The sequence below is a fragment of the Ctenocephalides felis genome, unplaced genomic scaffold (assembly GCF_003426905.1).
Source record: "Ctenocephalides felis isolate EL2017-DRISC unplaced genomic scaffold, ASM342690v1 CF-g0.4_SCAFFOLD_03570, whole genome shotgun sequence".
NCBI lineage: Eukaryota > Metazoa > Arthropoda > Insecta > Siphonaptera > Pulicidae > Ctenocephalides > Ctenocephalides felis.
The window spans coordinates 19,355,232-19,427,320 of NW_020539724.1; the positions used below are offsets into that span (position 1 = coordinate 19,355,232).

The 72,089-nt window shown below is 28.3% G+C and overlaps 1 protein-coding gene across 2 annotated transcripts; it reads right to left on the minus strand.

Annotated features, from left to right (window-relative positions):
* Positions 1 to 484: 484 nt before the first annotated feature.
* Positions 485 to 17,757, minus strand: LOC113383780. Of its 2 annotated transcripts, none has more exons than XM_026622039.1 (4): positions 17,586 to 17,757; positions 6,513 to 6,653; positions 4,052 to 4,300; positions 485 to 737 (listed from the first exon to the last, which is right to left on the minus strand). In XM_026622039.1, exons 2-4 carry the CDS (start codon positions 6,601 to 6,603, stop codon positions 727 to 729), a joined length of 351 nt encoding a protein of 116 aa, XP_026477824.1. In that variant the 5' UTR covers positions 6,604 to 6,653; positions 17,586 to 17,757; the 3' UTR covers positions 485 to 726. The 2 variants fall into 2 exon arrangements, with proteins under 2 accessions (XP_026477824.1, XP_026477825.1); XM_026622040.1 differs by lacking the exon at positions 17,586 to 17,757 and adding an exon at positions 10,416 to 10,472.
* Between the last annotated feature and the right edge of the window lie 54,332 nt (positions 17,758 to 72,089).

The following is a 72,089-nucleotide window of genomic DNA, read 5'->3' on the forward strand; positions in this document are numbered from 1 at the left end:
TAATGGCAAATGTGTTTTGTGTGAAACACTAACATTCTTAGGAAGAAAATAAAAAACCTGAAATAAAATGGATCAGGGTAAAAAATATAGTAAAAAATTAAATACAACAGGTTTTATCGACAGCAAGCAAAAATGATCGAATGTGGGGTTATTAGTTTAAATTGATGATGAAAAAGAAAATTCTTCCAAGCAACATGAAATATGTTAATAGCATTCCCAATATTAATTTATTACGAATAGCAAATTATTAATTAATTTAGCGATGATTCGTCATTTTTGCCAGATGTTTAAAACCTTTTTGAATTTTTGTGTAAAATCGAACTTTTATTTCAACAACTGATTACAAACTCTTATAATATATTATAATATTTTTGTTTATATATACATTTAACAGAATTGAATAACACTTTAACATTATATAATGCATGGCAGTAGACACGGATAATGGTAATAATTTTTTTTAAATTTAGATTGATCTCAATTGTAAATTTTGACAATTTTAATTAATTCGAACAATGTTTTAAAATTTTATTGGCAGTTTTTTATCCAGTAATCCAAACATGTCCTGCGCTATTGCTATTGATAATATGTTAGTTAACAAATTGGCTATTAATAATAGTTGATTATTATATTTAAACAAAACGATCTAGTTGCAAATATGATGGTGCAAATGTGTAAAAATTTGGCATCTGGATTATTTTTTCAAGCTGGCTCAAGCTGATTCAGTTAAACTTCCTCTGAAACAATATATGAAACAGAATATTGGTATTGGGCGCCAATATCTTTATATCACAAGAGTAATAATTTTTAACCGGGGTAAAAGAAATACAATTTCATATTTATGAAGAAAATTCCACAAATAATATCATATCGACTCGGCAGTGAAAATTGCCTATTTTAGCAATAATAAAAATTATTTTGTTTTGATTCACAAAATTATTCTTCAGTTGTATTTTCAAAATTATTAATATATTTAATAATGTCTTTAACTATCTAATTAAAATAATAAATATTAGAAAACCAACAATTTTCATTGCCTTATTTATATTTCTATTTCTCAAAACTAATTTAGTTAAAGTCCAAGAACCTATATATTTACTTCTTAAATTATTCTCAATCAAAGGGAGAATTAAAATCTAATTTAATTTAATTTGTCGCTAAATTAATTAAATTAAGAAAATATATATTTATTCTTATTCCCCATTATTTAAATTATTATACACTCAAAGAATGCATCTAAAAATCATGAAAATTTTGATTAATTACATATAATAGTTTGAATCTATTCAGAACAAATTTCAAAGTGTAGAATATCCAATTATAATTACTCTTGTGATAATAAGCTCTCTTAATTATGAACATTTATTAATTGAAATTAATGATTATGATTAGTTGTGTGTTATGAGATGTTTGTGTGTTTTGTTAAGAGTCTAAAAAGCATTTTTGGTGGTTTGTGTGAAGCAAAAGCTTGCTTTTGTTGGTTTCATTTAAAATTTTTATTGATAAGGCATCGTCTGTATGTAAAATTGTGATAATTTGCACAGTTTCTTTGAAATTTCAACAGATATATTTTAGTTTAATTACACAAATTATATTATGTAATGACTATCATTAACATTTTTCTAATATTTTACATAACAGGTAAAGAAATATTTTTTATCCGTTATATAAAATGCTAAAATAAATAGTTTAACTGCAAAGAAACTGTGCAAAATTTGTTATTGCTTATATATGTATATATACATATATAAATAAATAAATTTAAATAAATAATTCGTATTCACAAACCATTGCAAGATAAGATAAAAATCGCGATAAACTATTGCATATTTGAACAACTTAAATATAATAATATATAACAAAAAATAATTGTTTAAAGAAAGTTAAAACTAGTAGGGCTGTTAATACAAAGCATGGTATCGTGCTTTAAGGCAAATTGCTGGAACTTTCCGTACCAATTTTTTTTTTTTTTTTTAATTTACTCTGAAAATAATAGATTTTTGAAAAACTATAAATTTTTGACAAAAATTTACTTTTTTTTGAAAAAAGACTTTTTGAAAAAAAAATTATTTTGAAATATTTTGAAATTCTGAACTTTTTAACTTCCCGTAGGGCAAGTTATAGTAATCGCAAAAAAATCGAAAATGAAAATTTTTATATATCTTTACGTTTCAAAGGTTTCTAAACATTTTGGCATACCTTAGAAAAATGGATGTATGTGTGTGTGTGTGTGTGTGTGTGTGTATGTGTGTGTGTATGTGTGTGTGTATGTGTGTGTATGTGTGTGTGTATGTATGTACGTGTGTGTATGTATGTGCGGATACAAATTTTCGTCGACGATTTCGGGAACACGGATCAACCGATTTGAATAATTCAAAAAACATTCGATTCGTATTGATAAGGAGACGTGCTGATTAGTTTTTGGCGAAGGCAGGTCTAGCCGTTCCGAAGATACGGGGCAAAAGTGCCGAAAACGTAACTCAGTTTTTAAGAGAACGGAGCGTCCGATTTGAATAATTCAAAAAACATTTCACTTGTATTGACAAGATGAAGAATCGATAAAATTTTCATGAAGGTAGGTCTAGCGGTTTCGGAGATATAGAGGAAAAAAAAAAAAATGAGCCATTTGGCGGTCAAAAATGATCATTTGACATATGCACATCAAATTATCAGATATTTTATAGAGATTTTAACAATAAGTATACATTTTGTTAACATTCCTATGGGTTCCGTACCAATGCTTATGCGTTAGACAGCGACGCGGCGCTTACGCGCTTTATATTTTGTTCCTATGCAGTTAAAGCAGTACGATTGCTTTGAAAAAAAGTTCAGATCTTCCACAATATGTCAAAATAAAGAAAAAATTTTTTTTTCAAAAAAAAAACAAAAAAAAAAATTAAAAAAAATATTTTTTTTTTTAATTTTTTTTTCAAAAAAAGTGATTTTTTGTCCAATTTATAGTTTCTCAAAAATCTTATTTTTTCAAAGTAATTTTTTTTCAAAAATGTTAATGGTTTTTTAAAAAATAATAATTTTTGGTACGGGAAGTTCCAGCAATTTGCCTTAAGGCACGATGCCTTAATTGCCTTAAGACAGAATTCCACTTACAGCTAGTTTTAAAGCAATCGTACTGCTCTAACTGCATAGAGACGAAATATCAAAGCGCATAAGCGCCGCCGTCTAACGGATAAGCATTGGTACGGAACCCATAGGAGTGTATACAAAATTTATACTTATGGTTAAAATCTCTATAAAAGATCTGATAATTTGACGTGCATATGTCTAATGATCATTTTTGACCGCCTAATGGCATATTTTTTTACTTTTTTCATCAGATCTCCGAAACCGCTAGACCTGCCTTCATGAAAATTTGATCAGTTCTTTATCTTGTTAATACAAGTTCATTAAAATCGGACACTCCGTTCTCTTAAAAACTGAATTACTGTTTTTGGCACTTTTTGCCCCATATTTTGGGAACGACAAGTCCTGCCTTCGCCAAAAATTTTAATTCTTATCAATACGAATCAAATGTTTTTTTAATTATTCAAATCGCTTCATCCGTGTTCCCGAAATCGTTGACGAAAATTTGTATCCGAACACACATACACACACGCACACACACACACAAACACACTCACGTACATCCATTTTTTCTAAGGTATGCCAAAATATTCAGAAACCTCTGAAACGTAAAGATATATAAAAATTTTTATTTTCGATTTTTTTGCGATTACTATAACTTACCCTACGGGAAGTTAATAAAGAAAGCATTTTTTTTAAAAAAGTCTTTTTTTTTCAAAAAAGTAAATTTTTGTCAAAAATTTATAGTTTCTCTAAAATCCAATTTTTTCAAAGTAATTTATTTTCAAAAAAGTTAATCTTGTCAAAAAAATAATTTTTGGTACGGGAAGTTCCAGCAATTTGATCGTTTCTTTAAATTTTTTTTTGAACAGCAATTGGGTTAAATCAGTATCTCAATCAATCGGTTTGCAAATACGTCCAAAACATCTACCATCTATCCATCTATCCATTATCTATTATCTGTACTCACTGGGTCTGTATCTGTCCAATCCGTCGTATCTGTGGGGGTACAGGTCCCTGGGGCTGTAGCCGTAGGTTTCGCGGTGGATTGGCAAGTAGCGGTACCCTGGGACGGTGATGCGTTCGGCGGCGTGGGAGGGGTCGTCGTAGATGCTGCGGGACAGGGGCCAGGTGGATGTGAATTCGGGGAAGGAGGATAGGGGCCTGAAGGCTGAGCGGGGCCTGTAGGCGCTCTCGGGGGCGCGGATGTCGTCTGAACCTGGAAAAGGAGGAAAATATATTTTGAGATTTATTTGAATTTGTAACTGAAAACAAGACACTATTATACATTTTTAACTACACGGAGGAAAAGTTGGTCTTTGCTACAATTTGCTAATTATATGTTTTCTCGACATTTCAAGTTACGAAGGTACTTCTTTAGTACTTCTGGATTCGTAGACACCAAAATCGGACAAACTTAAGAACTGAAATTTTCCCTTTCGTCCTCGTTTTCTCAAAAACCTTAGAATCGACTTCAAATATTTAATACTAGCTTGATGGAGTAAATCAATTTGACTCATTTGCACTTTTAATGAGAAAAAATTCAAGTCTTTTTTAAAATATTTTTTTTGGTTTTTTATATGACGATGAAAGCTAAACAGATTTCCTTACTTCCAATAATTCACATGTGCTATACCTCTTTCACACATAACTCATTTTCTTTTCTAAAAAACGTTCTGGTGGGAGAATTTTTATGTTATAATTCATTCATCAATGCCGTAAATTTATTTGTTGCAAACTATTCAGTTTGCAATGAGTTGCTATTCAGTTTGAAATCTTTCATTTTGACCTATGGCACCGGAGGAACAGTCGATGAACAATTATTCTTAAGGAAAGCCAGGTGCTCATTTACTCAGTACATTGCCAAATATACCAAGTAAATTTTGAATCAAATTTTGGTAAGCCGCAGATATAAAAAACAATTGTTTAGAAGCACCTTCTAAACGGTTTTTCCTATTTGGGCAATAATGAAGCCTCAAAATATCAAATATTTTCTTGAGAGAGTTTGTTGTAAACTGACTGAGTCGTATTTAAGTTGTAGATCATAAAAGTAAGCCCAATAATAAAATTTTATTATTGAGCTCAAAATCTCAAAACATCGCAATATAGTAACTATAAAAAATTAAAAACATTTCCCGAGAACTACATTTTTTTTAATAATACTAAGTTTGGAGTCGATATGCTAGATCAAATGGCGCAAAAATGTAGTACCTAGGCAGGTTCCGGCAGATGTTTATCGTATTCTACAACATTTTAAGTTTGGCAGCAATTAATGCTTGACCCATATAGAGATGCCACTTAATTAGGAATGTCCAGAAAAAAAATTGTTTAGCAACTGGCGGAAGATTTAAGTGGCATCTACAAAAATCAAGCCGAAGGTACTTCGACTTTATCTAATATACGATATATTGAAAATTGTGCAAATTGCAGGTACAAGTGCCATGCAATAGAAATAGAAGCAAGGGCGTTTGTAGCAAATGCAATAAAAAATATGCGGAAAATTTTATTTTTAAAAACCTTCATTTTGACGATTGGCAAATAGGTTATCCACGATTTTGGCAAAAACCCTTAACCGGTTTTGAAAATGTAAAAACTGTTCGAAAGATTTTAGTTGAGAATCGTTCTGATTAGTTTTTGATGACTAAATCGCTTTTTGAAAATTTTATAGTCTCAATGAACATCCTAAAATATTACAGATTTACGACAAATGGTTTCATTATAAAAATACGCCGAAATTTGGAATAATGTAGCAGTGTTCAATTTTCAAAATTTTATTGCCATTTTGCCATATTGCCATGACAAAAGTTGCAGAAAATCAATTTTTTACGCCGATTATTTACACGTATTGGAAAGTTTTTGCATCTTGTCTTTAATCACAATGCCATTTTCCAAATTTTTGATGATTTCAACTGATGATATTTAACGCGTTTTTCTATGAAACTCCAAAATTCATGCAATACGAGTGCAATGGATACGACTATATACCAATAGATATGCACAGTTTGAGTAACTTGTTTATAAATATAAAATTAAAAACATAAAATTGAATAAATTTTATTATTCTTTTTTACGGCAATTATTTTTATCTATTAGTTTTATGAATATAGAAAATGAGACAAGCTAAATAATTTATCAATGTTTGTTACTCTCTAATCTATAAAATATATTAGTGTTAATCTACATTCGACCGTTGTTTTGGCAATTCTTTCTTCTATTTTTTTTAAGAATTTTTATTGTCAAAACAACGTTTGAATATAGATAGTAAGATACTTTGCTAAATTCTTTACTTTGATTATCAAACTTACAACATTACTAAAAAAATAATCTAAAATCAAGTGTAGTAGTATTTGCCGAAGCTGAATTATATTTCTATAATAATATTTTGATTGCAGTATATTTATATAGTAAAAGTGTGAATTTAATTATCTTACCCTTGAGGGATCTGACGTATGACTGCCAGAATTTGGCTTTCTTGGAGGCGGTCTCGTTCCTGCCGATCATATCCAAATGATTTTTAAACATCTTGATGTCGTTTTAGGTTTCTTCTACTAATTTAATACGTCAGTCGTTCGCTGTAAATAAAATAAGGATATAATTATAATTCGTGAATAATTTGCCAATCTATTCTATCTATCTATTCTACAAAAATAAGTAAGCTCATCTACTGAATCATCAACGACCGAATTTTAGAATTACTGAATGCTTCAGTAATCATTTTTTCAGTAATCTAGTCATATGATTTAAGTATTCTATTGAATTAAAATTATCATTAAGGCTTATATAAATATGGAAAATTAAGGTATCGTCATGGTACTATAGTTGCTATACTTATTTTATGATTCGAAGCAAGAAATTGATAGTTTTTACAACATTATCATAGAATCTAAAAATCCAAGACAAATATAATATTATTGTCTTGGTGTAAGATTTATTATTGCAATAAATTAAATTTTTGGAAATTTAGCTATTATTATTCTGTGTATATTAATTTTTGCTGATATTAAAGGCATTTATAACTATATTTGTAAATATAAATTTGAAACTGAGGTCACTTTTATATTGCTCTGCTGAACAAATAATGTGTTGACTCGAAAGTTACAAATGTATCATGGATTTTATTTAATAATTTGCTACATTATATGTATATTGGTGTCTTTTAAGTGTTGATTATTTCTAGTTTACCTTGAATTTTGATTAATTCGATTCTTTTACCCCGTATCGAAAATTCTCAATCGATTTCTACTTTTACTCAAAATCGCTCGGTATTTTTAATCTCATCGGCTGTGCGCCCAAAATTAGCTATGTGAAGAAGCGATTACGCAAATATATGTGAAAACGCTTATTAATGTGTACAACACCTACATGTATATAACTCGAAGTCAGTTTCGAGTTACAGCAAGTTTATAAATACGCGATTTAGCCAAGGTCGACGCTAGCCAAATTCCTCGCCCGAAACCAAAAGGCTAAAATTAACATTTCAGGCGCACGCTGCCGAACTAGGATCATAGGGGAAAAAATATATGTATACACTAGCAAACCGGGCGAACTCGCATATCGACATTTAATGTAACATTTCTGTGGTGTTTCAAAAGGTTTAAGAAACAAATTTTGTTGAAATTGAATAAAAATTTGCACAATACACGTGATTGATTTGATGGTTACCAATTGAAATGCTAGGAAACGAATAACTTATATTTTTTACTTTTTTTGCACAATTTCACAGTAAACACAATGCTGGTTTGTCACATGAAATTAACTGAGCAGAGAACAATGAGTAGCTGTCAAACAAATGAGTTGCAGTCAAACAAAAAATATTAGTTTGTAGAACATGCTAAGTATCAGAGATGATACTGTATGTGAAAAAAGAAAAAATGTTTTCCGCTTTTCTGTCGAATTTTTTCTGCAATTTTCTTTGCTATAATCCTCATGGAGCCCGAGACCTTTCCAATTAATCAAAATCGTCGAAATCGGTGCGTGCGTTCTGGAGTTACATCGTCAGGAAAGAAAACCCGACTTATTTTTATATAATAGATAATGACCTGTGTGTACGAGTGTCACCTATAGACGACATTCAAAGTGACAACTGTCGTTTCAAGATTTATTACTGAGTTTAAATATTTTGATTTTTAAATACATTTTTATCGATAATCATTCGAGTCCTAAATTTTGTTATTGTGCCTGATTCGTTCAGTAATGCTATTGAGCGGCTCGTTATTCCGTATAGCAGTGTCACTTCTGCGAAAAACACATATAACTGAAGTTCGCGATTAAAAATATTTACGAAAAACTTGAAATTTGTTTTTCATAAGTGGATTGATTTTTTTAGTGGATTAAACCTCAACTAACATCAATCATTTTATATTTTTGAAAATTTGTAATATTATTTACTTTACATATATAATTTCAATTGAATTCAGGTGTATTAGGATTTTTTAACCGAATTTAAATTTCCGAATAGTGATCTATTATCATATTAAAAATAATTTAAAAATTGTTTAACAATTCGAAAATCAATATAATTTATTTGTAATATAATAATTAATTTAATTATCATTAATTAAAGTATTTTTTTCAACATTTAAATATATTTGGAATTCATATAAAAAATCGATATTATTAATCAATACTCTATACAGATCTTCTTTATAGTACTAGTCAATGATTCCTTTAGTATAGATAAACAGTTAATTGCCTTGCCAAGGTATTTGCACGATAAATATCTCTGAACTATTGCAAATACAATGTATGCCAAGATAGAACTGATAAATTGAAAATCAAACTAATTGTTTTTCAAGATTAACTTATTAGATTACTAATTAAATAAAATTCGTATGTTATGATAAAAATTGTATGCCCAAACAGCATTAGCAGATGGATTTATAAGTATTACATGTTTACTCCTTGTTTGGTTAGTTATCGTTCGATTTTTTTAACACTTTGAACCGAATTCAAAAAACAAATTTTTTAAGAATATATACGAATTCGGGCGATCTAAGTTTTAATTATATTTCAGATACTTGAGAATATAATATGAAGACGATATGGCAGGATTCTAAGATAGTATTGCAAAAATTGTAATGCATTTAATTATTTTTTTATATATAACTCTCTTTAATAAGTTCTAACTCAATAGCTTTGACAAATTTTGTTACAAAACTAATAACTGATATCTTTCTGAGGTTATGCTAATTCAGACCCAAAATCTTACAAATAACAAAATATTTGATCTAATTGTTCTAAATTTTGGATTTAAATTAAAATCACTGTTACCAGCTTATCAAATTTACGACATATTTTATATGAACGGCATGATTTTTCTAATTTTTTAAACAATTTGCTAAATAATTATTTTAATATAGTCTGCATGTGGCAGCAACGATATATAAAGATATCATTGAAATGTTTATGTGTAATTGTGCATATTTTTAAATTAGTATATATGTGGTAATATGCATTTAAATTTGATACTACTTTAAAAATTTTCACTTGATATAATCACGTTTCAAATAATCACTTGTTACACAAAACAGGAAACATTTGCTTGTGTGCACTGAATGTAATAAATTAGAGTTACTACTTAATATGGTTCATATTTTAATTAAACCTTATAGTATATTTTTTTAAATTTATTCTAGGATTTGATTATATTATTAATTAGCGATTGGTCATTTTTTTAAAGAACGTTTTGAAATGTTGAATATGGTATCACCAAATCAATCTAATCTTCATGAAAGCACAAATCCTCATTGCAGTTTACAATACCATATTAATTTATAATTTTTATTTTACAGTTAATTTCTTTATCATATTATTTCTAATCTCACCAAATTCACAGATTAAAGTTTTAAAAAACATTAGCATAATTAATAACTGATATCACATTAATATAATACTTTATTTCTTCTGATCACTTGTTCAAAAATTCAGCACTTCTTGTTTAATTTAATTCAACACTTTATTTAATTAATTTGTTTTTTAGGAAAAAATATTTCTTTATTTGTTGTAACATATAAATTGACTTACTTAATTGTTAAATATTATAAATAATTATTTATTGAATTATAAATAAATTTATCAATATTTTATCGATGTGCACAGATATAATAATTAAATATGTGCACATAAAAGAATATACACATAAATATGAAGTATGTGCACACAAACTAATAAAATTGCATATAAACACAGATATATGTATTATATATATATATATATATATATATATATATATATATCCATATATACGATTCGTTACCCCCAAAGCTAATTATTCTAGATATAACTAATTATTCACTGAAACTTCAATTAAATTTGATTTATGTAATGGTACCTACTTTTAAATATAATAAATTAAAAGTTCGTTGGGGAATTTTTGTAAAAAAATCCGTGTCTGACTGAGCAAAAACAGTTTTATTTTTGCATTATATATATAAGAGCCCGGGTCCAGAAATCTCTGACCAGGACGCACGCGCAGGCCAATCGAATATATATATCGAGGAGGAGTGAGAGGTGGAACCCTATATTTGTAGCGCCAGCCGGGAACACCGGAATATGTATATATATATATATATATATATATATGTATATATATATATATATAAATCCGCAGGTAAAAAGGTTCACCACCAATATCTCAAAAACCAGTTAAAATTTTTTTTACAACAATATTTGAAAGTAGAGGCCAAAAGATGTATAACTAGCCATCCCCTTTATTCGTACGACGTTTATATTCAGAGATAATCAACAATGTTTGAAAATCCTTAACAAAAGTATTTTCTTTCGTGGTTAATTTATTTGGTAGTGAGCACTGTTGTTCAGTTTACGAGACCTTAATATAATTTTTACATACACGGTATTTTTATAAGATGTATTGTCAATTTCAAATTAGATTCAGTTTTTTTTCATATAATCTCTATAAAAGCTTACACGTGGATGGGTTAAAGAGGAAAACTGAATTTTTAACCTGACAAAGGTGTAAACAATGAAAAATAGTAAATAAAAAAATAAATAAACAAAAAAAATGCAATTTTGAAAAAGATAAATAATTAGTTATACCAACTGTGTTGACAAATAAGGGACCTGTTTGCCCCCTGGCCGTCCCTTTTTACTCGCCTATGAGTTAAAAAGGTCCAGATGAAAAATTTTTTTTTTAAAAAAGGACACATTTCTACAATGATGAATTAGCTGGGAGTTTTACTGAACATAGTCAGATAAATGTGTTATGTGTTGTGATGTCATATGGTTTATACAGTATAATTACTTAAAGTTATATTGGACCTTTGTGCTTCATTCTGCTATAAACATATGTAGTGTCAATAGATACGAGTAATTAATGATATTACGTATGAGTATGAAAAAACAGATATTATAAGTTTATTGTTTACGAGGTATCAATTGGTAAATGCTATGCTACAATATTAATATTGATTATTATTATTATTAACTGATAAATTTATTTTTGAAAAAACAGTGTAAAATGTTATCTAAATGTTGTTCTATATTAATTCTAGTTTATTAAGGCGATTTTTTCAACACGTATTGGAAAATTCAATGCAACTAAGATTAAGGCAAAATGCCATTTGCGCCTATAATGCATTTAATTATTTGGTCCCCAAATAAAAAAACTTTTCAGCCGGTATTATAGAAAGTAGGTACCATTTTTTCAAGTCGATAAGGAGCTTTTACTACATATATACGACCTGTATTATTAGTAATAAAAACCAAGATGTAAAACGCATACAACTTTTATTTACGTTAAAATATCAACTATATGAAAAATAAATATAAAAGCAATTAACATGTTTTTCAAATATTTCCGCCCAAATAGTTATGGATTTTTTTTCCAAATAAATTTTTATGAATTAATGTCTTCCTATTATTATCGTATATATTCAACAGCTTATTAAAAGGGAGGTCAGTAGGTGTCCCTTCTAGTTGTAAGATATTTTTAACATATTTAGTTAGTATTTTAACTTAATTATTGGCCTCGCTAAAAAGTAGTTTATATTTTTGCCGCAAACTCCGATTAGCTCATTATTTTTGTTTTTATGTATAGACATACATTAAAAGTTGATCTTTCGTCCTCAAATATTAGAGTCTATGAGAAGTGGTTTAATTTAAATGAAAGTTAGAAATAATGGGCTGCGTCCATACTCTGTAATTGTATTGTCGTATTTTTGATAACTGCAAATCCCGAATTCTTAATAATTAAGACTATTATTTACACATATTGGGAAGTTCATGCAATTTGCTCAAGGCAAAATCTCACACATGCCCTGAAGGGCTATATTTCAGATCCAAATTTCTTAAAAAAAAGTGAAAATGTATATAACTTCCATTTGCACGTGATTCTTTACATTTTGATATTCAAAATGAATGAAACAAAATAGTTATATTCGACTAATATTTGCAAATGTCCATTAAAATATAGTTATGATTTGCACGTGTGGTTTTAATCTTTGTTTTCCATTAATTTTACGATTGAATGTAACTTTATAGTTTGTATAAATTTGTACCAATGGGAAGAGATATAATATTGAGAATTGTATAAATGCTTTTCGAGATAACCAAAAATTAGTTTATTTTGGCAGACGTACAATGTTCTCATCGTGTATTTTTAGTCGAGATGAATGTAAAATGGGAATAACGTTGCTTTTGTTACGTCAAGAGTTTAGATACTCAGAGAGGATAAAATTTATAAATTTATATGGAATTTTGAAACCTTTATAAGTAGATTAACTAATGGTTTATAAGACTAATCCCTTTTAGTTTAACTTTTTAACAAGAAATGATCTGACTGATCTTAATGAAAAATAATCGGCACTACATCCATCTTGTATCTTTTGAATGGTTTAAATTTTTAAAATCGTCTCATGATTTTCTGTTTTAATTTTTTGTTGAAAATATAAATTTCCTCTTTGGCAAGTTAAATATAAATACACATTTGTTTAACTATGTTTATTTGATACACAATTATTCAATTAACTATAGAACAAAGTTTCTGTTCATAAATTAGAGTTTCATTTCAAAAAGTTATTTGGATCTAGACATGCTTTTAATAACTATTGAACAGAAATTTTAGAGAATTAGATTCAAATAATTAGAGAACAAAGTTTCTGTTGTATAGATCAGTTTTTTATTCTAATAATTTATCTGGAGTTTAGTGTGTTTAGTGTACAACTCAACAACTAGTGTGCTTTTATATAAATTAGACCGACGCGCCCGAAAATAGATTTTGTGAATAGATTCACCGACACACATTCCGGAGAACGTCATTTTTCTATGTAATAAGAAAGCTCTGTTTACGGAAATATCTTGCAATATTTATGTAATTTAAAATATTATATAAATTTTTGGCTGGTGCAAATTTATATTATTTAATCGCATGATTTTCCATTTTTAGTATAAGTGTTTATAAAAATTTAATGATTATTTAACAAGCTTCTTGGACTAGCAGGTAAAGGGATGAACTAAGCTTGGAGTTTTTTTTACAACTTATTTTATTTACAAGTGTTTGAACACTATCATTTATATAGTTGGCTATAAAAACAAGACTTATAAGAATTATATTGCAAACTTTATAAAAATATGAAAAACCATAAATATAGTAGTACTTAAACAGCAGTTATGGGTATATATATATATATATATATATATATATATATATATAATTATATATATATACATGCATATATCAATAGGATTTTTTGGCTATCGTTCGTTGGGCTTGTAATTTAATTTTAAAATCAAATTACGTCATTAATACAAGCAATGTTATGAATGGAGATTGTTTACTTGTCGTATGATTCACAATCATGGATATAAATAAATATATGTATATATATATTTATATATATATATATATATATATTATATATAAATATACATGCATTGTTTAAATTGTTTTTGAATATATAATATTATGCATTAAAAAATCTATAAGATGTTTCTACGTATAAATAATATTTAAAGTAGTATAATCGAAAAGCAAAATTTGTCGAATAACAAAATTATTGATAATAGTTTATATTCAGCAGAAGACCAAATATAAAAATTAATTTATATATTTTTATCAGAGACCAAACTAGAAAAAAAGTACAAACACACTATTGCAAATAAAAAAATACCTTAATAACAATACACACCAAAAACAAAATCATTTTAATATTATCTGCAAAATAAATAACAGAAAAATTGATACTATAAAATAGAAATAAACATTAATAAATTTATTAAAACATTATTTATTTTAGAAAAAACATTAATTATTTATAATCTTTTCAACTCTGCTAGTAAAACTAAAATTGTGGGCAAAAATTGCCATATAACTGAAAATTTTATTTCTATCATATCAGATTATTTTGAATTTTTATATATTTATATGCAAACTGATATATACATGTAAATAAATTCTCTTTTTGGTCATTTAATTGAACGCACTTATAATTTATAAAATTCTTTAAGAACTTTACTAATCTACAAGGCGTCTCCACCGTAATTGCATTTCCTTTATAGTTCATAATTTACCATCAATGATAAAATTATTAGTGATGATAATAATAATTATTTAATCACTTTTATTAACTTTATTCACAGTAAAGAAATCTGGTCTTTTTTCTCAAATTATTAATGGTAGTAGTTAATTTTTAAACCTGTTTCACACTGAAATCAGAATTTAGTATATCAGAATTTGGCACAACTCTTGGTCTTTTAACACGAGCACAATAACGTTACAAAATAACACACAAATTACAAATATTTTCACAAAACTTCACTCTTGGCTCTTCTTAAAACATATAATTTACCTCTACATCTACTGCCAATTTTAGATTTGATAATCAGCATGTGAACTAGTTATTTTATACATTGAATCGTCACTAAAAACGTCGAAAGTGGAAAAGATAATAATAGATTCTAAATTTATTAATGTTTGTTTTAATTTTATAGTATCAATTTCACTGTTCTGTATTTTGCTACAATGATTTTTTATTTTGTGTGTATTATTACGATTTTTTTTCTATTTCCAATAGTATGTTTGTTTTTTTAGTTTGGAATGTGAAATACAAGTACTTAATAATATAATTTTATATTTGGTCATTCGGAAAATACAAAGAATTATCGATAAATTTGCAATTCGACGAATTTTACTTTTCGACTTTACTATTTGAAATATTATTTATATGTAAGACCGGAAAAGTAATGTAGATATTTTTTAATACAGATGGTTTTTTTACATATTGAAGAAAGTTTTATTGTAATATGATATATATATATATATATATATATATATATATATTATTATATTACATTTATATATTAGAATTATTTATGAATATATATAAATTTTAAAAATATATCTGTGCGTGTAATCATTTGTTTTCATAGTAGGAAATACTCTAACAATTTGCGAAGGGTAATTGTTAATTCAATTAGCACAACCTTCGCAAAATTTTTCAAGGGTATTTATATCAGATCAAAAATAAAAATCATTGAATCAAAAACAGATTATTCAAATAGTGTCAAACAGTTTTCGACCTATATTACTGAAAGTTGTTGGCCAACACAAAACCGCTCGTCCTAGATCTAAATTTTGCAAATACTTTGCTAGTATTTCAATCTAGGTTATTACAACACTGCTCTAAATAATTCAGCATTAGTGTATTCATATGTGGGTGGTATTGAAAAATATTAGACACTCTAGAAAATATAGAGCCCAGTGTTAAAATAAATTTTGAACTAGAGATTTTAACGGTTTGTACTTGTAACCGTAACATAATGGAGCAATATAACAAGAAAAGGATAATTTATGATTTTTTTCTTAATAGATATCCTTCTTAACACCGATAGATAAACTTTTAGAACTTTATACTTTTTTGGGTATATTAAATAAAAAAAATCAAATTGAAAATTGTCTCTTCTGTTTTAAATATTTCAGTACTCTTTCTTTGCTCTATAGAGAGTAAATATTAGTTAAAACACCTACCTAATATTTTTTTTTAACAAAGTTATTTCAAAATTTTTGTTAATAATATTTTTTGATATTTCTTTAATTTATATACAGCCCTATATCTTACTTTCATGTTTCTGTCGAATGCTTTTTTCAAACTAAGTTTTTTCCAAAATTTTGTTTATAATATTTTGTAAGTTGTAACTATAATTGTAATTAAAAAAATATCAGCAATTATAAATAAACAAATAGAACTTTATAAACTACAAACTATATAATATGTTGAGAATATTAATGGGATTCATCTGATATTCATTAAATTTATACTTATAAAGTATTCATTTTCAAATATATTGAAATTGAAGTAAATAGAATAGAAGTAATCAACAGGCATTATATTTGTCATACACGACGTTAATTTTTACATAATCAGAAAATTAGACATTCAGCTATAAATTTCTTTAAAACTATGAAAATTTTGATAGACAATATTTTATCAATTTTGAAACTAAAAATATGGATTGTTCTGCTATTTGTTGAAACCAATTATAAAATTTGTAATCCAGTAGTTAATATTCACCAAATTATATTTCAAATGGACAGAGTATAGTATTCAATAGAAATACAAGCAATACATGATTAATTTTTCAATTAATTTCTTAATTTTCTTTCATCATTACAAATGTTTATGTCAATTCCAAATTTATATTAAAAAAGTTAACATTTAATATAAATTAGAATTGAGAATTAAATTAATTATAAAGTTAATTAATTTATATCTGTTGTCTTTTTAATTATTTCTATAAATTTACAAAGAACTAAATATGCTATCAGAGATCATAGAATATTTGTCATAATGAAAGTTAAAAATAAAATATTTATTTATTAATTTAACGCCGATAGTAATAGTAGATTATAAATATTAATATAGGTAATAACCAAATAAATATAATAAAGAGTATTGGACAGTGGTTTACAACCTATTCGTACTCGCGGCCACGTTCAAATAAATGTTCAAAACGCTTATTTCATTTTCTAATTCTAATTTTAGAAGTCAACTATTTATTTAATGTATTACAAAATAGTAGACATTATTGTGCAAAAATACACTCACAAATAATTATTTATTTATTCAGTTTTTGACACCAATTATACATTCAAAAATAGTGTTTTGGAAATAGATGTATGCTTTTATTATAACAATTTCGCGCCCACATGTTGAAAACCACTAATAAAGTATATTATTTCAAAGAAAATGATTTAAAGAAAATGTTTTGATGCATTTAAAGACTGTCATAAATGACTTGATGGATATCACTTGGCAGAGAAAATAAAACAAAGATTTTTATGAATAATATAAAATGCAAGGAGCATTATGATGACAATTTAAGAAACACGATAAAAGTTCCAAATTTCTCTATTTGACAGCAAATTCTATTTTAATTACTGAAGTTTCAAGGGCCTATTGTTGATGCTGTAACTCGTCATTATCATATCACTAAGAAAATTATCCATCACATCAAATAAAAATATTTTTTTATAAATAAATCCAACATACCTTAGATAAAAAATTGCACAAACTACTGGTACTTTGTATATATATATTTAGATATATATACACACTGTAGTGGTCACCTAACACTTAAAAATTATCTTGTCGTTATAAATAAAGTTCTTTTACTCGTGTCTCACTAACAGATTGAAATAAAAAAATAAATTCGGTTAATGCGACCACTACGGTGTCGAGATCAGTACTGATTTGACTAAAGGAAATTTTAGATTTCGTTTAGAGAACGCATCTGAACATAATAGGTTTTAGAAATAGATGCAAATAGATTGTTACGTGCGAATTGGAGTGGGGTGTCGGTACTGAACGTGTTAGTATTCTTTACTTAGTTTATATGTTGCAGATGTACAGAGAAAATTAATTCGATCTTAGAGATTATATTGTTATTAATTCCGAAGGGGGGAATGCAATCAGTTCAATTGCCGCGACATTTTGTGTCATTCTGAATCATTTGACATAAAAAGTATGTGTTGTATGTGTGTATGAATGTCTATGTATGTGTTTGTGTATGTGATTCAAAATTTGATCTTTGGTTGACGATTTCTTAAAATATTAATTTGATAAGGCCTCACAATGAATAATTTTGGATGACGATCGGCCGATCCGTTTTTAAGTGCAAATTATTTAGTCAACGCGGTTCACAAAAAATTTTGGATCTCTATATTTATTTATGCAGTAGAAATTATACCAATAAACAAAATCCAAAATTTTATATAAGTATTATGTAAACTGATGCTAAAATAAATAAACGCAAAGAATCGATATTTTAACTAAACTAATATTATCCCAATAAATCAAAAATAAATTTGCAGAGCAAGATATCAACATGTTTGAACTAAATATAGAATTATAATAGAATTGAGAATACGTCTCATACTTTCGTAAATGCCAATAAAACAATTGTGTAAACATTGCCTTATATTTAGATCAAAATAGTGAAGCTGATAAATTTGGATGAGCACGAGTTACAGCTGCACATTTAAAAAAATAACTTTTTTTTCAATTATATTATTTTCTAGTTTATTATATATTTTCTAAAGTTTAGAAATTAAATTTACTCATCAGACACAGAAACTTTTGCAACTTTTAACTAACCTGAACTTTTAAATATCATTTGTTAAAGATCACGCTATTTGTAAAATGTTTTGAGAACAAGATTTGTGTTGTAATTTCATCATTCTGTAGGTGAACAGAAAAATGATGCATCTTTAAATATCCATAGTATAAATTCCATCATAATCCATTCATTTCATTTTTCTTTTCATTAAATAGAAATATGTACATAACATTTTTTACTCATATTAAATTTGTTTTATTTTTTATGCTTTATGTATTTATTTATATTACGATATTTAATGACTTGCTAAATTCAATTTCTAATATTATTTATTTTGTAAAATTAGAATGATTTGCGAGAGAATATTATATACTCATATGTAATATATTATATTTTGCAAAATTATTGTTTCTATAAAAACTATTCATTTTATTTACAACATAATATTTACAACTGTCTCCTTAAGGCATTCAGTAAATCTGTAGACATTTATAAATATTGAAAATTTTGACTGAACTATAGAGTAGGGCGGGGCACAAAAGACCAATTACAGCAATTACATTGTGAAAACCAGAACAATTATATCATAACAAATGATACATATCAAAAAAAAGAACTATCTGACTATGTTCAATAAAACTCACAGCCAATTCATCATTTTAGAAACGTGTTATTTTTTTGCTGTTTTTCAAAAAAATTTTAATTTAGTCCGTTTTACCCCACAGACGAAATAAATTGGGACAGCCAGAAGCCAAACAGTTTCAATGTTTTATTTTAATTTCAAAGGGTTTTTACAAAATATTAGCTACATTATTCAACCAATGCAAAATATAAATTTCATGGGTGCATTTTTAAGAGAGATAACCCTGTATATAACCTTGATCTGGTATTTTGTCAGAAACATTCATCAGCAGAGTTGTAATGACTATTTATTTAATTTTTTTCTTATTGCTTATTTTAACTTTTTTTTTTTTACACCTTTGTCAAGGTGAAGGTTTAGTTGGTTTTTAACCAAAAAAACTAATATCGAAAGAAAATACTTTTGTTATGGATTTTTTAAACATTGCCTTTAATCTCCTGATAGCAATGTCGTAAGTATCAAGGTGGAGCCGTATCATACATCTTTTTCACGTTACTTTCAAATATTGTTGAAAAAATTCAAAAATTCCTAACTCTACTTGTTATTGAGATACCGCTGGCGAACCTTTTTTTCCGCGGCTCTTTAAGACCTGCTCTTCCCTATACAAAATAGTGAGAAAATACATTTATTCATGTATTTTTATATGATTGTCTTACTAAATTTTATGTACTTTGTTTTTAAAAATAACTTAAAATTTTGTATAGTAAATAAATCTTATCCATTCCTGTGATGTTTCTATTAATGGGAAACTATTTATAGTATGAGGACTTTTATGGATGAGCATTATATTATTTTCATTATATACAAGTCCTGTTATTTTGATAACAAATAATACGCAATTCTTTTATTTAAAATGTATTTTTTGCTAAAACCTCCGAGAATTGCGCTAAAAATATTCGACATCGCTCGATGTCCGCGAATAGTAACTGGGACAAAATAAATCTCGACTGTGTAGGTCACCCAATTCACTTTCCTCTGCGACCAAATAAATTATCAAATATACATATTTTTGTGTGTTCATGGCGATAAATATAAATTCAAGTACATATCTATATTTATATAAAACGTATCTTCGAGAAAACAAAAAGATTTCGTGCTAATATTGTCGCAGAATACTGATTAGTTTTTTGAAACTTGGTATTGATGATGATGTTAATTCATATTTATAAAAGGTACAGATTTTTTTAATTTCTATTGAAATAATTACAAATATACGTGTTTGATTTCTAATTCAATTTTTGTGATAAATTTGTAAAGAATTACATTCCATACAAAATATGGATAAATCAACCTTTGTTATATAATAAATGTTAATATATTTACTAATCTATTGAGAAAATATATATGAAGAAGCAAATACATAAATATATATTTCTCCAATGTCAGGAATTATTAAAGATTATTGTATTTTATGTCTTATGTATGTTTGCAAGTACAGAATAAAAATAAAGTAAAGTAAATAATTAGCAGAATTAGTTAAAATCTAAATAAAATGTTTAAACTTGCCATATCAAAAAACAACTATTACTAAATATAATAAATATGACTGACTTTCATAAAAACTGCTTCATAAATAATATATTATGTATTTAATAATTAAATACTTAAGTATAATTAATAGATATTAAAATTTCGAACCTAAAAGAGAGAAAAAAGAATTAATCATATAAAATTAATAACGCTTAATTTATTTATTTTCTTAAAAAATATATTAACCAAACACGATGCGCATATGAAATTTTTTTTAGCAGTTTTTTTATATTTTTTTGTAATCAATATGACCACCAATTTAAATCTGCAGTATGTTCTTATATTTATATTATAAATAGATTTTAAAAATTAATTTAATATAAATCATCAAAGTTGTAACTAAATAACTAAACCGAAGAAAGTGAATTCCTATTTGAATCAAACGAATCATTTATCATTCAAATCAGTAACTTTGAATTAATAACATTAATTAAATTTTTAACTAAACTTGTGTAAGAAAATATTATTTTTTCATTAATCAACCTAATATAATAAATTATTAACAATTTTAGACGGTGTTCAGAATAACTATTTATTGGAACAACTTCTATTAAATTTGAAATTATCAAATAATGACATTAACCCTCTATGTGACTTTTTGTTTTGATATTTCAACAAATAATTATGTTTTTTTTCGTGAAATGTGATGAATTCAGTTATATTTTCAAGACAAATAATTTTAATATTTATGACCTTTGCTACCTTTGCTAACTTTTCAACCTGAAATATCATTTTCACACACTTAGTGCCAATATTATAGGTCACTGTGACTTGAAAGCCACATAATTGAATAAATATGCCCATAATTACTGATTTTGTTCACCTATTTTTTAGATACAAACAAAAATTATTTGAATTTTAAATATTTAGTTTTTTACTATTTAATTATTCATTGTTTTCTTACACAATGTACTTTTCATACTTAAATGAAAAACTTTAATTAATATAAAAACATTATATATTTATTATATTAATAATTTTACATTAAAGTTTTGAATAGAGTTAAAAACAATATTTTATAACTAAGTTATATTTTGTTTTTGACAACTGGATATATAACTAGTCGTGCGAGGCATCGTGCCTTGAGGCAAATTGCTGGATCTTCGTCTACCGAATTAAAATTTTGAAAATCTGAATTATTTTATTTTCGATATTGTTTTTTTACGCCAAAAACAAGCGTTTTGTCAACACGAGCAGAAAGTTTTCTGAATCATTCAAATCCAATGCTTTGTTCCCTCAAAAACTGCCATTTTATGCACATTCAGCACCGCATCTTCGAAAGGGTCTTTGCCAAAAATCAATCACCACTTCTCCACATCATTATCGAATGTTTTTTAAATCATTCAAATCGGATGCTCCTTCTCTCATAAAAAAAGAACACGAAAAGTTGTATCCATGCATACATACACACACATCAATTTTTTCTAAAGTATGCCAAAAACGGATGTACCTTGATCTGGTTACTAATTAAATGAAATGCATTCAAGTTACGTATAAAAGCAAATGCATACAAAGTTGCTAATCAAGAAGAGTTACGTATGAGTTGTCAATAATGCAAAACACGTGCAAGTTGCTAATAATGAACCGCAAATACGTGCAAATTGGTATTTTTATTTAATTTCTGTAATATACATAAAATTTGTAATAACTTCCAACTTATAAGTATTTATCAAAGATCATAACCATATATATATATATATATATATATATATATATATATAATAATGTATCAATATATCAGTTACGTATCGAACAATACGAATGTTCTGGCTGGTTCTCCCGCAATCGCCTTCGCCCTCGCTTCGGTTCCTTCAGTATCGTCCCGCGCCCGATCGTCCAAGGATCGCGCACATGCGTCTATTTCGGCGATGCCTTAAAAAGTTAGTTGGCAGCCAGCACCCGTTCAGGTGTTTCTCAATGTCAATATAATATTACGGCATTCGTTTAGAACACTGATCGCATTGTTTCGTCATTGATTGTAATTAAGAATTAATAATAACTATATACTGAATATTATACCCACTATAATTAATGTGATCTATCGAGAATCAGTAGTATCAGAATTTGTGCATTTTTTGTAGTTGCTAATACATATTGAAGTACAAAAAAATGAATAGAAATTAAGAGGTATACTATATCTAGCGAAAGCACAACATATCCTAAGTTATTGTAATCGTCCAAAAGTCGAAATCATTTTTTTTTTTTTAAATCTTCATATTTTGAAGGTTTCTGAACATTTTGGCATACTGGGTGTAACCATGAAATTTTTATATATATATGGCAATTATTAGAAAAATTTAGAAAAACAAGTAAAAATATATATGAATTTGAATTTGAAATTAAGAATTAACTTGGAACATAGTTCTATAGTTGTTTGTTTGATAAAGTGATATTTGTAATTACTAAAGGTAATTATTTGGCCTGATCTATATATTTAAGAAGAATTATTCAACTGTTTATTAATTTTCAATTTATTTTTGGTAATTTGGGATATTTCTTTTTTCAGGAATTGTTTGCAATAATCCTTTTTTTAAATATAATTATACATTTTTGAATTATTTAAATGTTAAAATAATTTACATTTTTACCTTTGACATCTATATATATATATATATATATATATATATACATATATAAACATAATTATATGACTTTTTCGACCTTGTTACAAATTCTTATTTTGAGTCATGTGAGATTCAATGTATTGCTACAAGAGATCATTAATACGAGATGTATTTATTTATATACACATATGTGTACATATTTATTTATATGTTTTTTATGTTATATATATATATATATATATATATATATATATATATACAACAAATTGTACAAATTCGCAAAAAAAAATATTTACACATCAGGCATGAGCAATAATCTAAAATTACTATGAAATAGAATGAATATAGTTTATTAGATCATGTGTCATGTATGTTTGAATTAAAAAAATATGACGTTCACAATACTGTTTACGTGCAAATATATTTTTGCATTTCTGTGTAAACAGGATACATCAACGATTAAAAATAAATGTATATATTGTTGATATTTTATAGACTGCGTTTTGCTTAAGAAACCGACTGTGGCCAATTCCGGTTGATAAGCTGGTGTCAAGTAGTAGTGATATCAAATTGTCATTGGAGATTATAGATTTCATATATGATTTTTTACCGTATTATTTTCTATCATGACAGATTAAATTGTTACTGGTATTTCTATAAATATTGTCATACACAAGGCGCTATTTTCATTAATCTCTATGAATAACACTCTGATGTGCAGAAGAAAAAGTTATTAAAGACGGGATATAAATACAATAAAATAAATAAATAAATAAATATATATATATATTTATATATATATATATATTTATATTGTATTATGTTAGCAATGTGAATAATTGCCAATTAATGTGTTTCAACACCCAGAAGATATTTGCCAGCACGCACAATTAACAATGACATTATATCTAAAAGACGATCAATTTATTTATTTATTACACAATGTTTAAATACAAAGTATCAGTATAGATTTCTATTTATATACGACATAGTTTTAAATATTTGATTTTTGATAATAGTATTTATTGCAATTAAACTTACTCAATATTGCCTTTCTCGCAATAAATCAAAGTTCCTTATATTAATTTTTAGATTTATATTTTAAATATTTTAGTTAGATGCTGTTTACGAAATTGCAATATGAAGGGCCTGAGAATTTTTCAATATTTTACCTCAATATTTTATATTCAAAAAATAAAATCAATAGTTTAAGTTTTAGCTTACAAAATAATATTTTGCAACTTGCAAAAAGTTAGATAATATTAAAATCGTATTCCAACTTTAATACCTATTCTTTAATGATAATTAATTTGTAATTGTTGGTTTTACCATGAATGTTGTGAAGATATTATTTATACACAATAAGTTAAATAACATTTTTCTTTTACCAATGAATTATATTTATTATTATTATCCCTTTCTCTATAAATGTGTAATTTGCACTTATTTGTTATTTTGCCCAACACATAACACGTATCAAACAAACAACTATCGTACAATGTTCAGTAAAATTTCTAGTTAATTCCTAATCATAGAAATGTGTTTTGTTACTTTTTATCTAAAAATTATTACCCTCTTTTTACCCCATAGGAGTTAAGTGGAGCAGCCAGGGGCCAAACAGATTCATTGAAATATCTAAAATTTTAGATGAATTTTAAAAAGCTACAATATTCAACAATGCAAAATATAAATTTTCTTACCCCATGTATATTTTGTTTCTATTATTTCCAATTGTAAATTTACCAAAATTGCTACCGAGCAATATCAATACTACAAATCATTCCCCAGTCTCATCGTTCTATAAATTCCTAGATTTCTCATCTATCGCAGAAGAGATTTTACAACGACTTTTATCCTTATTTTTATTTTCAATTCTCAACCCAATAAAATCCTTAATAAGGAGTTAAATCGTTTCGAACCCTCCTTAGTGCGTGTCGTTAAACAGTAGAGAATGATTGAATTCGCCATCCAGTTCATCCCCGGGACATCCCCGTCGTTTCCTTCTCTCCCCAGTTGGGATCAAATAAGAATATCCCCCGCTGAGTTCGGAACAAATCTCTACGGTGAAACTTTTATAAGGCCCCCTGACCAACGGGGGCATTTATTAAACGGGCGACATAGAGAGATTATACAAAAACTAGTGATATAGAAATAGTGAAAATGTGAATTAAGCTTAATATAAGATTAACTAGTGGGGCGCATGGCATTGTGCCTTAAGGCAAATTGCTGGCACTTCCCGTACCAAAAATTATTATTTTTTTAAAAGATTAACATTTTTGAAAAAAAAATTACTCTGAAAAATCAGATTTTTGAGAAACTATAAATTTTTGACAAAAAATTAATTTTTTTTGAAAAAAAAAAGACTTTTTGAAGAAAAGTGTATTTTGAAATATTTTGGAAGTTCTGAACTTTTTTTCAAAGCAATCGTACTGCTTTAACTGCATAGAGACAAAATACTGAAGCGCGCAAGCGCCGCGTCGCCGTCTAACTGATAAACATTGGTACGAAACCCATAGGAATATAAACAAAATTTAAACGTATTGTTAAAATATCTAATTATTTGATGTGCATATGTCTAATGATTATTTTTGACCGCCAAATGGCATTTTTTTAATTTTTTCACTAGATTTCCGAAACCGCTAGACCTGCCTTCATGAAAATTTAATCAGTTCTTCATCTTGAAATAAAAGTTTTTTTTAATTATTAAAATCGGACGCTCTGTTCTCTTAAAAACTTGGTTACCGTTTCTGGCACTTTTTGCCCCGTATCTTCCGAACAGCTATATTTTCGATATTTTTGCGATTACTATAACTTCCTACGATAAGTTAATAAACAGAGATCAGAAGTACTATAGGTGTATAGGTGTTGTATTCTGAACTATTGTGCCTCAAAATATATTGTGCTAGTTTTCACTTGAAAATACAGATTATATTTTCAAGTGCAACCGAATATCACATTGCTTGATATCAAGCTGTACAAACCTATTTACTTAATTTAAAAATTTAATCATTAAGTATTGGAGCAAATTGTCAGTTAATATAAGTATGTCATGGTAATGCTATGTTATGGGTCTATATTTGTATGGGTTGGTAGTAAGGAACTGTCAATGCTATGTATTATAATAGCAAATACATTTGCTATGCAATCAGGTGTTTTACACGAAAATCCTAACGTCAAATGAAAATTACATCGTGGGTGCCTTCCGATGTATATTTGTTAACACATATGTGAAGTTAGATTTTATGTGACGAGCAGTTTGTTATCCATACGAATACAGACCCATAAAATAGCATTACCACTACATACTTAATTTATGCAAAATTAGGCTCTTAATTTAATTATTTAAAATTTTGATAAAAGATAAGTTCTAATCTATAAGTCTCTAATTTATTCGTTGCGCCGTATTAGTTTCTAATCTATTTATTATTATTATAAAAATAAACACATGCAGTTTATTCTATTATTTAAAATTTTGACATTCAAATAGTGTAGAGCGGGTTCAGAGGTCCTCCATATGCGGGTAAAAAGGTCCTCACCCATTATCTTAAAAACAAATAAAGTATATCATTTTTAACTATGCTATTTCAAAGTAGGGGGCAAAGGACGTGTCATAGCCTTTAATCGACGACTTCGATATCAAGTTATGAACGGTCAATTTATAAATTTTTAACAAAAGTATTTTTTTTTTCGTTGCTTAAGAACGTAGTTAAGTGGTTAAGAACGTACGTGAGCTGGCACAAACGAGATATCAGTTCGATCCCAAATTCTGCCAGCTCAAGTGCAGTATGATATCAATTTTCCATTTGAAGCTATAGATGTCAAATATATTAGAAATAATAGCTTTCGGGAGCATATGTATATCACTATTTGTGTGCCCCTGATATACGCATTTCAAACAGAAGATTGAAATTTGTAATAATTGTATTTCCAGGAATAATAAGTTTGGTTATGATAAGTAAAACAGAAATTTCTAGCAAAGCAAATTTTATGATAGTAGTAAGAGTTAGTAATGATTTCAAATAGCTGTTGCTCTGCGTATAGAGACGTACATGACAAATTTTAGAAAGATAGCAAAAAAAAGGTTTATAAAGGTCAATACTGAGCGCTGAGTGATGTGGCGATCAAGTCACCTTGATATTCAAAGAAAACAAAATATTTATGTCATGACAATGAGATATTTTTTTCAACAATATCTTATAAATTATTTTTCATATAGTTGGAAATAGCTTATTATAAATGAACACATTTTCACAAGTGGTTACATAGTTGGTTTGGCTTGTACAGTATAATTAAAAAAATTTTAATTGAAAGTTGTGTCTTGCCCTACCCTATATGTATACCGCAAAATGACTCAAAATATCCATATCTATATAAAAATCTAAACTTTTTTAGTAACTTTCATTAAGTAACTTTTTATATAATATTATAAACAGGGTCAAGTCATTCTGCTACTCATCTCTGCAAACAATTTGTACCGCGGCGTGCGGGTCGACCGGTCTCGAGTAAATATTTGCCCGGTCGGAGGCTCGGGCACGCGTTGCAATTTGCCGTCAAACAAATACTCAATTGTTTCTGTGTGACTTTCCCACTGGAATTTTCTTACAAACAAAAACATATTATAATTTTGAAAGGTGATGATAGGAGGAGTTTTGGAAAAATTAGAAAAGTTCTCATAAGGGAATAGAAAAAATTTGAATGCAGCATTATGTCGACTAATCGGTACGCTGATATGCTGATTTTTGATAAGGGGGGGGCATTAATCACGTTAGAAGGAGGGGGAGAAAAATTTCAAAACATCACGTGGAGAAGAGAGGGTTATAGTAAGATATCACGTGCATTTATTTTTTACCTGATTTTTTTTTAAATTCAAACGTTTGCAAAAAAAATTATAAATAATAGAATTTTTTCTCGTTTTTTGTTTGGTGGGATAGGGGGAGATAATTTTGAATATCACCACGTAGGGAGGGAGGAAGGTCCAAAAATCCTTAAAAGATCGATAACCTGATTAATAAACGCCCCTAATGCTTATATAACACTTGTAGAGTTGATATAAACGCATACCGATTAATTTAACCAATTGACTTTAATTGTTAGTAAAGGAGTGCATAACATATTTATTTTGCACACTATACAAAACAATAATAAATTCAAGTAATAATTATTTAAATAATTGATATCGACAATTTTGTTATACGTCAGGATGACTACTAAAGGTGTTTATGTTAAGGGCAAAGACTATAGTAAACTCAACAATTATCAGGAAATTACAGGCCATATACATTTCCGCATGTAAAATAACACTCTCAAGTTATATTTGCACACACAACCTTGTTTATTTCATATTTAGTTCGATTCCTATTACAGACATCCTGATATCAAGCAGTAGCGATATCCATTCTCACTTATATAGATATTATATATATATATATATATATATATATATAACATATGATTGATATTAGATAAAGTCTAATAATAACAATATATCAAATCGAGGTTGACAAGCATGAAACTTAACAATATCATATAAAATATGTTTTTTGAACGGAAATTTAGCACAAAACTAAAAATATTAAAAATAGGATTATTCTATTATGTCTAAAGTATCTAATAACTTCATCAAGGAGCATGAAATCATGCTACAGTATGATAATATAGCAAAGTGACATTTTAAGTTTTGTACTAAATTTTCGTTCAAAAAAATATATTTTTATTTAATATATCGAAAGTCGAAATACACAATAAAAAAAAATTCTTTTTTCTTAACTTATTTTTTATTTCGACGAATGGGATGCTAATTTCTTCCAAATATGTTTCACCGTCGAAAAACCTATCTATATATGTATATGTATATATATATATATATATATATATATATACGAGGTCTGTTCAAAAAGTACCCGGAATTTTCGTTTTTTCAAAAAAATATTTATTTATTCGTCTACATTAATGTGGTCCCCTTCAAAGTAGTCCCCCCCAGATATAATACACTTATGCCAGCGTTTTTTCCAATTTTCGAAGCACCCTTGATATTCACTTTTTGATATGTCCTTGAGCACTCTCAGCGATTTTCTTCAATCGAGGAAAACCGCCGTCCTTTCATGGGTCTCTTCAACTTTGGGAATAGGAAAAAGTCACACGGAGCCATATCTGGTGAATTTTTGTACTTTGCAACACTTTATTTCATTTTTTACGCAAAATTTAATACAAATTCTTTGACTTTTCAATTCTTCCATTGTAAAAAATCGCCGAGCTCAGAAAAACACGTCGAACCTTAGCGACTACCACAGACAAAGTAAACAGTGAATATAGCTGAAAATTCCATCATACTTTAGGGGCATGTATACCAACACAATAAAAAAAAAATTTGACAATCAGACACTCCAGACCCGCGAAATTTAATTATTAGTAATTCCGGGTACTTTTTGAACACACCTCGTATATACATATATATATATACCTTATTGGATTTTCTACTATATAAAGAGCCTTTTTCGTAGCCCACCCCCAAATGCGTCTTGTACAAAGTGTATATGTTAAAAGAAAACTGTTAGCACTGAGCTTGTTGCGAACAAGATCTATAACCAGGGCCACGTATTAGTTGACTTTTTCTTATTTCGATTTGATTTCGTGCAATATTTTTAGTATATACTGCTAGCAAATATACATACATCTATTAACAATATTATCAAAACTTATGTTGAATCTGGCCAGTACTAAGTCATATTGAAGCGCACCAGAAATTACACTAATGGTCAATTCATTAATACTAATTATAGTAATGGTCTCTATATACACATGGTCTCTACATACGCATGATCTTTAACTATTTTAAATAAAACCATACTCTCATAGAACCAACATTCATACAATACGACAGCGCCATTGTTAGATTAGCATAGATAGCACTTAACTTTTAATTATTGACTTCTCGATTAAGCTCAAGCTCGATAAATTATATTTAGGCAAATATACAAAACTAAATTAAAAAGTTGATCTTTTACCAAAGTCCATGTGTTATGACAATATTGTTTTTATTCATCTCTCCAAAGCCAACTTGTTTTGCCACATCACTCCCCTTTTAGTGTTAAGAATAAACCTACTTGAAGGCCATAGAGACATGTTGTATGTCTTTGGTGAGAAGAAACTAATTCAAACATAACTAATTCAAACACAAAATTGCAAAAACATATTACTTTTGCCTCATATTTTCCATAGCTCTACAATGCAATATGTGATAGAATACTAGTATATAATATGAATGCAAAAATGTTATTTATTATACAATAAAATGAAGTAAATCTTCTTCTTGAAAAGATTTATTATTCTTAATATATTCTGATCTGATCTGATTTATTAACCTGCTAGGTATATTAAATAAAATACTGCCCTATATAAGATTTTCTATAGTCTAGTACGTATAAAAAAACACATTACTCGAATCGATATTGTTAATGACATGTAATATGCTCTATTTTATATCTATTTTATGCACTATAAGGTATATTCACACATTACCACATACATCTACATTTTATATGGACACTTTTACAATCGACATGTATATTTTATTATTATTACTGGCATTAAATTGAACCAATAATGGGTAACGACATGCTTAATTCTTTTATAAAACTCACACATGTATGAATATATAGAATTAAGTATATATATATACATATATATATATATATATATATATATACGAGGTCTGTTCAAAAAGTACCCGGAATTTTCGTTTTTTCAAAAAAATATTTATTTATTCGTCTACATTAATGTGGTCCCCTTCAAAGTAGTCCCCCCCAGATATAATACACTTATGCCAGCGTTTTTTCCAATTTTCGAAGCACCCTTGATATTCACTTTTTGATATGTCCTTGAGCACTCTCAGCGATTTTCTTCAATCGAGGAAAACCGCCGTCCTTTCATGGGTCTCTTCAACTTTGGGAATAGGAAAAAGTCACACGGAGCCATATCTGGTGAATTTTTGTACTTTGCAACACTTTATTTCATTTTTTACGCAAAATTTAATACAAATTCTTTGACTTTTCAATTCTTCCATTGTAAAAATCGCCGAGCTCAGAAAAACACGTCGAACCTTAGCGACTACCACAGACAAAGTAAACAGTGAATATAGCTGAAAATTTCATCATACTTTAGGGGCATGTATACCAACACAATAAAAAAAAAATTTGACAATCAGACACTCCAGACCCGCGAAATTTAATTATTAGTAATTCCGGGTACTTTTTGAACACACCTCGTATATATATATATATATATATATATATATATATATATATATATATGATAAAATTGTTTCTTGGGCATCCATCCAGTAATTAAAAAACAGTTTTATTGAAAAATGTTTTTATTTAGAGAAACATACGTTTCGGGTCTTGATTTGACCCATCTTCAGTGCCTACAAATAAGTTTTAAAAATAACACAAAAAACACACAAAATTGCACTAAAAAATAAATATGAAATAAAAAATTGATAAGACGTCAAGTTATGAAAATTTAAAAAAAAAGTAAAATTAAAATAAATAATATATTTTATTATAAAAAAGGTTATTCCAAACGAACATGTTGTCAGTTTGGAGACCGTGACTTTTAATTCGTTTATTGTAACTACTCATATTACTCGTAGTTGATATTAATTACGTTTACTACTCGTAGTACTACGATTACTACACGTAGAACTACTTTTACTACTCATACTTCTTTCATTGTAACTACGTTTACTACTCGTAGTACTACGATTACTACCCATTCATTCATCGAATACTCCTCGTATACTACTTTTAATTCTTTCATTGTAACTATGTTTACTACACGTAGTACTACGTTTACTACTCGTAGTACTACGATTACTACTCGTAGTACTACGATTACTACTCGTAGTACTACGATTACTACTCGTAGTACTACGATTACTACTCGTAGTACTACGTTTACTACACGTAGTACTACGATTACTACTCATTCGTTCATTGAATACTCCTCGTATACTACTTTTAATTGTTTCATTGTAACTACGTTTACTACTCGTAGTACTACGATTACTACTCGTAGTACTACGATTACTACTCGTAGTACTACGTTTACTACTCGTAGTACTACGATTACTACACGTAGTACTACGTTTACTACTCGTTTATTCATTGAATACTCCTCGTATACTACTTTTAATTCTTTCATTGTAACTACGTTTACTACTCGTAGTACTACGTTTACTACTCGTAGTACTACGATTACTACACGTAGTACTACGTTTACTACTCGTACTTCTTTCATTGTAACTACGTTTACTACACGTTGTACTACGTTTACTACTCGTAGTACTACGATTACTACTCGTAGTACTACGTTTACTACTCGTAGTACTACGTTTACTACTCGTAGTACTACGATTACTACTCGTTTATTCATTGAATACTCCTCGTATACTACTTTTAATTCTTTAATTGTAACTACGTTTACTACTCGTAGTACTACGATTACTACACGTAGTACTACGTTTACTACTCGTAGTACTACGATTACTACTCGTAGTACTACGATTACTACTCGTAGTACTACAATTACTACTCATTCATTCATTGAATACTTCTCGTATACTACTTTTAATTCTTTCATTGTAACTACGTTTACTACACGTAGTACTACGTTTACTACTCGTAGTACTACGATTACTACTCGTAGTACTACGTTTACTACTCGTAGTACTACGATTACTACACGTAGTACTACGTTTACTACTCGTACTTCTTTCATTGTAACTACGTTTACTACACGTTGTACTACGTTTACTACTCGTAGTACTACGATTACTACTCGTAGTACTACGTTTACTACTCGTAGTACTACGTTTACTACTCGTAGTACTACGATTACTACTCGTTTATTTATTGAATACTCCTCGTATACTACTTTTAATTCTTTCATTGTAACTACGTTTACTACTCGTAGTACTACGATTACTACTCGAATATACTAGGATTACTACTCATTCATTTATTAATTCTCCTTGTACTACTTGTAATACTATGTTTATTATAAAACATATTTTTATTATAAAACAAAAATAGATTTTTGGTGCATTTCTGCAAAATATCATCACATCACAATTAGAACCACCTTGGACAACCATTTTGGATATCTTCTAATATTTAAATAGTAAATACCGCACAAAAGTTTATAGGAGACCGTGAGAATAGTTTTGATTATCAGAATAATAATAACGATGATGAATGATTTTTTTAATTCTTTTTCCTACAATAACCTATAGATGTATAAAAATCTAATTGCTAAAAAGAAAACAATTTTGAGAATTACCACCATATATTGGATTATTATCATAGTCCATAGATCATTAGTGAAAATCATTGGGATGTCTTATAACAAATTGTATTAGTAAAGAAATATATCTCACAAGATATCATTGGTGAGAAGTGGGAATAGTGCTAACTGTTCCAAAAACAGTGGCAATAGTTCCGATTATTAAAATAATAATAATAATAATAATACATGATCTTATTCAATAACTTTTCCTATAATAACCTACAAATGTATAAAAATCTAATAGCTAAATGCAAATCATTTTGGGACATTACAGCAATATGTTGCTTGCATTTAAAAATGAGAACAACCAAGTAGGAAGAAGTGGGAATAGTCCCAACTGTTCCAAGAACAGTGGGAATAGTTCTGAATATTCTTCAAATAGTAATAATAAAAGTGATCTTTTTTAATAACTTTTGCAATGATAATCCATAAATATATATAAATCTTATTCTTGAATAAAAATCTTTTGAGGAATTACTGAAATATATCATCACGTCACAATTAGAACAATCATAAACGGGATGTCTTTTCCTTCTCATAAATTTAAATAGTGAGAAAAATCATCGCACAAAAGTTCATAGAACAGTGAACTAGTTTTGATTATTGTTAGCAAAAATAATGATAATGATTTTTTATAATTCCAATACCAATAAATATAATTATAAACCTAGTTTCCATCACGATTGACATGATATACTGACTTCAAGCTGGACACGAATCAGTTCTTTTTCCAAAATCTGTGTTTTCGTGTGTCATTAAATAGATAACAATCATAAATTTACGTAATAAAATCCCGAAAACAATACTCTTGTATGTATAGCACGTGTCTTGGGTGATTAATGTTTGATGTATATTATTTTAAAACACCTACAAATGTACCGCAGAGTAATTCGAGTCGGTTAGTCACGCGCCTAGTCCATTAGTGACGGAAGCGTCGTTGCGGAAGTGTGACATCTCGCACGCCCTTTGTGGACAATGACACATGAGAATATTACATAATTTTATCAGTTTATGTGTAGGGTAGGGCGGGGCATAAAGGTCCAATTCGACTTGAAAACCAAAGTAATTGTATTACAACAAATAGCACATATTAAACAAACAACTATCTGACTATGTTCAGAACAACACCCAGCTAATTCATCATGGCAGAAATGAGTTTTCTATTGATGTTTTTCAAAAATTTGTTTTATTTGTTTTTTAATACAAGAAATAACACATAACAAACACAAAACAACAGTCTGACTATGATCAGTAAAACTCCCAGCTAAATTATCATTGTATGTGTTTTTTGCTGTTTTTCAAAAATTTGTTACCTGGTCCTTTTTACTCCATGGGCGGTGTAAAATGAGACGGCCAGGTGGCAAATAGGTCCAATGTCTTATTTATAATTTTAAAGAAATTTTACGATATAATATCTACATTACTGAACCAATAACACATGAGAATATTACAGCATTTTATTAGTTTATATATAGGGTAGGGCGGGGCACAAAGGTCAAATTTGACTTCGAGCAATTATATTGTGAAAACCAAACCAAATGTATTACAGCAAATAACACATAACAAACAAACAACCACCTGACTATGTACAGTAAAACTCCTAGCTAATTCATCATTGTAGAAATGTGTTTTTTTGCTGTTTTTCAAAAATTTGTCACCTAGTCCTCTTTACCTCATAGGTGGGGTAAATTGGGACGTCTAGGGAGCAAATAGGTCCAATGTCTTATTTATAATTTTAAAGGGATTTTACGAAATAATATCTATATTATTGAATCAAGGCAAAATATAAATTTTATGGATACGTTTTTTACAGAGATAATACTGTATATAACCTTGATCTGGTATTTCGTCTGAAATATCCATCAGCTGAGTTTGAATAACTATTGATTTAATTTATCTCGTATAAAATTGCCTTTTTAACCTAATTTACTTTTTTATTTACTATTTTTTATTGTTTACACCTTCGTCATGGTAAAAGTTCAGTTGGTGCACTATACCCCTTCTAAGTATGAGTTTTTATAGAGGTTTTATATAAAACTGTTGAATTTAACTTAAAATTAGCAATACATCTTATAAAACAATAAAATTACGTAAACATAAAAAACATTTAAGGTCTCGTGAACTAAACAACAGTGTTCACAATCAAAAAAACTAACAACCAAAGAAAATGCTTTTGTTATGGAATTTCAATCATTGCCATTTATCTCCCAATAGCAACATCGTAAGAATCAATGTGATGGCTGGTTATACATTTTTTTGCTTATACTTACAAATATTGTTGTTAAAAATTCTTATCTTTACTTGTTTTTGAGATGTCGGTGGTGGACCTTTTTACTCCGCGGACTTTTAAGCCCAAAGCTACAAAGCACACATATATTCTAAAAGTTTATTTCAAATCTAGTCGTTTTGACTCCGGTCCTAATTTATCGGAAACCTATCTCAGGAAAATTAAATTTGCTATCTAAAGCACTGTATAATTATATGAATAAAATCTTTATTAAACTAGGTGTAAGTGGCATTTTGCATGAACACACCGATATGTATGTATCAGTCTAGATACTAATAATAGAAGATTTAGAAACTTTTGAAATTGTGACGATAAAATTTTTTGATTTGGTAATTAAACTCCACTTGACATTTACTCTTTTATCATTAAAAGTTTTATCACAATCTTTTTTTTTACCAATTATTTATGAATAATGGGTCTGTTCGATTTTTACTCAAAACTAACCAGCACGAAACTTTTCTGTTATCTTTCGAATAGTTTTGGAATTATCAAAATTGGCTAAACCATGAATAACAAATTTTGCATTTATCTCTTAATCATATTATATAATTGTGAAAATTTGAAAAAGTTTTCAAATTTTGACTTACGTACTCACACAAACATATACTACTCACACATACTTTTTCCAGTTTTGGCTTCAAGTAAGCCAGGGTGATTTTAAAGGCCTAAAATATATAAAATTAACAAACCGGATTTTTTGGTTTAAATAAATATTGTTCGAATTTTTTTGATGGCTTTGTGCATAGTTTTTGGATAGTGTTTGGTTTAAACCAATAAACTATCTTTTATAACGTTTTCTATGTTTGTAAATTTAATTAATTTTTTAATAGAAATTATTTTTATTTTTTTCCGACTACAGTTGTTGTATCGATAGCAAACTGTATACTGCATTAAATATTTAAAAACAAATTATAAATGGTCCTACATTTATGACTTAGGAAATCTAGTAATACGGTTCTTCTGCTATATTGAAATTGCCAATCAACCAATTATTGGCATTCTGAGAATTACGTTTTCAAAAGGGTGCATGTAGTTTCTCTAATTCCAAAATATTCCAGCTTTATAAGAAATTGCCTTGTTTAGAACACTGCAATTTTTATGATTATATAGTAATCTTATATAATATTTAAGTTAAGAAGTGAAGAATGGCACAAACAATATTTAATACTTTTCTAAATCCAAATTGATTACTACTTAAATAATTATTGGCTCCAAAGAAATATAGAATTATCTATGCTAGAAACATCCCTATAATATGTTAGATTAGCAAGATAACAGATTTTTAAATAATAGTTTTAAAACTATTATTATTTTAATTCCAATATGCAACTTATTAACATTCTATGCGTAACAGTTGAATTTATACAATTTTGGAAAAGGTGTTTCTCTCATTAAAAGACTTGTTTATCGTTAAATGAAATAATTCAATGCTTGCATCTATATAGATATAAAATTATTATAGAGGAAAAACGAGTTGACGACGTACATTAGATGACCCTAATATTAAAAATTTTCCCAATTGACTTCTTTTATACCTAATAATTATTACATCATTCTACATCTTACACAAGCTCTAAAATCAATATACCATTTCATATCCCCGTATGCAAATTTTTACATGAGTATATTTTATGTGAGAATATTATGTGGGTACAAAATCCAATAAGGATATATTTTGGGCGTGGTTACTTTGGGGTATGTATATATACCCCAACACTCATATAATATACGAAACGCTATGAGGTAATACCCGCGCGAAATGATTAACCCCCGACGGAATATAAGAGGCGAGAACATTGCCAGTATTTGTGATGTCTAGGGGATGAATTTAATAACACCTGGCTCAGATTACGCTCATGTACTTACACATATAACTGTATATAAGGCCATCGTATACATGTATATATATATATATATATATATATACTAGGTGACCCGGCAAACGTTGTTTTGCTAAGTGACGCCCGAATCACACGACGCTTGTTTTCTGGGCTGGATAGCATGCTTGATTTTGTCGTGCTAGATTTCATGATAGTTGTATTAGAAGTATAATTTATAATTTTATATTTTTAATATAACATATTTTTATTGATAACTAGCTGACTTGGCAAACATTGTTTTGCTAAGTAAGGTATATTATAAACAATTTCTAGAGAATCAAAAATATTCTTACTTTAAGTATAAAAGGATATGCTGTTTGAATGCTATATACAATGAGGTATTATAAAAATGATAAACCCTATTAGCTTGTCTATATTTTTGGTCTTTCGGCTTATTGATTACGTTTCAAGTTTTTCAGATTCTTTTTAGATTCTGGATTTTGTGTATAATTGTAAATAATACTACTGAGCTTATACAAAATTTTCAAATTTCTGCGAGGAGAGATAGAAAATGAATTAAGTATTTCTTCTTTGACCTGCTTTTTGAAAAGTTTCAAGTATCATTCGATGAATTAAAGTAAATTTAATAAAAAGTATATATGTAGAGCAGGGCGAGGCACGAAGGTTCAATTTGACTTTGAGCAAATATAAACTATATTATGAAAACCAAACTCAATATATCACAACAAATAACACGTTTCAAACGAACAATTATTTGACTACGTTCAGTCAAACTGCCTGCTACTTTATTATTGTAAAAATGTTTTTTTTTAGTCTTTCAAAAATTTGTTATCTCGACCTTCATAGACAGGGTAACTTGAAACAGTCAGGTGGCGAACAGGTTTAATGTCTTATTTTAATTTTAAAAGTATTTTACAAAATAATTACATCATAATTAATTAATTACAACTAATGCAAATATAAGATCTTTTGGTGCATTTTTACATTGGTGAATTATTTATAAAAATCAAGGTGAAAGCAGGTCATACATATTTTTCCCTCTACTTTCAAATGTTAATTTGTATGTTTTCCATTTTTAACTTCGCAAAGAAGTTTGTTTTCACCAGAAAATCCGAGTAGGTAATTTTACGTTTTCTCGACGTATCAAGTCATTTTGAATCGTTTAAGTAAAAATTGTTAAAAGCATGTATGAATAATATTTCTTTTTTTGGTTATGTACACAATTAAAATTTACTGTATGTTTTCCATTTTTAACTTCTCAAAGAAGTTTGTTTTCGTCAGAAAATCCGAGTAGGTACTTTTACTTTTTCTCGACGTCTTAAGTCATTTTGAATCATTTAAGTAAAAAATTGTTAAAAGCATGTGTGTGTATGCATTGTATGTGTATCTGAGCCAAAATTTGACATTTCTTTTCATGAAGCTCGGCCGAGCCGTTTCTTTACAATTAGAAAAAAAAAATCCTTTACGTTTTTACTATGACTACCTGAATTTATTTTGAAAATTAATTGAAAGATTTTGGGATCGAAAGTTGGCAATTCATTTTAGATTCGTTTGTAGTAATTACTGGTCGTATTATTTGATCTTGCCCTCGCCTAATGGTAAGATTTGTCCTAATAACAAGGTTTCATGTTCGATTTTTGTCAGCATTATATCAAGTAGTAGTTATATAATATAGTGGCTGAAACTGAATAAAAATAGAGTATGTTATCACATCTATAATTACTCATTTATTGTCTCTAATTACACTCTCTACAATATTCATCTCTATATGTCACTATTTGTCGCTCATAATATATAATCTATTCACACACACACATTATTCTTTTGTTATTCTATCCATATGCCATGCTATTTACGTTAACAAATGTAAATTAAATATTTAAATATATAAAAATTAGGTAGAACTACCACTGGATTGTCTTCTAGCTAGTTCTGATTACTGTTTGATACAAATAAAAAATAAATTAGGTTATTTAACTTCCCGTAGGGGGCTTTTTTATATATCTTTACATTTCAGAGGTTTCTGTACATTTTGGCATACCTTAGAAAAAATGGATGTATGTGTGTGTGATTGTGTGTGTGAAAAAAAAACATTCGATTCGTATTGATAAGGAGACGTGCTGATTAGGTCTAGCCGTTCCGAAGATACGGGGCAAAAAGTGTCAAAAATGGTAACTCAGTTTTTAAGAGAACGGAGCGTTGGAAACTCTCGGTATACTTTTCGTGTGTTTTAGTATTTGTCACAAAATCTGGTAGATTATATGTTCACAACCTTGTCCAACATCATAAAATCATGTCTCTCAGTACTGTAAGTGATATAAATAGAGGTAAGTGCGAATATTCTCACTCGAGTCGGGGCCAAAATTCGAGAAAAAAACGAGGAAACGTGCTCTTCGAACAATAGTAACAATGAAATAGTAACTTATGTAACTCGTATACAACTCAAATAAAATATCTTTGTATTCGTAACAGATAACATTAGCTTCCTATCTGACAATAAATGTCCCGAACTGAATCTATTGAACGACGCAACGACCGTTAAATTCGCGTCACGCCTCTAACATGACAAATATAAATGTACCGAAGATATACCTACATATATATAAATATACACATTTATAAACTAAATGTATAAATACACATATATACTTATATATATATATATATATATATATCTACAGATGTCTATAAATCAATTCACGTGTGGTGGTTATTATTACATAGGTGAACATCTGCCGGCCTACTATTAAATTATTTGCGGTGACAATTTTTTTTATATAAATTTGAGTCCATAAAAAAATTCCAGAAGAGTCATTGTACAAAAGTTCCTTTGTACCATTTTGTACTTGATGGATGTAGAGTTTAATAATGAGTACCTACTTATAAGTATGCAAAAATACTTATTTGTCTGAGATTCAATTTTCATTATTTATTTATTTGCAATTGCATAAAGATAAGGATAATTTAGATTCAAGGACTAATTTAAGATTAAAACTCTATTTTTATTTTTGATTCATTCTCAATTACATGAAGATAAGAATAATTTAAATTCAAAGACTAATTTTGAAAATTTTAATGTTTTTTTAATACTATGGGTGATTTAAAATATGAATATATCATTATATATAAATATACCAGTACTTAGATAGAATCACAATAATTCTATTTTTTTGTAATGTCAAGTCCATGAAAAATTCTAGGAGAGTAATTGTCCAAAGTTAAGTTTTATTGTACCATTTTGTACTTGGCATATGTGAAGTTCCATAATGTGTACCTTCTTATAAGAAAGCAGAAGAGTAGTTACATGTTTTTCTAAGATTTTATTTCCATTTTTTATTTATTCACAATTACATGAAGATAAGAATAATTTAAATTCAAGGACTAATTTTTAAAATTTCATTGCTTTTTTTTAATACTATGGCAGGAAAAGTTATAGTAGTCGCAAAAAATCTAATTTGAAAATTTTTATATATCTTACCGTTTTAGAGAGGTTTCTAACAAGTTTTTCAAAAAGATAAATTTTTCTCAAAAAATTTAAAAATCTCAGAAATTAATTTTTTATTGTTCTACAGGAATATTTTTTAATTTTAATATTTGATACGGAAAGTTCCAGCAATTTGCCTTAAGGCGCGATGCCATGCACCACTAGTTTAAATATAAATATAATAAATAATAAATATACCATTATGTATATAAAATCACCAGTACCTTAAACCCAAAAATTAATTAAAATCATCACGTGAAAATATTTAATTAAAGAAAAGATTATTATATTTATTAAATCTAGTTTATTGCATTACAATTATTTCTACTTTGAGTATTCTAAGATTTTTATTTATTGATTTAAAGAGTTTTGAAATTAAATTTATAGATTTTTTAATAATTAGGTAGCATAATGAGTTTACAAATATCTTTTGAATAAAGAAGTCTAAAATTTATAATGAAATTAAAATTAAATATACTTCTACCATCTTTAAATGAATATGTTCCTGTGTTATGAATTTTTACAACAAATATTGATGCATTTTACAAATATTTTTACTCAATAGCCCTCAATAAAAGCTTACAATTTTGAAAAATCACGTATGATTTTGATATACAAGTTTTATACTTTTTTATCTCTATTTTTATATAAAAATCTATTTCGTAGTAAAACAAAAATGAGGAATAGTTACATGTAAGTACTAAACTTCTATTAAATGATTATGATGTGATTTTATCTGTAAATCTTTCCTTAAATCTTTTAAAAAAATGAACATTGATGTATTATAAATACTGCTGATATACGATAAATAATAATAATACAAAATCAAACATGTAGATAAATAATAATACAAAATCAATATCAATAGAGTAATTATAGTTTGTTTTCATTTTTTTTCATCACTTAAATTTTATGATTTTTTTTAACTTGATACTAAAAAATATTCGGATCATTAAAGATTTTAGATCAAATTTAATCGAAATTATAAAATAATATTCACACGTGTTTCTAACATTCTAAACATTTTCATGAAATATTTTATAATATTTCAAATCTTAAAAGCCGATAGATTTTTGCAAAAATTAAGAAAAAGTAACCAATTCATATCAATTTGTTGTGTGGTTTATTTATATATAAACTATATGTATTAAAATTAGATATTAATTAGTGCTAAAATATGTTAAATCTGAGAGACTCTATAGGTGTTGTTTTTAATACTTTACTTATGTAATACATAAATATACATAAATGAAATCACAAAAAAAATAAAATAAAATCAGCACAAAAGTGTAGAAAGCATTAGAAGAAAAAGATTTATTAAATAAAATATCAATATATAAATGATCTAGAAATCGGTAGTTATAAAAATACACACCTTGATTTATAAGTTGTAATTATGATTATTTTAAATATTTACTAACTCTGCAGTACTTTTATATTTGAACTCTATTTTTTTAAAATGAGCTTTTTAATGAATATATTCATCATTATTATTTGAGTTCACGTGAATATTATCATTAAAGTCGATGGTTATTCGGTCGTTTTGTTTAACGAGATCTTGTAAATTGAATCCTGTAAGAATAATGTATCCATCATTTGAATTTTGATTTAATTTTTCATTTTGCACCCCGAGGCACGCCCAGTGCGAAATCAACCACGCCTTAAACAATGTAGGGGATGTTCTCGACAAAGAAGGAATCACGGTTTAAAATCAAATCAACCGTGTAATATAGAAGGTAGACCCAGTAATATATATATATATATATATATATATATATATATATATATGTATATATATATATGTACTTACCAGCGTATTACATTACTCACAAAAGTTTTGAGGCATCCTTCCCATTATTAAAAAAAAGTTAGTCTATATTTCAAAAAATAAATTTTGATTTTAATTTGCTATGTACTTATTTTACTTATAATCAATTAATTTTATTTTACTTTATATGTGAAATTTGATTTATTTATCAAAATTTAAAATGATTACTATACCCCGTGTAGAGTAATTTGATAATTTAAATATATCTTTAAAATTACTCAACGTTTTTTGTAAGGTACGATTGTAATTCAATTTTTTTTAAAAAAGATGACTTCACTTGAATTTAAATATATCTTTGAAATTACTTAACGTTTTTTTATGAAAAACGATTGTAATTCAATTTTTTTTAAAAAAGTTGTCTTGACCTATTTGTTACAAGCATATAATATTTCATCATGCGTGAATTCTTTACATACACAATATGAGTTTTTAAATCACATAATAATTATGTATAATATTTGTTATTACAAAAATATATTCTGCCTAAATATACTTCCCAAACATTCTAAAATTACTTTCCAAATATTTCAAAAATATAGCACAAAAATCTCTATTTCCTTAATCAAAATTTCTTCTTCTGGATGTGCACAATAAATCTGTTTTTTTCCAGAGAAAAATCTGTTTTCCCGAATATGTAAATGTTAAATTGCTTGTATAATTCTGAAAACAAAGAGTAGAGTTGAGAGCAAGTAACAGAAAGGGTTGCAGAACATTTATTATATTTTTTTCGAGCCGAAGGGGTTGGGCAAAGTATAATTCGCAATTTCCGCTTCGGGATCATAAATTAGATGAATTTATGTCCGAGAGTTGCGACGCTCTACTGCATTTGCGATATTTCTTACTTTCATCTCTGAATATTAACTTAGGATATAGGACTTAGAATATATAGAATATAGGACTTAATTTTTAGAGTTCCTTACCCAAAAGGTCCCAATAGAGCAATTTAATTTTTGTATTGACAATTGTTTTCTCTTAAATAAATAACCTGAAATTTTAAAATATAGGAGCCAATTCTGTGGTAACGTAGCCGACAACATAGCGTTGTTATGGCAACGCCATCTTATCCTTTGTTTATTGGTACTAAAAAGTGTAAAAATGCTATTTGCTGTACGACCTAGAAACCTAGAAAGAATGTTTTCAATACTGAATCTTTGCGATGAGCATTTATCACATACGGTTTATGTGTAAAACGCCTGATCGCACAGAAAATAAATAGTCATTTTCATAGTTTTTAGTGCCAAGAAAGGATAAGATACGTTGCCATAACAACTGTCATAACAATGTCAACGCAGAATTGACTCCATAGAAGACATCAGAGACTTATTCATTTATAATTGTTAATAGTATTACATTAAATTACATATTTATTTGCTACATTACATTACATTTTACTCAATTATTTAGTTAGTTATTGCAATACATCAAGAGATAAATTCAATCAATAGTTATTCCAACTCTAAGGATGAATATTTTTCACGAACCAGATCAAGGTTATATACAGTGTTGTATTTGTAAAAAATATGCCAATGAAATTTATATTTTGCATTGGCTAAATAATGTAGCTATTATTTCTTAAAATACCTTTAAAATTAAAAATAAGGCATTGAATCTGTTTGCCTCTGACTGACCCTTTTTATCCCGCCTATGAGAGTGTTGTTTTTTTTTAAAAGCATATTTCTATAATTAAAAATTAACTAGGAATTTTACTGTACATAGATAGTTGTTTATTAGAATCGTGTTATTTGTTGTGTTCTGGTTCATTTGTTTGAGACAGTACATTTACTGAAAGTCAAATTGGACCTTTGTGCCCCGTCCTGACCTATTACATTGCAGTGTTTTTTTTAATTGGTTTATATTAGTTTTACTTATAATAAACTATTGTATTAATTTCAAATTATATTTTATCAAAAACTAAGTTTTGCAATTCAGCTGATCGTTATCAGTTGGCATCTAGGCGAAATCATAAATAATATTTTAAATTTCTCCGGGCGTTCCGGAAGCCGGAAGTTGTACGTCAAGGAACCACAAACATCCGAAAATCCGCATTGGAACCGGAAATCTCAGCCCTCACCCCGTACACCGATTATTTATTGCGATAATTCAACCCCATCGCTCGACTTTATTTGCCTTTTATTTGCTTAAGATGTATGACTAATATATAAAAAACTTATAGGCATCTTAATAAACCTATTGGTCTCTTATTTTGAAGTAAGATAAAATAATAATTTATTAAGCATAAAATTATCTAGCAAAATTAATAAAGGCTATATGTTCATTTTGTTGCTAGTAATGGCAACTGAAAAATTACCAAGATTTGTTAAAATTGCCTCTATTATCTTTTTCGAGTAAGTTCCAAAAATCCAAAAATTAATTTTTAGTAAAAAAAATTTAACAGATCCTTAGAAGTTGAAAACAGTTTGAAAGATACCAGCAAGGAATTGTGCTTGCTAGTATCTTTATTAGTTAATTAGTTTTGGGTAGAATATAGAATAAAATTGTAGAATATAGAGTCTTACTATAGAGTCTAGTTATCTAGCAACATCTTAAAAATCAATGTGATGGCTGCTTGTACAAATTTATCCTTCAACTTTCAGATATTGTCGTTAAAAATGATTAACTTTACTTGTTTTTGAGATGTCGCTGGTGCATCTTTTTACCCGCGGATCTTTAAGCCCGCTCTACCCTATATTTAAATATATATTGTATATTTATGAATTATTTTTTTATATGTGTATTTAGTATCGACACATTGTTGACCAGAATTTATGCGCAATCCATTATTTACCTACATCGATCATTTGCCGCAGCATTTTTCACTCAAATAACAACTTTTACAATGCAACATTAAAGAAGGAATCGTCTGTACAAACCGAAACGTATGAAATCTTCAATAAATATCCTATGGGCGTTCAATACAATAATAATGGAATATACCAAATAATATATGAGGAAGGTTTTTACAATTGGACCGACTATCGATTTACACGGTTACATCCCCGGTTGCACAATGGCCGAGCGTGTTTCCTTCCTTCCTTTTAGAAAATAAAAGTTACCGATTCCTCGGGACATTATGTCACCTTTACAAGATTTATCATTGATGGACGATCCTGGTTATTAGGAGAAACAGGGGAGAACTAGAGATAGATGTATCCCAAATTATCAAAAAAAAAGAGTGCGCGTAAAGTTCACGTAAAGTAAAACTTATTTACTACTGTACAAGATAGCATTTAAGTAAAAATGAATACATTATATAACAATTTTGAATAATATTTATTAGTAATATGGTAACACTCGTGATGCACATATTTATTAGTGTCAACCATTATACAAATTTACATAATGATAAATTATAAATTATATATTTATAATGGCATTAAAAATATGTATAATATTTAAAAACAATAATGTAATTAAAGTCATACTTCAAATATGAAATGATCGGTTTGTCATTGCAATTAGCATTTAGAAATGAACCTTAGAAATGAAGTAATTGCTGATTAATAAATTCTATAATATTCGTTCACACAGTGGATTATGTTAAACAACGATTAAATAAATGTTGTTTTCACAACTTCAATCATCATGTAATTGTGTTTGAAGAACTTCATGTAATTAAAATTAACATACATTCATTGACTGCTTGTATTTTTTTTACTTTTTCGCTGGCGATATAAACTCATTCTTTGAACAGCTGTAATATCTGTCTTGTCTAAAAAATATTTTCCATATTAATAACAATAAAGATTTATAGAAACTACGAATATCATAGAAATAATTTCTAATCAATAAACTTACTAATCATTAATCTTATTAATCAATATTTTCAAGGAACAGGGTAAAATATTCTTCTTATTATTCTTATTTCATTAAATCATGATCTGTACTACGATGTAACTTTAAAATGTTTATTTATCTATGCCGATTTCCTTGTTGGTATCGATAGGCATACAACGTCGATGCCGGTACGCAAACAACGCTGACGCCGTTATGCATACAACGACAGATTTCTATTCACATACACGACGACCAATCACAATCCACCCGTATTGAAATGATTTCATCGAAAGCGAATGACGTACAGTTCTGGCGTAACGGACTTCCATTGCATTTGTATGGATCTACACCTTAGTCGCGCCTAAAGAAGTTTTACTTCAAAAATCTATGTTTGCCTTTAGATTTCTATTAGAGAAAATGGGAGCCAATAATTCATCTCTGCTTTTCTAAATATAAATCGGAACTAGGAACTGGAGTCAAAAGGACAAAAGGAAGTAAAATACACAAGTAAAGGTGTTCGTACAATAAGTGTGCCGTGTAAGGCGGTCACTTAAAACACTTTTAAGGAACTATTATGCCTTTAAGAAATACGAAATACGAATGCACATGCATACCTAACATGACCAAGTGGTCAATTCCTTTAAAATTAAAAAGATACTGTATAATGTCAATGATTCGTGAAATACTTTATTTTGTGATGCACAATGAGATCATTTTTGGACGAATTCAAAGTACGTTTATTGCACTTAAGGGTTGATTTGTGTGGAAATCGTAGGATTAATATAAATTCCTAAATATAAATATATTTTAAAAATGAAATTATTTTCAAAACATTTTTATAAATATTCCTTTAAAATATCTGCAGAAACTAATTGCTGGTGGTAATTAACTACTAATGTTAAACTTACAGCAAAATCTCAAACAAAGTGATCTATACATATACAAGAAATAGTTATTATTAAAATGAATCAAATAAAGAAACTTTTTTTGACTTTTATAGTATAAGCATGTTCAAATAAACATACAAAATCTTTTTCCTTTGGACGTTTGTCTCTCCTTCCCAATACTAAATCTTCAAGAATTTTATATGTTTTAATTGCAGAAGAGATAATCAAGACATTGTCCAAAATATTATAGTATCTGAATGAATTATCTGCAGAATTGACCTCAACACTCCCCTTCAGACTCAAAGAATCATAATTTATAGAATTAGCTAACTGACCTAAAGCCAATAGCTTTGACTCAGTTTATTATTATTTGTGTTTTTTAATTACTAATCTATTAATTTTAAGTTGCTTTGTATAATTAATACTATTACTATCAATGCACTCTTTGAAATTTAAATGTTTAAAATACGTTTCAAAAAGTCGGCTTCTTCTCAAACGTATAGGTTTTGTAATGTCGGCTATATTTGACAAAATCCAGAAGTAAATATTAAAAATCCATCATTTCTACTAACGAGAATGTCCTCTATTTGAACATCAGATTTTGACCAAAAAAACTTTGTAATGATTATTCGTCTATTGCATAAAAGTCGATAAGTCTGAAGATGTAATAAAGGAACTAGTGTGGTGTTCGAATATCATTGAAGCCCAAGCCATCAAACGTACTCAATTATTCATATTCTTGCTTTGAAGTTTTTTAATATCCATATATGACATATATAGGATTTTTTTTTAAATTTAGAATCAAATAAGCACTTAAATTTTTTTACTTTGTAATCTTTCAAAATCTTTGCAAATGAGAACGGTAATAAAGCTTTCAAAAGCTTTGCAAATGAGAATGCTAATATACTGTACTAATAATATCAAAAAACATATATTATAGACGCTGTTGTTTCATTGATTTTTTTAGATTTTGTTTTTATTTTATATTCTCTGCCTACTCTTTATTCCTTGTTATATTTTACAACATACATTATTTTTTTATATTGCTTTCCAATCTGATATTTAAGTCTAGACTTATATTTTCAGTGTTCCAAGTCAATTTAAACAATTAATTTTGATACACAGTACAAGAATTCTATTTGAATATGTTGCACATTTATGCTCAGTGTATATTTTTCTACTGAATGAATATCAGCAAATTAGCAAAAACTTCCTATTAAACTTAAACCAATTTTATTGATGTTATTTCTGATAATTAGAACTATATATATATGAGTTGAGTTCTAATGACAAATTCAAGATTGTACTATTGAATATAAGTTCTCTTGTTTCCAAAAGTAGCCCACTTTTAGAAGAGTCTGACCACAATCGATTTATAACATATATCGCAGTATTTATATAACTCTGAATACAATGAAACATTTCACAATAGAAAATAGGAAATGCACATTTTGAAAAGATACAATGAAAATCGGCTGTTTTTTCTTTGTAGAAGATGATGTTCTTTCTACGCATCCGGTTGGAAACGGATTGATCGATATACACATTTACTTACATACATACATAGTATAAATTTTCATACTAAATAAACAACTTAAACTAATCATAACTAGTAGGGTGTATGGCATCGTGCCTTAAGGCAAATTGCTGGAACTTCCCGTACCGTAATTAAAAATCTTGGGACGGAACCCAAAAAAATTACACAAAATGTGTACACATTATTAAAATCTCTATAAAATATCTGATAATTTCATGTACATATGTCCAATAAACATTTTTGACCGCCAAATAACATTTTTTAATCTTATTTTTATTGAGAGTCAATAACCGCTGGACCTGCCTTTCCAAAAATTTAATCAGTTCTTCATCTTGTCAATACAAGTAAAATGTTTTTTGAATTAGAAATCGGACGCTCCCTTCTGTTAAAAACTGTTTTCCGTTTTTGGCACTTTGGCGCCGTATCTTCGGAACGGCTAGACCTGCTTTCGCCAAAAACTAATCAGCACATCTCCTTATCAATACGAATCGAATGTTTTTTGAATTATTCAAATCGGTTGATCGGTGTTCTCGCAATTGTCGACGAAAATTTGTATCCGCACTCACACATACACATACACACATACACATACACACACACACACATAAATCCATTTTTTCCAAGGTATGCCAAAATGTTCTAAAGGTTTTGAAACGTAAAGATATATAAAAATTTTCATTTTTGATTTTTTTGCAATTACTATAACTTACCCTATGGGAAGTTAAAAATGTCACTGTTTATTTTAGTTATTATCTTAAGTAAGTTGATTTTTTTTTAAAATAATATTTGCTGAATATTATATAGACTAAGTACAATTTTTAAATCCCAGTTTTATTTCTATCGCTACCTAAATTATTACTATTATTATAATATTTTCCTCGTGTCATGTTTTTATGAAAACTATAATGGAAAAGTTATGTTTTTCCGTCCGTGGTTATGATATCCGCGTAGAAATTGCCCGGATGACGTAAGCGCTTATCCGATAACCGGAAAGGCCCGGAAATTCATGCCCAACCCGCGAAAGCCAAATTTAAATAATGATATATAATTCCTGAACATCTAATCGAAATTGATGGACTCGTTATATGGATCGGGCTAATGGAGTTATTATTATGGGGATGCATTTAGTATATACAGTCAGATCTTCTATAACGCGGTGCACTGAGAACGCGGTTTCCATAATAATAACAGAATTTGCAACAACTCGACAATAATGTTGTACTCTTACAATTACAAGGCGATTTTCGTTAGACATCCCATAAGATTCTGCCATGTGGCGATCAAGTAAGTTTTAGCGTCAGAGGATAATAAAACAATATTCTATGGCATTTTTATATTTTTGTATAAATGAGATTTTTAATTTATTTTAATTGAAAATAGTTCATTATAAATTATTTCATTTCTACTTGTGACAACTGATGATGAAAGGAAAATTGCATATAAGTGCTGATGAAGAATCACAATATATAAACAATGGTGCAACAGTTGAATCATTAACGCCAACCAAATTTCAAATAGATGTGTCATTTTGGCCCTTGAAATTGATGGGAATTACTAGCACATTTATTATATCCCATCACTGTTTTTTGTAGGCTTACTTACCAAGTACACCCAGTCCTCAAGTAATCGTGAGCTAACACATTTACTAGCCTTGACTACCAGACTTCAGTTGGCATACCTATCCAGCATACCCACACCTTGGGAATTAACTAGCTCTGACCATCGGCCTTTCACCGGCCTACTCCAAGTCCTCGTGCCATTGCTGCCAAGAAGGTATTCGTGCCATTCGCACCAAATAAAGAGCACGTAATGGTAGCGCCAGAAAATGCGCAGACGATAATTCTGCAACTCCTTTACACCGTACAAGATCGGTCCTCATACAAATTGAATACAACGTGTTTCCGATCATCTTCGAATAGGTTCGATGTCAACACTGGCGATTAAGTAAGCTTTAATTTTACAAATGGCATTTTGCCTTAGGGCAAGTTGCATGAACTTTTTGGATGTGTGTATAGTTATATTCGACAAATGCTTTAAATGTTATAAAATAATGGTCGATTTTAGTTGTTTATAAGTATATTTAGTAGCCACACATCATTCTAGTTATTTCCTACAAATTTTACATAAATTATTGAACTAACGTATGTGAGATATTGCAAACTTTAACAATTTTTTTACAAATAAATCACTTGGCCTATATTATTCTAGTATCTTTGTTAAGACCATGATTTTATCGTCAGATATAGTCTATAAAATGTACGTTATTTCGGAAAAATCATTAGTATTACAACTACGTATTTCATACAGTAGGAGCTTCAAAGTATTTTATACTACTTTAGGAGTCATAGTTTTTATAACAGTCACGATTTAAACAGAATATTTTTTAAAATTTTTACGTAAACCACATTTTTAATCTTAAATAATATCTCAAAAATGATAAAACATAAGTATATAAATATAATGATGAAAAATGTAGATCATTGTACTAAGTTTCTAAATCTCAATTCTTATTGTTTAACAAGTTGCGTCCGATCTTTAGCGATATGTAGGCAAACAACGCCCTAATAATTAATAATTAATAATTTATTAATAGTTAATAATGTTTACTTTCAAACATACAACTTGCACTCGATTTCATCTGGCAATCATAAATAATTAAAAAAAAGTGTGTTTCTAAGCACGATCGTAAAATTAATAGTGTGCGGCAACGTGTTAAGTAAATTATTTGCACATATCGAGAAATGTATGCAACTTGCTTCGAGACAAAATGCCACTTACTCCTAGTTCTAAAATATTTTCGATTTTTACATATTCACTATTCAGCGTTATATAACAATCTCTAGTTCAACAGTCGCACCCTATTTCTGTACATTGTTTTAAGGGCAACAGAAGACAAACAATGAGAAGCGACTTCCGATCTGTAGGGGATGACTTGGACGAAACCGGAACTACCCTTAGTGCACACGCTCATGTGTGTACATACAAATAAATCCATCCCTTAGAAATATCGCTCATAATGTACTTGCAAAAGTCACCCCGCATATCAAACAATATGCTCAATGTCAAACTGATCATATTTATATTAATCGTAGAAGAATAATATTGTTTTCTGGGGTTTGGTTTTTGAATTGTACTCACTTAAAAGAAAAGTGTTTAAAATACAAATAGAATATAAAGGTTCAATTTGACTTGAAAACCAAACCAATTAATATATTACAAAAAATAACCCATATCAAACGAACGATTATCTGACTATGTTTAGTAAAACTCCCAGCTTCATTATTGCAGAAATGTGTTTTATGCTGCTTTTCAAAAATTTGTAATCAGGGGACAAATATGGTAACGTACGTTAAATTTTAAAACTCCAACATTCAATATTTATATACAATTAGTAATCCATGTCCATTTTACTTCTAAGCACGTTTAAAATTAAATTTACCTTAACAAATTTTAGTATTATTCAATGGAGTTAATCCCCAGGTTAAGCTTAACCAGAACCAATCGACCACAAATTAAATATGTCTTTTAAAAATATTTTTGAAAATATTGGCTTACATGCATCTTAAGTACTAAAAGGGCATTTTAAAATGCAACTGGCGTATTAAAAGAAATTGCCTTCTTACGCTTTCACGCCTCGAGATAAGAATAAACCGTATGAATGAAATAAGGGTTGAAAATGTGAGTATTTGAAACATGTTAAAAATTAATAATGTATAAAAACTGATTTTATTTCTATTTCGATTTTGTTACTACAGTTATTCAGAAAAGTTGTTAGGTATACACTTTTATGGGTCAATACTGCCGTAAAATAGACCAGTGTTAAGACAAGGCTGTGTTGCGCAGCGTTTTTCATATAAAGTGGTACTAAAATCTGTCAAAATTCTATGTGATTGCTGTGCAGTCAGGCGTCTTACATCTAAATTATTTTTGAATAAACAGTTGAAAAGCTAATTTTAATTTCTTATTGATTAAGTCAATTATATACATACGTTGGGAAAAGTATAAAGCACATCTGGTAGTATTGCGTTCATAAGTATTTTTTGCACAAGATCAGTATTTTTTTTTTTGATAAGCTGAGAATAAAAATGAGAATGTACGAGATCAATCCTGAATATTTATATCTGTATAGAATTCCCCAATGTCTGTTTAACAGAGCGCAAACTTGTTCCATTGCATGTAGCATTGTCTTCTATTGTCAACAGTTTCATGGAGGGTGATTTCTGTAAGGGATCATTCCTCTTTTTGGAAACAGAAAAGTCGAGAACAAATTTTGCAACAATAATTTGAATCCTGATAAAACAGACAGCTTGAATAATAATTTTCATAAATGCTACTCATGAGATTAATTCATTACTAAATAAACATACGAGTAAAATTTGTTTGTGATTATGGGTTGGTCTGTCAATTACTTTGAAATAGAAGCAAATTTTTGAAATTAATAGGCAAACTGCAATAAGGATAATTTATTAAGATCGCAAACTACTAAATACTAGGCATATTCTGAACTCTGCTGATGAATATTTCAGAAGAAATACCAGATCATGGTTATGCACAGCGTTATATTTGTAAGAAATGTGCCCATGAAATTTCACTCATCATGTAATTGTGCTTGAAGAACTTCATGTAATAAAATTAACATACATTCATTGACTGCTTGTATTTATTTTTTTTTTACTTTTTTGCTGACGATATAATTTCATTCTGTGAGCAGCTGTAATATCTGTCTTGCCTATAAAAATATTTTTCATTTGAATAACTTCAAAGCTTTATAGAAACTACGAATAATATAGAAATTATTTCAATAAACTTAGGTTTCGTACACGGCACAAATGTTTTATTTGTTTTTTTATTTTCATTTCAATTATTTACGAGGGACATTGTAAAATATTCTTCTGATTCAGGCATTTTTTATTAAATCAAGATTTGTACTACGATGTTACCTCAAAACTAATGACATTCCAATTTCTTTCTTGTATCCTTACGCATACAACGTTGATGCCGGTACGCATACAACACAGAATTTTATTCACGCGACACGACGACTAATCACAATCGACGCGTATACAAATGATTTCATCGAGAGCGAATGACAAACTGTTCGGGCGTAACGCTATTTCCGTTGCATTTGTATAGTTGTGTTCTTTAGTCGCGTCTAAAGAAGTTTTACTTTAAAAAAAATCTCTGGAAGTTTTCGATCTTAATTTAACTTTAAGATAATCCCCCCTCCAACCAAAGTTTCTTATGGGAATAGCATGGTAAAAAATCTATTTGTTTTTCAGAATTTTATAACTTAGCGACAAGTGAATCAAAATTTTGAGAATAACATTTTAATTGCTTATTTTGATCATAAATAAAAAAATTACATAAAAAAATTGATATATTTTTATTAAACAAGTATTTACTTGGGAAGAAGAACCAAGAAACATTGGTCGGAGTGGGGTTTATCTTAAAGTTAATACTAAGATCGAAAACTTTCAGAGATTTTTTTGTTATTAATTTGGAAACATTTGAGCCCCTGGGAGCAAGAAAATTTAAAAATATACATAATAAGAACCACTTTAATATATATATATGAATATATATATATATATATATATATATATATACGTGTGTGTATGTGTGTAAATACGTCTTTATTAGCAATAAACCTATTAGCGAGCATTTTAATATTGTCTGAGGGATGATATATTCGTTTTACAGAACAATGGAACCACCCTCTTTGTATAATACAGATGCATATTAAATATATATATATATATATATATATATATATATATATATATAGTATGTATATATGTATATGTATACATTTACACATGTGTCTATGTACAAAATCTGAGATTTAATGTGCGCAGCATATGCACGTGTTAATTTTTATTGGATTTCGTGGGGGCTCCTCCAAAGTCCCATATTCATTTTGCTACTGTAGATGTATTTAAGTGTGCGGTAAGTTGGATTGATGACTTTTTGCGGCTCCATCATCAATTTGCATTTAAATTTATCACTGCAGGAAACTAAAATCGTATATCATTCATTTTACGACCGCACGAAAGCCGGGTATGATGGAAGATTTTGGCAGGATTTTGTTGGCAAAGGGTTCTTGGAAAATAAATATTGTTTGGAATTTGTTTGTTTATTCAATAATCTGTTTGATATTTATTTAATTAGAGTTTTAGGCACAATTGTTAATATAGGACAAATGACATAGTGATTTGTAGTAAATGCAACAAAAAATAAATAGTGGTCTATGACATTATACATTGACTTAAAAAATTAGAATTGACAAAAAACTTGTGAAAAAAAACATAACAAACTAAAATTCAAATAATAAATACGTAATAGATAATTGATTTTCAACATTCAGTTTTACAAGTGTACTGTAATATTATTCATAATATTTTGCTGTGTTTTCATGAAGCATATAAGCATAATTCTATTTTAAAATAAATAACTTTTTGTAGGGTAAGTTATAGTAGTCGCAAAAAAATCGAAAATATTTTTTTTTCCATATCTTTACGTTTCAAAAGTTTCTGAACATTTTGGCATACCTTAGGAAAAATAAATGTATGTGTATGTGTCTATATTTGGATACAACTTTTTGTCCACGATTTCGAGCGTATGGATCTACCGATTTGAATGATTAAAAAAATATTCGATTTGTATTGATAAGGAGCGATTAGGGACTCCAGCGATTTAGGAGATATAGAGGAAAATGTAAAAAAAATGATATTTTGCGGTCTAAAATGTATATGTAGTTGCATTTGTAGTATACTAATAGTTCTATCCTAAAAGAACGATTTTTTTTTTAATTTTCACATAAATTTTCAACACTTACTATTGTGCTTCATTTTATGACGAAGACTAAACTACTTTGATATTGAGATAGGGTTCAAAGGTAGAAAGATGAAGTATGATTGTACGATTGTAAAAATGTATGGTAATAGTTTAATTCTCAGTGAACGAGTTTATCTGGCACTTTCTAGCGGTTGTCTACCATTTACTTTGTATGCAAATAAATCGTCCAATTTCGTATGAATACATTTCGACTTATTTGAAACTTAATAAAAGTCTTATCAAGTGATTGATGACTTTTAATAAAGATATCTGTGCAACCCTCTAAATATAGATACACCCTCATAAGCTAAAGACTGGTTTTATATGCGCGTAGGCATTTGAAGTTGGTGGCAGTATCGAACTGAGAATCTAATAGGACAACACTACTATTTTTTGCTAAAACATTAAATTTTTTTCTATATTTTGTTTTAGTTTTATGTGAATTTCATTCTGTTTGTTATGTTTTATCAATTATTATTTGTTTTGTCATTTAACTAATGCTCATATTAGAAGGCAATTCAATAGTTCACATTTTTATTGTATATTTTAATTTACTTTTATTAGTAATCAAGATAAAATTCTGTAGAAAATCCAGCTTGTGGAAATTATTTATTCTATATACTTATGCTCGATTTCTGCCCTATTTCATAAAGGATGAAATCATAATCCTGTAATCTTTGCAAGGATATCACTATGACAGGATATTCGCAATAAAGTCACACTAATTGACTGATGACGTTCGAACATGACATTGTTAAGAGATTCAATTTAATACACACACACACACATATATATATATATATGTATGTATATGTATGTATATATAGATATATATATATGTATATATATATATATATATATATCATATGAAGAATAGAAAATACAGGAAACTGAAAGCCAAAGCGCAGGATGAGGAAACATAGAAGCAGAAGTTTGGAAAGAAGTGGTTGTTTTCACATCATGGACCTGCCTTCGAGCAGATTACCATTTTTCATTATATCATACACTTTCATGGGAAAAATCAAATATAATTATATTCTTTGGAAAAATATCAAAAAATATTAAGTTAATATTGTTAGACAATTTTTGCAAAGATCGGAAGCAGCTCTCAATTTGTGTATGTATGGTAAGTTTCTGGAATTTCAAACAGCACCACTTATTTTGTGGTAGTGTTAAACCCTCGATCTTGCAACCATAAGGTTCCACGTTCATATCCAGAGTAGTAATCATAATTATTGTCACTACTCAAAATACATCAAAAAATTGTTTCCATGTAAAAATAGCTTCTCCAAGAATTGCATCGAAAAAACTTTAGCTAAAAATACCAATTCCAAGTATGCAGACGTTCAGTCACAACGAGGAAGGACAACCATTGGGTTGTTCTTGGTGGGATTGTTAAATACCTTTACGGGCTGGTTATGCACACAAACTATTTCCAATTTGATTCCCAATTAATTTAAAATAACTTGAAAGACAATTTATCAAAATCCTAGAAGAGTAAACCTGAGGTTATCCTTGTTAGAAACACATTGATATATGTATCTCCAAGTGAAAGCTGGTGTCATTACTGCTTGATATCAAGCTGGTTTGACTATAAACTCTATCACCTTGCAAAATTTTATCAGAATCCCAGAAGAGTAAACCTGAGGTTCTCCATGTTAGAAACATATTGATATCTGTATCTCCAAGTGAAAACTGGTGGTACTACTGCTTGATATTAAGCTAATTTGACTATAAACTCTGTCACCATGCAAAGTTTTATCAAATACCCAGAAGAGTAAATCTCAGGTTCTCTTTGTTAGAAACATATTGCTATCTATATCTCCAAGTGAAAACTGGTGTAAGTACTGCTTGATATCAAGCTGGTAAAGAACTTATACTTATTGGTCTATAGCTATAATTGCTAGACCTTAAATTTACCTTTAAAAATATTTTGAAGCTTTATTTTATTTGCTAAAACCTATTTGGCAAATTTCTCCAACAATTACCATTTTTTGTAACCCTCGGTGTACAGTTTTTTCTGGTTTTTGCCACTAAATCTTTTACACAGTCTTTTACATCAATGTACGTGTTCGCAAAGTTTCTAAAGACCAATGTAACATGCTTAAATATGTAAAAAGTTCCCTCCAGTGGTTGTAACATACCAACACCATTTAGGAACAACCCCAGGAAGGGACCATTTTCACTTGGAAACTTATGTCACTACTGCTTGATATCAGGTTAGTACCTGATAACCTGGTATCTCTGATTTGAAGTTTATTGCTATAACTACCAGACCCTAAAATTACCTTCAACAATATGCTAAAACTTTATTTTACTTGATAGAACCTATTTTCCAAACTTCTCCAACAATTGCCATTCTATGTAACCCTCGGTGTACAATTTTTTCTGGTCTTTGCAACTAAATCTTTCACACAGTCTATTACATCAGTGCACGTGTTAGCAAAGTCTCCAAAGACCAATGTAACATGCTTAAATATGTAATAAGTTCCCTCCAGTGGTTGTAATATACCAACACCATTTAGTAGGATTGTCTTCTTCGAATCCTATTTGTAGAGAGTCGTGTATAAAATTCGTAATGCTTAATTTACACATCTGCATTCGGGTATAATAAAAGTACACCCTCTGCAACCCATTTAAAAGCAACCCCTAGGAGAGAGGAATGAAAAGAACAATATTATTCACACCCCTAATTTGATTTTTGGTAGGAGAGTTCGTGTGAAACTGATACTAAGATCTGTTCAATGACTTTATTTAGTATTTGGTGGATCTAGACACCCTCGCAAAGGAATTTGAAAGATAGATGGGTTTGTAAATGTATAATAGAATTGAAATTTATTTTGTTATATTTGTCAGTAATTTTTGCTAACTTGGACATCTATTATTTATGTGTACTTTATATGGTTGTTTGGGAGTTATGGCTTCAACTAGTGTATTTTTACAACATTTTACACATAAGAGCGAATTGTTCCTTATTTAATGCATTGTCATTTATTTAATGCAAATGGCAACTTTAATAGAGTCTAAAAATTTAAGACCTAATATTTTATACTATTTCAGAATCGAATTTGTTTTTATTTATCAGAATATTAATGATTTTTTCCGAAGCAAACTTTCCGAATAGTATTTGATAGTATGGATAGTATTTTTCTCGATGTTTTTATCAGAAAATCATCATCACTGATTTTACGATATCTAGAGTTATTTTTGGAGATTTCATGTTTAAATTTTTCTTCCAAGTCATTCTGAACCGTTATCACCACAATTGGGAAAATGATGCAAGTGAAGTCTTAGGAAGATCAGAGCGTTTTTTATATAAATATCAATTAAAAAAATATTTTTTGAAAAAGGTATAATATTTTTAACTCCCGAAGGGTAAATTACAGTAATCGTCCAAAAATCGAAAATGAAAATTTTTGCATATCTTCACATTTTGAAGGTTTCTGAACATTTTGGCATACCTCAGAAAAGATGAATATGTGTGTGTATATGTGTGGAGACAATTTTTTGGGCGATTTGAACTTCGACTATTTCATTAGGGTACGGGAAGTTCCAGCAATTTGTCTTATGGCACGATGCCATACACCACTAGTTTAATTCTTGTTTTTCAACTGTAATTTTTTGTCGACGATTTCGAGAATACGGATCAAGTTATTTTTGGCTACGGCGGTGTGAATATTCAGATCAGATTTAGTCAGATCTTCAATTATCTTGACTTAATGAAAAAGGCAATTTACACCTAGTTACTTTCAAGTACTAATTTGGTACGCCTTATCTGAATACCAATTGTCATTTTTGTTTCAATTATGACAAACAATTTCTAATAAACTTGCCTAAAAATATTATTTTTATCAGAACCGAATTCTGATGAAAATAACAATTGCCCAAAGGAGAGCTGGTTTTTGCCAGAAAATCCGAATATTTTTATGTTTACTTGACGGTTCAAGTCATTCTGAATCGGTTGAGATTAAATTTGACCATAGAATGTGGTTGACCTTTCGTCGACGTCTCAAAAATGACCTTCCTGATTTCCAAAATTTTCAAGCCATTGGATGAATTTTGATAAGGACTAGCGTTGATTAGTTTTGTACGACGATCAGCCGAAACTGGCTGAGAAGTGCAAAATTATTCATCCACTTTTTAGCCAAAAATCCTGCATCTATTTTAAAAATTCCAATAGTCATGGAAAGATATTAGTTGGGAATCGTGGTGTTTTAGATCGGTTGGATGGTTTCTTTGTATTTAATTGTTGGAAACAAAATTTGACGATTAAGGATTAAACATTGATAGGATATAGAAATTTTACAGTAAACTATTATTCCGATCTTTGATAATTCTTTATAGTAGACCAATTTGTAGGTTCTTAATATTTTTAGATGTTTGATGATAACTTTCATTATGACTCATAGGAATGTTAAGATGACGATCAGGAATAATGGAAGTTATGATCAAAGTTATGATCTTGAAGTATTAAGGACCTTATTAAGGAAATCGTTTTACTATAAAGAACTATCAAAGTCTGGAATAATGGAAAAATTTTAAAATTCTATCACCATTTTGAAAGTTGCTTAATCTCAATTCTTATTAGTTCATGCAACTTTCCTCAAGATCAAATGCCACTTACACCTAGTCAATTCACAATCCTATATGTTAGAATCTAAATACATTTAAATATCCATATGAGGGGTAGAAGAATTTTGCGTAGGGGTCGGTCGGGACTTTAAATTGTATTAAAATTTTGGTAAACACGGATTTTACGGTCGATTAGTTCTGTTTGAAAACATAATATGGGATTTGTATGAGCTGGGTGTATTTGAATCGTTTCGGCTTCATTTATTTGTTTGTGGAAGTAAATGATAATAGAATATTAAAGAAACTTTTCTATTGATATCATATTAATTTGCTATTTGTTTACAATTTTAATTGATTGAAATCAAATTATATTGCATTAGTATTTATAAAGGGATGAGACTCTTGGTAGAAAATCATCGATTTTTTTTTTTTAACTTCCCGTAGGGTAAGTTATAGTAATCGCAAAAAAAAATGAAAATGAAAATGTTTATATATATATATTTACGTTTCAGAGGTTTCTGAACATTTTGGCATACCTTAGAAAAATGAATGTATGCGGGTGAGTGTATATGTGTGTGTGTGCGTGTGCGTGTGTGCGGATACAAATTTTCGTCGGCGATTTTACGAACACGGATCAACCAATTTGAATATTTCAACAAATATTCGATTCCTACTGATAAGAAGACGTGCTGATTAGTTTTTGGCAAAGGCAGGTCCAGCCGTTTCGGAGATACGGGGCAAAAAATTCCAAAAATTTCAGTTTTTAAGATAACGGAGCATCCGATTAAATAAATTCAAAAAACATTTCACTTTTATGGTAGATTTTAGATTGCTTAAAAGAATGTTCAGACTTTTCAAAATAAATCAAAATATAAAAAATCAAGTTTTTGTCCAAAATTTCTAAATTTGTCAAAAATCTAATTTTTTCAAAGTTTTTTTTAATTATTTAGTTTTCGGTACGGGAAGTTCCATCAATTTGCCTTAAGTTATATTTTATATTATTCGATTTAATGCAAACTTTAGGAACAATTTCTAATAAACTTGCCTAGAATTGTTATTTTTATCAGAACCGAGTTCGTTTTTGTTAACTGCCCAAATGAGAGTTAGTTTTTGCAAGAGAATCCAGAAGTCATTCTGAATTGATGTCTCAAAAACGGTTCCCCCATTTCAAAAATTTAAAATCCATTAAATAAAAATTGAGAAGGACTAGCATTGATTAGTATTGTGCGACGATCAGCCGAGTCATTTCTTTATAATCAGCCGAAATTAGCTGATGGTCGAATGAATGGTAAAATTTTTGCCCTCATGCAAACATACATTTTCAAATTTCGGTGCCAAGAGATTCACAGTGACTTAAAACACCTAGAAACTACAATATCAGGGTTTTGGTAGAAACTAAAATTTTTTCTTGTGTAAGTTAATAATATACATTATCCTGAGTTATATGAGGCATATGTCTATGCAATTTTACAAGGCACGACACGCACTTTCAAAATTTCTTTACCCTTACCATTTCATTCATCAAAACATTTATTCATACTTTTTCTCTGGTACTTTGGCGTATGAATAGTATTTCGATTATGAATATTAATATTTTGAAAGGAAAGAAATTACATATTTTTGTGAAAACATATTTCTTTCATGCCTTTGTCCGAGGGCAATCGAGCGGCAAGTTAATCCACATAAGCGTCAACTGGAAAGCAATTACCACGGTGGTTTATATTTTGCATTTGGAATGGTTACATGTTGTTAGGGGTATTTTTAGTTGAAGAATTTTTACTGAAAATTACACACTAATACACTCACAAATATCGTGAAAATAGGGGCTTTATGTAATAGGGGTAAGTAGTAACAGGCATTTTTTTAATAGGATCTTAAACGATATTATCTTTCTATCTCGATTGAACATATAAACCGTCTTCCATAATATAGTCATAGATATACTGTCCCGCAGCCGATGCAGTAAACAGAACTATGCAAGTGCGTCATTTTTTGACTTGATATAACAAGTAAAAAAAAAAGTATTGGAAGTATTATTTTTTGCCGTTACTACTTGCTCTGGTAGATGTAACAACCAGCCCCCAAACACAGTTTAAGTTGTAATACCGAACTTTTTTTAGATACTGATTAATTGTGAAATAATTAACAATAGTTATGGAATTATTTTTACTTGATTTGGTAGAGCAATATAACAACTACTCATTTTTATTTTGTTAAAATATCATCAGTGGATCTCAAGATAAATTATTTAAAAAAAACGCTATAAAATACGAATAATGAAAGTTATAGTACTTACTATGCCTTATTTGAAAACATTTAAATTTTTTAGACTATTTTATTACGGTACGGGAAGTTCCAGCAATTTGTCTTAAAGTCCGATGCCATACACGATTAGTTTATTATTAAAACTAAATTATTAATGTTTTTGTACAGTGACTTTATTTTTTGACAAGAAATTAAGTATACTATACTACACAAAATCAATCTGATTAAAGCATACATTTAACTACGTCATTTTATAAATATATTTTATAGATTTTGCTGCAAACTAAATATTATGATGATTTTAATATAATCATATTTTAATATTCATCCATTCATGTTTTTGAAACTATAAGCTCCTGGTTGTTTATATATGCAAATTCCATTCACCAAAGCCACAGAACCATTTCCACAATTTGATACAAGTGGTCTACCTAAAAAAATTAAAAATATTAAAATTACTAGTGATAAATAATAAATTATCATTTGGATATACTTCTTCATGATTATTATTTTATACATAATCGATTTTAATTTTTTTATTATTTTAAGTAATTTTTGCAAGTATATATAAAACAATATATTATTAGTTCATAATGTATAATATTCTTGATCAAAAACTCAAGTTTAGTTCATCATCAGATAATGAAATTTCCTTTAAAACGTTCAGTAATAAATTATTATTTTGGGTTTAAAACTTGAAAACTCAAAGCAATATATTAGGAATAGTTATTAGGTGGTGGTATAGTCACATATTGTCTTTTAACAAAAATGGGTTATTTATTAAAAATGTTAAAAAACTTTAATGATTAAGATATTTTGTTAATAATATTATATTACTAATTATATATTAATTTAAAATTGTAAAATTTTCAACAAGTACCTCTCTATCTAAAAATTGATATACAAATTTTAAATATAATACTTGTTTATAATTTCAATACAACATTCATTTCAATTAGTATTGAATCGTCAGACTTGAAAGTATTATAGTGTTTTAAAATGTAAAAAAGTTTTACTAATATTACTAATATTATATTTTTTATGTGTGAATATTTTTGTGGATTAATTAACTACTTAAACCTAATTTGGTAAGTGAATCTTCATAATGATTTTTATTATTCGCTAAAACTAAACATATGAAACATAAAAATATAGATGTATATACATTATACATATAATTAATTAACTGATTGTTAATTAAGTTTAAATGCGTTTTTTTGTTAAACGAGACTTTAATTTCTTACTTTCTACAAAATTGGTATGTGCAAAAATAGAAACAATACAAAAAAAATAAAATAAATTGAATATAAAATGAAAAAAGTTAAAATAAAATAAAATAAATACAGTAATACGAAAAATGCGTATATATAGTAATAATGTACGAAAATGCACAAATATTTTTTTAATGTATGAAGGACTAATAATTTGCAAAATATTCATTTTTAATAAACAATGTTCCTTAATGCTTTAAATCCAAGTCGAAACTCGTATGGCAAAAAATAAAAAAATCAAAACATCTTGCTAATTTTATATAATAAAATATTATGAATATTAAAAAAAACAAATAATATATATATATATATATATATATATATATTTATTTAACAATATTAACTAACCTGGATATCCCTGAACGCTATAAATTATGAAGATGAAATACATCCAAATCGACAAAACAAAAACTAATTCTTTAATCATTTTTCTTATGATTTTTATTTTTTTTAATATATTGTATGTAGGTAAAAAGTTAATATATTATTCGAAGTTAATTATTTTCTTTCGTACTTGTAGATGATATAATATAATTCTATCTAAAAGCCACAAGAATTTTATTTACTTCTAGAAGTCATGGCGCATAATACTAATTTGTTTATAAAGTTTGAGCGATATCATTATATAACAATAGTGCAATTAAATTAAAAAACCTATAAATTAATTTTATGTTTATATATTTGCAAATACACAATGTATTTGAAACCACTCTTGATAACTTATAGAAAATATAATTATATTCCAATGGCTCAATAAAAATACTTAAGGCTGATTTTTTGCGTTCTAAATAAATACAATTTGCCTATGAAGGCATTGAGTAATTACAGTGGGTTAAAAAAATTAGATTACATTGTTTAAATAATGATTAATAAATAAGCTAATGAACTGATTCTGCCGCACAACAGACCAATGTTATGGCAAGGCTATGCAATGAAGAACTTTCCATACTACTAAATATTGTTAAAAGCCATGTGGTTGTTGTGTAGTCAAGCGTTTTCCTCCGGTTGTCAAATAGAAAACCTAACCTAGAAACCGCACAAATGTCAAAAAAACCATCTGAGATAACAGGGTTTTTCTGACCCAGCTTCATAACATACGAGCGACGTAGCAGTTTATGTGTAAAACGCCTGAATGCACAGCTAATACATGATATTTTGACAGTATTCAGTATCATTCAGTAGCATAATGTATGCGAGTTGGAGCGTAATATGGCCTTGCCATAACATTGGTCTGTTGTGCGGTAGAATTGGGCCATAAATATAAAAGGCATTTTTTCTTATATTATTGCAAGTTAGCAGATTCTTGGAGTTGATTCTTCTGTTGATTTGGATGATCTTGTCTTTCCATGTGGTAATGTTTATATCCTTATATAAACTTTTCAATTCAACATAGGAAAATTTATATTTTTTGTATGAAATCTATATATTATATAATGAATACAATATATTTATTATTAATCTATTTATTGGGCTCCAAGGCGCGCGAAATGTGATTTCAGAGTTTCTTATTGTACGGTTTCCATATTGAATGGTACGCACTCACTGCGTTATAGAAGGGTTGACTGTATATATACATATATATATATATATATATATATATATGTGTGTGTGTTAAATAAATGCACATCTGCACCTTTGGCACCCCCTTCAATATTTACAAACAGTAATAAAAGATTTCTATACTCATTGTTACAATTAGCCAGTTGAAGGATTCAATATGATGTACCCACACAAAAATATACTTTACTTGCAAACATCCCTTCAGGACATCCCTTAAATTGCACAGCTGAGATATATATTATCTACTGACACTATTTCTGAAATATGTTCCAAATTGAAAATTTTCATTTTTGGTTTTACTAGGAAAAAGTTGTTCACAAAAATCAAAAAAGAAATATGTTTCTATTTGAAATGAGAGATTCATACATGGACAAACGTATAAAAACCTAATAACATAGGAAGAAAGTTGCTACATCAAATTAAAAAAAAAATAAAAACTATTTTAAGATCTATTATAAGGCTTTATACTAATACGTAGAAAAACCTTTATATTGTTTTTCCTATAAAACTTCTACTACTACGCAAAAAATTTTAAATATTATTTTGGATTTCTCTACGTTTCAAGGGTTTTTGAATATTTTGCCATACCTTAGAAAAAATGAATTCGTGTGTGTTTATGTCTGGATACAATTATTCGTCCACGATTTCGAAAACACGGATCAACCAATTTAAATGATTTCAAAACCATTCGATTCGTAATGACGGGGAAGCCTACTGAAGTTTTTAGCCTACCTTAGGTCTAACCATTTCAGAGATACAAAGCAAATGGTTCAAAAGTAGCACTTTTTGAAAAAAATAGATGGACCGAAATCGAAAATGAAAATTGTTGCTTATCTTCACGTTTAGAGGTTTCTGAACATTTTGGACATACCTCAGAAAAAAATGGATGTGTGTGTGTTTTGTGTGTCCGCAATTTTCGTTCAATTTTTCAAGCACACATGATAGGTAGATGTGCTGATTAATTTTTGGCAAAGGCAGGTCCAACCGCTACGGAGATACGGAGCAAAGAGCGCAAAAATAGAAATAGAGTTTTTGAGAGTACGGAGTATCCGATTTAAATGATCCAAAAAACATTCAACTTGTAATGATTGGGAGAAGTGGTGATTTGTTTCTGGTAAAGGCAGTATAAATTATATAAAAATGTATCCTATTAGACAATCAGCTAACAGGTTTTATTTTTATAGCGGTAAATGGCACTTTTTACTGAACTCAAGATATACCCGTGTATTTCTATAATTTTTTATCTCCTGCCTGTTTTGAATTTGAATTTATTTATGTAGTAAATGTCCAAACAAGCACCTTTGTGAGTATCAATGAGTTGCCGTTTGATTCAATTCATAAATTTTGCGATGCGTATTATTTGCGATATAAATACAATATCCAGGTCACAATGCGTGTGGCGTTTTGACGACAACAAAGAAAGTTTAATTTTCGACAGTTCTTTTTGTCAAATCAGCCGGCACAAAATATTACTACACTACAATGAATGAAAAGAACTAGAATGCAGAATGGATACAGTTTTGTATATTGAATATACGGGGTGAAATACAAATTGGCTTAAGTAGATCCTTACTTAAAGGCTATGTCACACTTATAGGCCTCGGATAAGGCTTGTTTTGCATCTCGCCTGGAAGACGAAATAATTTGATTCGATTAAAAAACTAATAAATAACTAGTGGGGTGTATTGCATCGTGCTTTAAGGCAAATTGCTGGAACTTCCCGTACCGTAATGAATTGATCGAGGAATATTAAATGTATTAAAATAGATTATTATAAATAAATATTGTAACATTGTCTAATATTTATAAGAATTATATAAACTGAAGTGCAAAGTTGAAATTATTTATTCAAAGTATATTAGAAAAAAAAAGTTTAAACAAAAATTTTTTTTTCCAAAATCAATTATTTTGTTAAGACAAGCAGAAAGTTCTTCGAATTATTTAAATCGGGCGCTTAGTTCTCTCAAAAACTGCCATTTTTTACACATTTAGCTCCGTATCTTCGAAATGGCTGGGCCTGCCTTTGCCAAAAACTAATAATGTGTACACTTCTCCCAATCATTACTAATTGAATGTTTTTTAGAACATTCAAATCGGATGCTCCGTTCTCTCAAAAACTCGATTTCTATTTTCTGCACTCTTTGCTCTTTATCTCCGTGCTGGACCTGCTGGACCTGCCTTTGCCAAAAACTAATCAGCTCATCTCCCTATCAATAGGAATCGAATGTTTTTTGAACCATTCAAATCGGTTGATCCGTGCGCCCGAAAAAGTAGACGAAAAATTGTATCTATATATACACACACATCCATTTTTTCTGAAGTATGCCAAAATGTTCAGAAACCTTCAAAACGTGAAGAAATGTAAAAAATTTTAATTTCGATTTTTGGACGATTTAATAATTTACCCTACGGGAAGTTAATTAACAAAATATGTTATAAAACAATTAAGTAACGTATCATAAAAATTATATTATGGTCTCCCAAACTAAACAACAGTGCTCACAACCAAAAAACTAACAACGAAACTACTTTTGTTATGGATTTTCAAACATTGCTTTTTAAGAATCAAGGTGATGGCTGGTTATACAACTTTTTTCCTCTACTTTCGAATATTGTTAAAAAATTCTTAACTTTACTTGTTTTTGAGATATTGGTGGTGGATTTTTTTACCCTTGGGCTTTTAAGCCCCCTGTATATAAAAAATTGAATTGGATATCACTACTTGTACTTAATCATTACACTAGTTGTCTAGACTTGTTGTAGGTCCACTGGTGATATATATTATATTATTAACATTTTTGCCAGAAAATCGAATTAGCTATTTTTTTTACGTTTCAAGTTATTCTGAATCGTTTGAGACCAAAATTTGGAATTGCACGAGTTTATGTATTAACAGTCAAATAGATCAATTTTGGCATGAGTTAATTTCAAAATTTATGTTTTCTAATATGACAATTTCGTTGAAAACCGTTAAATCATTAATCAATAAATTTGCCAAAAATAAATTCGCAATATAAATCGCAATTTTTCAAGTCTCTTTATGAGTGTAACCATATGCCACGCACTACAGAAACATATGTCAGATCATTCAGAATGCTTTTGTGTGCGGAATATATTTATGCCAAAAATTGGGCGTATATTTTTGTATATTTTATTGAACTGGGTTATTGTATGTTGTTATGAATACAGACCACTCGAAAATATAACAGACATATGGATGGTGAATCAAAAATTTATGGATTGTAGATTTATACCAACGCAGATAACATTTTGCATCAAAAGTTATTATAAAAAGTCCAGGAAAGATGGCAAAATTCAAGTTTAAAGATAATTTTATTAATAAACTGGATTTAAGTGGTATTTTTCCCTAAGGCATTAATTGAGAAGTGGAATTTTACTCTTTTGGAAAGTTGAAAAAAATCTCTGATCTAATAAATGGAATTTATTAGGATGCAAAGATCTTTCTTAGTATGCATAGCACTAAAATTTTAAATCAAGACAGATCTATTACAAGAATTAGAAATTCAAGAATATATTTATGAACAAGTATATGTGTACTATCAATTTGGCCCTTTATGGCTTAATTTCTATTACCCTCCAAGTATGAAGCACCACTGCTATGTCCCCACAATAAAATATCATCGACAAAAGAGGTCGAAAAAACTAATCCTGAACTTTTTATCAATTGTCAAGAACAGCAGTGGACAGGACACATAAAAACTTTTATAATTCCACAACTATAGGAATCGATTCATATATGTATGTACTAACATATATGAAAATCTAGGCATGTGTGTAAGGGCAAATGGACAGTCAATTTATTTATTTCTTCCTGTGTCGTTGCGTCATCAGAAAATAACTTCCGTTTCAGGGCACAAAAAAATCACGATTGAAAAAGACATATAAATGGGGTGACAATCGTATTTTTCTATCTATTTAGAATAGATGTATTAGAAAAAATCGTAAAATACATATTTCTTGATTTATTTGGAATACAACATGTTAATATAAAGAAAATATGACTTGTATCAAATCATATTTACTTTAGAAAATGATTGCGCGTAAGGTTCACACGCGATTGAAGTAAAACTTATTTGCTAAAAATCATATGACAATTTTGCATAATGTTTATTAGTAACATGGTAACACTCGTAATGCACATATTTATTAGTGTCAACCATTATACACATTTATATATTGATAAATTATAAATTATATATTTATAATATATAATATTACAAAAATGAAATTAAAGTCATACTTCGAATATTACATGATCGGTTTGTCATTATAATTAGTATTTAGAAATGAACCTTTATTATAGAAATGAAGTAATTGCTGATTAATAAATTCTATAATATTTGTTCAAACAGTGGATTATGTTAAACTACGCTTAAACAAATATTGTTTTCGCAACTTCACTCATCATGTAATTATGTTTGAAGAACTTCATACAATTAAAATTAACATATATTCATTGACTGCTTGTATTTTTTTTTACTTTTTTGCTGGCATTATAATCTCATTCCTTGAACAGTTGTAATATCTGTCTTGCCTAAGAAATATTTTCATTTTATTGACTTCAAAGATTTATAGAAACTACGAATAATATAGAAATAATTTCTAAAGAACAGAGTAAAATATTAAGGAACAGGGTAAAATATTCTTCTGATTCAGGCATTTTTCATTAAATCAAGATTTGTACTAAGATGTAACTTTAAAATGTTTATTGATCTATGCCGATTTTCTTGTTGATATCGGTATGCATACAACGTTGATGCCGGTACGCATACAACGACAGATCTCTATTCACATACGCAACGACTAATCACAATCGACCTGTATAGAATGAGCGAATGACGAATCGAAAGCGAATGATGAATCATTGGCACTCGACTCTTATCTTATCTTATCTTCCGTAACGCACTTCCGTTGCATTTATACAGATTTACATCCTAGTCGCGCCTAAAGAAGTTTTACTTCAACAAATCACATCCTTATTTGCTCTTTTAACTGCACGCAGTAGAACATTATGATTCCTTGCGAAATGTATATATGTATATACTTAACATGTACTTTACTACTAAACTTTAGTTAGAAATTCATAAAAAATGTTATCTGGTGAGTATAGACATAGGGGTTTATGACAATGCGCAAGGGGTTCATTATACAAAAAAATTTGGGAACCCGTGGTTTAAACATACAACCTCAAATTTTGTAGGTTTGTTGTGGATTATGTAGTTGAATAGCCCTGTGCTGTGATTACGAATATTATAAAATATTATTATTTAAACCTATATGGAAGTTCATGCAAATTGCCTTCAGGCAACTTTTTTTTTCTTATTGAGAATTTTGTGCTCAAAATAATTTTAAGTTAAGAAAATCTATGTTTAAATTTTTCTCTAAATTTAATTTTACATTTTGTGTTCTAAATCTTGTATGTAAAATATCATATTTTGAGTTTATGAAAAAGTACTTAAGATATAACACTTAATCTTGATCTCTAACTCCAGTCACTTCTGAAAAAAGGATTTTTTTCATTTGTTTGATCTTCTATTTACATAAGACATTGAATCAATAATTTACAAATTATAATTAATTGAAGAACTACGACCAGTGATGCAACATTTGATACAGTGCTAACAGCACAATTTAAAAAAAATGTTATTAGGAATATTTCTTTAACTCTTTCTTTTGTGAAATTGATCCAACACTTTCCTTTGTAGGCTATTAAGGGATTAAAATCATTAAATTAGTTACGAGTTTGTTATTAGTCATCAATATTAATTTATCTAAAATGAATATTATTTTACATGATATTCACTTAAAATCATCTATTATTTGTTCATGTCCTATCAATAGAGATTTCCTGAATGTTCCTAGGGGTTGAAAATTTGCTACTGGCATCTCTCCCACAAAACTAACTACTGTCAGACACAATAGTTTGAATTGAGTTGGATAAATAAAATTCTGTTTTTTATCTCCATATAAACCTATTCTTGTAAACTTTTACGAATGGAATCTATTTTTTGTGAATACTCAGCATTGCCAAATTATACGGTGATTAAGACGTGTAGAAAAAAGTGTGATATATGGTCGAAATGGGAAATGGATTATATATATATATATATATATATATATATATACATTCGTATATATACTTATATTTTTTATAAGTGATGACATGTGTTTTTTTCTGAAAAACGGAAGAACCTAAAAT

Excerpts from the sequence above, each read along its gene's own strand:
- LOC113383780 (XM_026622039.1), bottom strand. The coding sequence starts at position 6,603 with ATGTTTAAAAATCATTTGGATATGATCGGCAGGAACGAGACCGCCTCC. Across the intron at positions 4,301-6,512 it reads ATACGTCAGATCCCTCAAGG|GTTCAGACGACATCCGCGCC; the intron begins GTAAGATAATTA and ends CTCCTTTTCCAG.